The sequence below is a fragment of the Elaeis guineensis genome, chromosome 4 (assembly GCF_000442705.2).
Source record: "Elaeis guineensis isolate ETL-2024a chromosome 4, EG11, whole genome shotgun sequence".
Taxonomy (NCBI): domain Eukaryota; kingdom Viridiplantae; phylum Streptophyta; class Magnoliopsida; order Arecales; family Arecaceae; genus Elaeis; species Elaeis guineensis.
The window spans coordinates 20,940,629-21,012,717 of NC_025996.2; the positions used below are offsets into that span (position 1 = coordinate 20,940,629).

Below are 72,089 nucleotides of genomic sequence, written 5' to 3' on the forward strand. Positions count from 1 at the left end.
GAGGCAATTCTATCAACTACTGATGACTGAGGGATAGACCGTGCAGGAGCATCTCAGCCACTTTCAGAAGATCCTCACCGACCTTCTTAGCGTTAGTGAGAATGTTGAGAAGAAGACCAGGGGCGCTGGTCTTACTAGCGTCGCTCCCCCCTTCGAATGAGTCCTTGGTGACTGTTCTTCTAGTGGAGAAGAACACCATCAAGATGGATGAGGTCACCACGGTGATTCTCCAGAATGAGGTTCTCAGGAGGGAGAATCCAGCTTCGAGCTCAGGTGGTGGCAGCTCAGCTTTGATGATTTTTGAAGGAGCAAGAGGCGGTAGATGGAGCGACAAGCAATCGCGACGAGGGCGGTCCAAGTCCAGGATGAGAGATTTGAGCAAGACCAGGTGTTACGAATGTGACGAGTTGAGACATCTAGCCAGAGATTGCTCTCAACTCAGGGATCGGACGATGGCTACTATAGCGACGACCAGTGGCGATTCAGAAGAAGATGTCCTGGAGATATCTGATGAGATATCTATTTCTTCTCAGTAGTGGATTTTAGATTCTACATGCACCTATCATATATGTTGCAGTGAGGAGCAGTTTGACTTCTTGGAGAGTAGTGTGGGCACTATTTATCTGTTGGATGGATCGAGCTGTGCGATCGGAGGCATCGGGATGGTCAGCTGGAGGACACATGATGGTGCAGTGAGGAGATTGGGGAAGGTCCGATACATATCCGATTTCAGACGGAATCTTATCTCACTGAGCAGACTGGATTTGAGAGGCTATAGGATGGTAGTTGGTGGAGGAATCCTGAAAGTGCTATACAGCGATAGAGTTATTTTGGAGGGGAAGAAGAAGACGAGAAGACATTACTACATGGTGGGGAGCCCTATGCGAGGTGGAGCTTCAGGAGCCAAGAGGAGCCTAGAGTGAGGTGGAGCTCCAGGTGGAGGTGGATTGGGCACGAGATGCGAGACTCGAGAGGATAAAAGACGATATCACAATGTAAGATTCCTATTGCTGCAGGATGATACCCCGAGCAGGTCTTAGGTCAGGAGAAGCATAGCATATGATGGATATGGGATTGAGCGGCCTGGCTCGACTCCCATGTTTGTCCATCTATGATCAGCAGACGATTGCCCTAGGGTATAGGGGCGAAGAGATCCAAAAGCTCTCAAAGTTAGGAGGAGGCCGAATGTTGAGTCGAGATGGAGATTGTTAGGATTTGACATCTTGAGATTCGATCCATATTGAGTCCACAACGATGTCTGCAACGAAAAATAGTCCAACGAGCTCAAGATTACCTCAAACGGAGTTCGGATGGTCGAGTTACGTCCGATTGAAGTTAGCACAAAATTTGGAGCGGTGGAGGATCGACGACGGGCCGGCGGAGCGATGGTGGCACAGCCGCGTGTGGCCTGGGCGCGGCAAAGTGCGGCCCAGCATGCAGAGCATGGCCCAGGCCCATGCGTGCCCGCGCAGGAGCTCGAATAGCCCGATCCACCGTGGACCGGGTGGTGCACAGGGAGAGGTGTGGACCGAGGGGGTGTTTCCCCTCAATTTCTCGCGGTCCATCGTGGATCGGGTGTCGTTTCCTCGATGTTTCTCGCGGTCTACGCATCTTCTCATAGATCGGTGCGTAATGTGGTGGCTTAGGGAGGTTGTCATCATGGTCCGACGATTCTGAGAAAACTCCGGGTGTTGTAAGGAGTTTGATTCCTATTGTTCTTGGGTTTTTTAAGCCTTTAAAAAACCTGTTTTACTGCAACAGAAGTCATGGTGCGGTGCGGCTTTGGAAGGCAGAGAACCCAGAGAGAGAAAGCAGACGACACACGCTGAGAGGAGGAGTAGGACTTTTGGATAGCTGACAGCGATCGCTTCAGGAGTTCAGAGGGATCTTTCTAGAGAGAGAGTTTTTATAAAAAAAAACTTTCTGTGAGAAAAAGATTGAGTGTACAAGTATTGAGGGTGAGATCTTTTCTAATAATATTTTTTTTTCTCATAGTGAAATTTATATATTCTGTGAAGATAAATTTTTTTTGACTGATTCATGTATTTAATTATTTTTATTTTTATTTTTTTTTCTGTTGCAACATACGATATCAAAAAAATCTTGAAAAATAATGCCCTGACATCCACCAAAAACCTAACTATATAATTTTCTAATAGCGCTGGAATGCCATGTGACATTGAACAGATTTGCAGGATTGGCAAAATTCACGTGGAATCGGCGGCATGAACCACCAACCCTTGTGAACCCAAAAAAAAAAAAAACCCACCAACCCTCTGAGCCGCGTGAGATGCCGGAAATGCACAGAATCTTTTTTTGCACCTAGGTAAGCCCTTGCAGCTTTTTTTTTTTTCTTTTCTGATCGTAATTCTTTTCATGCTTCCGCATATAATTTTTGACCGTACTCTTTTTTGAGAGTAATGTTGGTGGATCTCTCATGTGGCTATTTTGGTGCACTACCAACAGATTCAGGAAAAAAGACACCAGTCCTCCGCCCTTGGGAAATGTCTCGAGTCCATTACCAATTGCGATTAGATTATAATTATTTCTTCTACGTGCCTTTTCTTGTATTTCCTTCTTATGTTTAAAACCTACTGCTATTTCTGCCGTAAAGGAAACCTAGTAGTTTCCACTGCCAACGGTAGTACACTTACTAACCACTAGTAAACCTCTGGCAAATTTGTTATCCCATAAAACATAAAAAAAAAAAAAAAATTTAAGTCGTACACACGCAGCCAAGCAAGTGAGGTCAGCGTCATCCTTTTTTCAAACTTCTAGAGGTTTCACTTGTATATACTGCTTGCATCATAACATTTCAGCATATAGTAGTATATATAAACTTGCGTCAAAAGAAAACTAATAATACAACCTTCATGCATCACCATCAATTACAATAGAGAATACTAAAAAGGTCAAATGGCCCTTGTACTTTGAGTACTCAAATTTGCTCCCCTTACTATACTAAAGACAAAGAAAACTAACAACACAACCTTCATGCATCACCATTGATTACAACAGAGAATAGTGCAATAGTCAAAAGATCCTTTGCTTTGAGTACTCCAATTTGCTTGCCTTATTATATTAAAATACGGAAACCGAAAACTATCACCATCCATGGTTTTTATTCGGGTGCGAAGAGGTTGTCCGGCTGGTGTCCTCTTCATTGAAGGCATCTTGTTTTGTTTTCCTGCTTTTCGATCAGGGGACTGAGGCCCTGATGGTCGTATGGAGTGGATGACAGGGTGCTCTGTTCGTGCTCGTAGCTTGTAGGGAAGACTCGGTCTAGGGAGCCTTTTTGTTTTATCGTTTTGTATACTCTAACGCATACTTGTAATTGGATTTAAGTGAACTCTAATTGCATAAGATGGCCCTTTTTCAGTGTTTTTTTCCCCTGAAATTTTGTATAAGAATTATGTACTTGAAAAAATATTGCAAAAAAATTCAGTTCTGCACATTTTCTTGGCTGCAGTCGCAACTTCCATTGGCAGGTAAGCAACACATTAGAAAGCCAGTTGCCGTTACTGCAATCCCCACAAAATAAGTAGTACTAGCTAGACTCCAAATCTAGCAGTCCATCTTCTTGTGGACCTAATTACAGGAAAGTTAAAGAGTTGCATGTATTCAAGCAGCACCTTAGTGGAATGACAGGAACTCTGATTACCGATTCCTTATTAATAAAAAAAAGAACTCGGCATCCATGAGGGGTGCCACCAACTTTAGCTGTTTTTTCCGGGAGTGCTCTGCACGTTGTAATCCAACAAATTGTAACAAAATGTGCAAAAAGTAAGCACCTATACTATTATTATATTAGGAAGCTGTGACAAATGCATTATGACCGACTTCTTCATTTTTTTTTCCCCTAAACTAGTGGGCACCGTCTATCCTGACATCCATTTCATAATTCGTACATTTGAGAGGACGGGTTTCCATGATTTCATTAATAATAATGGTAGCTTTGCCTCCTTTTACTTCCAAAAAAAAAAAAAAATACGTAAAAGGACTAGGGTGCCATCTTAAAACAGTTAGCTAACAGCTCAAAGGTTTCGAAGGAAAAGAGCACCACCGTCTTTCTTCCCATATTCCCCTTAAGCCAACCAGAGACTTTCATCTGGTTCACTTCTAGTTTAACAAGTACTTTAGACCTCCTGAAAGGCTTTCCTGTCTTCTTGTTCTTGATGTGTTGGAGACGGGGGCTTCTCGTTCTCGACTGACTCGAAGCCTGCAAGATCTGCCAAGTTGCGGACAGCATCGAGAACCCCATCAATCCTAGCCGATATCTCGATCAGCAGCGATGCTACCGTGATTAGTGGCAGCACTTCCATCACCGGCAAGGTCGTAGTCACCGAGATGGAGTGCTTTTTCTCTTCATTTGCTTCTACTGCTGGTTGGACTGCTGCTTGCGTTAATTGATTAGGAAATGATCTTAAAGCATTGTGGAGCTCCTCCACTGCAGTACTCATCTCTTCAACCAGTAAATCTATACTTTTAGACCTTTTCATTGACTTTATCGAGCTCGACAACTCCTTCAAGACCTTTGAGGACTCCGAGCTCAGCTTCATGCAAACTTCTTTGAGATGCTTCTTTGTGGACTCGGGCGCCTGTTATTAATCAGTTTTAAATCCTAATTAATTTTAGACTAGTATCGCACTCTTATTAAGCTCGGTGGCTCGGAATCTAAATATTACCTGAATCTCCGAATTGATGCAACCGTTGAGGGCTTCTATACAGTAAGCGCAGTACCTCATCGCAGCGCCAACCTTGAGGTATGGACTCCATGGATGGCGAAAGCCGAAACGGCCATGAGCAGGCTCCCATCTTGCAAGATTAGCCTGTGAATCTTCGGATGCCTTGGAATTTAGAACACATCTGTAACCCTGTGACTTTTGGGAGCATGAATTCTTTCCATCGCCGGCTCCATCCTTCATGAAGTATTCTTCAACGCATGCTGTATATATATCGAAGTATGATCGAGAGGCAAATTAATGAACAAAGATTTTTTTGCTTATATATGGGATTTACCGGTGCATTTATATGCATTAAAGTGTCAAGGAGGAAGAGCATACCCTCCAGGGATTCTGCAAGCTTTTCCATATTCTTGGTGATGAGGAGGTGAAGCTCTTCGCTGGCCCAAACAGGGCAGATCAGAATGCATACGAGCAGGCAAATGGAGATTCCGATGGCGATGGTGGACACACGCTGCTGTAACAAATCGAGCAGTTCATCCACACGGTAGCCAGAGACTGCGACCAAGCTGAAGGTGAGGATGAATATCGTGACACCATAATCAAACCGGGCTTTTACGGTGGGTATGAACCGGGAAAAGGTTGCAGCCGCACCTGATGTTGGCAAAGTCATACGTGAGTATCCCAACTAGTACCGGTGTCTCGATTAGAGACTAAAAAAAGGACAAAAATGTTGGTCCAGTGCACGGAGAGTTATCTCCGTACACAAAGAGAGTACTATATTTAGGGACCAGCTGTATCTTCTGCGAGTCCGGATTTTTTTTGCTGTACGTTGTATGATATGATACACAGCACATCATCCATCGTACAATAGATAATCATATATGAATGCATACACACTTATTATTTTTTTTTTTTTATGAGACCAACTATTAGATCATACGATAGTCATTATAAAATTTATATAAATAAATCTCTTTTGATATTGCGAAAGGAGGTTAATTATTCTTTAGCATAAAAAATATAATCCAAACCTTTATGATCTGGTATTTCAAATTCATAAGACCCATACTAAAATGAAACAATTTCACAGTTGTACCGGGACTCACACACAACCATTTCAATTAGGGCATAGAATATAATATAATTCTTACGTACCTAACAGGAAGACCGAAGCACTAAGGATTACGGGCTCCACTTTTTCTCCTGTCTTACTCGCAATCCAGTGGATGCCCATCGCAAGGCCACCAGCACTAAGAGTTGCGACAGCTCTGTTGAATCCTTTGTACAAGCACCCACCTGAATCAGTGGTAGTGGAAACTTTGTCACTCAAAACCTATAAGTGATGGTTTAGCTGTCTTATTAAGAGTCATTACGTACTACTTGCGTGGATGTAAAGCAATTCCAATAAATGATGATGGATGCAAAAATGTCACTTCCGTTAAAGAACAAATAAAAAACAAAATGCAGGATTCTTCCCTCCTATTGGTGCAACCAATCTAAATGGATACATCTAATCTAGAACCGATCTTATGCATAGCTTATATTATGCTTATTATGTACTTACCTACAGTGTATTCGAATACAACTGCAACTGTCATAACGGCCCACATGGCATTTCCTCCAACTCCATCGTACAAGGGTCTGGCATAGTAGAAGACCGACACTAGAGATAGTGCGATCCCCACCTTGATGCCATGGATGACCTTCCTCGGGTCATCGACTCCCATCTTCCAAGCATTCTTCCCGAACCCAAACACCTTGGACTTCACCATCAAAACAGCACCAGCGAACCATGTCCATGCCCTACCGATCACGCTAGACTCCCACTCCATTTTCACCGACGATCCACTAGGGACCGTCACCCGCCATTCCAAACCATCCAAGGCTTCTTTATCGTTCGCCATTGCCATCCTATTCTCAAGGACTCAAGGTGGTCGAGAAATCCAATTGCTGAGACGCCGGAACGGATATATATTGTATTTGGTTGTCACACACCAAAAATAACTCGGGACTATTTTTGTCTAATTTGCGACCCTGTTCGTACGTGTGTGGGGCTGTTCCTTGAGAAGATGGCGGAAGAGGCCAATTGACTTTGGTGATGCGGATTGGAGTGGGGATGGTGAGGGAGCTCAAGAGCGGGCGACTAGGGACCTTCTTGTCTTGTAATGGTGGGGGGCGGCTTGGTGGCTTATATAAGAGGGAGGAGAGGTTATAATATTGTGTGAATTGCTGAGGGGGCCAGGGGAATGTTGGGAGGGTGCTAAATGGTGTAGCTTTTTTGGAAAGCGATACGTTACATAAATTGGTGGAGATTGGGTGGGCAACGGGACATGGATTTCGCTGCGGCACGGGGATATAAATAAATTTTTTTTTTTTTTTTTAAAAAGCATCTAATTCGGTCATCATGACATGGTGATCACCGTCGGTTCCACAGGCAACCCCCACGTCTTTTGCGTTAGCCACGATCATCTGTGCCACATCCCACAGCAACGAGCCATCCTGCTGATATGTCTTGCGAACATTGGCGCTGATGCTAGGGCCCTGTGCTTAGTCGAACAATGGGACCAAAATTTTTGGACCAGCAGGAATGTGACACATCAGCTCATGAAGCTGTTTGCTGGATTGGATGAGACAGCTGCTCTTCGGGGCGCACGCCCAATCGAGGAGCGCAAGCGTGCGGAAAGACGCACGCAGGAACGGAGAGAGGCAAATGGGAGATTGGTCTCCTCGAACCGTTTGAAGGTCCAGTCTCCATGGTGGAGTCTAGCTTGGAATCTTGAGTCACTTCGAAGTTTGCTCGATCTAGCTAGCCGGTTGGTTTGAGTTATGAAGTTAGTTTCACGCAACCCTTATTGATTGCAGTATAAAAGTTGACTTCCAGGGGCCCATAGATTTTGTCCATGGTGCCTTCCAAGTACATTCCCTTGGAGACATGGAGGCACTGTGGATTTAGAAGTTACAAACGGCACCGAAATTTCAGTCTACAAATCCAAAAGCTAATATCGAGGGGGGGGGGGGGGGGGGGGGGCGGGGGGGAGAGAGAGAGAGCATTGAAGTGTAGTTCATCTATTAAAAGAGAGGGGGGGGGGGGGGGGGGAGAGAGAGAGAGAGAGAGAGCATTGAAGTGTAGTTCATCTATTAAAAGAATGTTGTTGCAGCTTCCCTATGCTTTCCCTGGGAAGAAGTTAGAAGGATGGCTAGGTCGAAGTCCCGCTGTTACTTGCAAGAAATTAATTAATGCTTGTTGCGGCCAATTCTCTCATCGTCAGATCGTCGGAAACGAGCATCTGCAAAAAAAAAATCCACACTGACCGGAGGTGACTCCGACGGAGACCCTCCGACGGTCAAGTCAGAGAGGTGACTGGGCAACAGTAAAATAAAAATAGAGAGCTCGATCGAGAGAGTATGAGAAAGGGAGCAAGCCTGCGAGTTTTGTTGCTGAAGGGCCTTCGCACTGTTGCCTTCCTCGATCTATATATAGTGGAGTGTGGTATGGCGCCGTCATTAATGGCGCGGACAATTGAAGAATTGTCAATTTACTGTAGAATGTCAGAGTCGTCGTAAAGATGTTAACTCGCCGTGGGACCGTTGCATCACTAGGATTGACTATGCCATAGGCGGGACAATGCCGCGCTGCAATGCCGTTGTCAGGACTGACAGCTTCTGGCGGTAGTACGGCGCCTGGAGAAGCCGTCCGACCCTGGATCAGTGGCCAGCCGAGGGGCGCTGGATAGAGCTTCGGATTCCTCCTACGATCAGTCGGGTACGTCGCGGGAGTCGGGCACCGGACTCCCTGACGCAGTCGGTCGGGAGGGTAGAAAGGGTCTGCCCGATCGACGTACCTTCGGCCGGTCGGTCGGTCGGCCGGTCGGTCGGTCGGTACAGTCGGTCGGTCGGCCGGTCAGTCGGTACAGTCGGTCGGTCGGTATAGTCGATCGGTCGGTACACCCCAACAATGCTGTTACGGCTTGGCATCATTTCTACCACTCCATATGCCGTTTGATTTCAGGAATGGAATCAAGAGTAAGTTTTCATGCTTAGTTGTTTGGAATATTGAAAGCTGTGGTAGCATGGAAGTCGCACACAAAGAACGTTGCACTCTGATGTGGCGTCGAAGTGGGAACTTAGCTGGCAGTTCCAGATGGAAGATATTAACGGCTCCCAATTGCTCCGGTCTTCCAAACAGGCAAACACTAACTTAAAAAGAAAAAAAAAAAAAGAGAGAGAGAGAGAGATACGTCGTCTTTCCTTCTTCCCTATGTTTTCCCTCCTCTATTACGACCATCTCCTCTTTCCCTGGTTTTTCCATCATCACCCCATCTTATCTCCCACTCCTGCCCACCGTCCTACCCAGCTAAAATATTTCCTCCTTCCTCTCCTTCCCGGCCACCATCCCAGCAAACTCAAGCCCATACAACCATCTTATTTCCCTTCTCCTTTCTCTTCCATGGTCCAATCAAACATTCCTCCCTTCTAACCATTTGGATTGTCCCAGCATAAATCTCATTCTCCAAGGTTCCTCGCCAACCTCTCGACTAGGGCTACAAATGAATCGGATCAGACAAAGGCATACTTGAGTCCGATCTGACTCAATTTCATATTTAAGTCATGATCCTAGCCGATAGTTGATTGGATTAGATTGGATTAGGTCAACAAGACAAATTTTAGATCTATCTAATCATTCGAATTAGATCAAGGTTAAGTGTGATCCAAACCCAACCCAACATATTCGAGTTGGGTCTGAACTAGATCGGATCAGTTTTGTAGTTCAAGTCAGACATCAAGCTATTCTTTTTTAGTTGAAATATAATATTTAATAATTAAATATAAAATTATTAAAAAATTTAAATAAAAATAAAACACTAGGATAAACTATATTATCAATATATTTGTTAATAATCATATTAATAATATTATCAAGATATTATATTACATTAATATTATATACTATTGATAGTAATTATTAAAATAAATAACATAATGTAATATATACTCTTTATAGTGTCATATAATTAATTTATAATTATATGAATTATATAATTTTAATGATATTACATAATGCCTTGTCCGATAATTTTTATTTTATGTATATAGTAATAATACTTTTAATATTATAAAAATATTTTAATCTTCTATCATAGTCATATAGTTAACCTTAATATGTTTTTGAATCAAAATGTTTCTAGATGCTTATATTAACAATATCATTACAAACAAAAATGCATTTATAACTAATATAATATAATTATAAATTTATTATAAAACATATCATAATAATCACAATAAAGTTATTTTTATAATAATATAATATAGTATACAATATTATTATAACTAACATTATTATATGTATCATATTATTAGAAAGTATATAATATACAAAATTAAGTAATATTAATATTATGACTCTAATAATGTGTTACATAAAATGTTAAAGTATATTAATATTTATTCTGATTAAGCGAATAAAAGTAATATATTAAATGAATTCATAATATAAATATAACTACAACAATATGTTTCTATTATAATTATAAAAATAATTGAATAATAATATGAAAATTATAATTAGCCATCAATTATCATAATTAGTACTTAGCCATTATCGTGACTAGCTATGTAGAAGTAGAATGTACATGAGAGAAAACATACATGGCTGTGATTCATTCTTTCATATTTTTTGTCAAATAAAAATCTTTGTTTGGTTAATTTTTATTTTTGGGTTAAAAAAGGATGCATAGAATTATGGTGATTGGTCAAGAGTTCACATAAAAAAAAAAAAAAAAAAACAAAACTATGTGGCTCAAGAAGAAAGCATGCATATGCATCGATTGCTTGAGACACGGTGGTTGATTTTTTTTTTTTTTTTTTCTAAAAAAGAAAAGTGGCCGTGGGTCTAATACAACCAATATAACATTTTTTATATTTTTTTTGAGTCCAATGAAAAAACTCTAGTAATAAATTTTACAATCTAATTAAAAAAACCTTCTACCAGTAAATATTAGAGACAAAATACAATTTATAGACAATTGCGTAAGTCATGATCTCAACCTTTTCTCCCACTTTAAATTCTAATCCTATTTAAAGTTATGTTAAGTTAACAAATTAATTTAAATTTAATAAATTATTCTGGTACTTGAGTTTTATGAGATTCTTGTTTATTGTCATATTTATGACCTTATAACATAGCTAGGCCAAAAATTTTGATGAGCATAAGAATGCTATCATTTGTAACTATGGCCTTGAATAAAATCATAAAATCAACCTCCTAAAGTAAAACGTGCATGATGTACATTCATTCTCAATTGCTCTTCTTCTTTTTTTTTTTTTTTTTTGAGAATAAGAAAAAGGGTTAGGCTAGTTAAATTTTGATTACTTAGCATCTATCCACTTCCATTTTGTAGTCTATCATGCATCCACAATCTCTCCTATTGGCAATTAATGCTTCTATCCACCATCTACTATTTCATTCTAAGTAGTACTCATAGCATCCACAACATTTTTTGGGATACTATCTATCCAAAAACCCCTTCTTTCTGCTAATCAAATTAAGATTTTCAGGCTGCAGCATCTGAGGACCCCAAGAATCCCTTTCTCATTATTTGGCTCCATGTTGTCACCATGTTCCCCTCCCACTGAAAATATCACGCAGATAAACTAGTCGGCCATCCAGTCCTTTAGGAGGGCTGGAGGTTGAAAGGTCACACTTTGCAGGTACATCAAGTACTAATCTGGACATCAAGAAGTTTTGGTTTTGATCAGTTTGATCAATCGAACCTTATCTATCTGATCAAGATATGGTTTGATAGATCTGGTCCAGGTCCATGTCTACGTGGCATCACCTCCAATCATCTCATGACAGCACATCATGCCACATTTGAAATTTTATGCCAGTCCCATCTTGTCATGACCTAAAAAGAAAATCCTCCTCCCACTGCGTCATCCCAACAGCCATAATATATGCTATCCACGCTCTCCATGCATGACCACCTGCCCCTTACTATTTCTTATCTCACTGGGATAAGCGAAGGATAGCAGAAGCACGAAGCCTTCCATACGAGTCATGAAAGGATCTAAAGAAATCCGTGGCATGCCATATGCTATCTAATCCTATCTTTTTACTGGATTGACAAATAAAAATTCACCACTTTTTTTTGAGCCATCACAATCTGATGCAGTTGTGCCCCAAATTGTACGACAAATATGCAGCACTTACAATACTACTAAACATTGAACAAAAGTTGGTGTGATGGAGAATAATGCTTTCCAGTGCCGTATAATGTACCAAGATTTAGTTGCCATCATCAGATGTGGCCTTCCTAGAAGTGATTTTGGCGACCTGTTTTGTATGCTGATGTATCAAGTGCCCATTGGCACCAAAAGTAGGGACCTTTTGCCATTTGGAATGCAAGAAAGGATTCCAAGTTTTGTGGGCACTAAAAAGTAGTATTTTTGGACTAGCGCTTAACCAAAAAAGGCTGTGCTAAACCTAAATTTATAGGACTAATCATCTGAAGATCTACCTAATTTTTTCACCAACTTTCAAAAAGACAATTTCAAACTTTCTAATGCGAATGAATCTCAAATCGCTTCAAGTGTATGAAACATTGTTCACATGCATCATCCCCCCCGAGACAATAAAGATCCAATCGCGCATGCATGGGTTAAACCTAATATTAGAGGTATCTACTTTCTATAGTGGCCTCTTCGGAGTGGAAACCCATTACTACCATTTGGTCTCACGAATATGACACCCACAGCAGGGAACACCAACCAACTTATCACGTACGTATCGTCCTCTTCGCTGTCCCCTCTTTTTATTGTCTCTCCCTTCTAGGTTAGACTGTTAGAATTAGGTCAGCACTAGACGAGTCCAGAAAAGAATTAGAAAAAACTGAACACCTCTCGCTCTCCTTCACCTACTCTTTATTAACAGCACTTATCTTTGTCTTGATGGAACCATCTTAACTTTTTGTTTGTGTGAAAGCTCGACTGACATATCAAAGCACTGCTTGGCATTTGCTCATCCACCATATAAAAATATTGAAGGTAGCGAACACACCAACCACAAGTTGAGGTACGGCTTCAGGCCTTGTGCCGTCCATGGCTCTTTCCTTCTCGAGGTGGCGTCAGCTTTGCCGTGTGTTGGAGCCATGGTCTAGGATGACCAACCTTATCGCTGATAGTGCTGTGCTCCTGTCACCTGGAACTGGACGCTTTTTTTTTTTTTTTTTTTTGGCGAGATAAAAGAGGGATTAATTGGATGAGGTGTGTCACGCACCAGATGGATAGGCGTCCGGGTTCATCCCATCATTCCTAGGCCGAGTTCTTTGGGTAAAATATCTTAATTAAAAAAAAGGTTGGTCAACCTTTTTGTCTACCAATTCACCCATACTCTGATAGAAAATAAAGGTTGCAAAGGTTGCTTATAGATATTATGTACCCATAAAATGAATGGAAATGCTTATCTATTTGGAAGAAGGATAAGTTGGTTTTCCATCAGTCTGAGTGAAGTGGTCCTTTTCTCTTTTTTTTTGTGTGTTCTTAAAATGTTCCTAATAAGAAACCTTACCTCTTATGTGATCTTTTCACTTCTGATGGATCCTAACCCAAACAGTATCGCTGCAATCCACAGCCAAGTTTTCGCCAAAAGATCAGTAGATTTCGATAAGTTTTTCATATTTCTCATTTGAAGTCACCTTCTCTTACTTCTAATAGGTGAGTTTTATGTTTTCCTCTCACCAGTGACTATGGATGTTCTCGATCTGTGCTTCTCAAGATATACTTCACATTGCTTTTGGTTTTGAAATTTTTATTTTTTTATTCTCTCCAAATTTGACTATGTCAATCTTTTTTTTCCTTACTCATGTTTAATAAAATATTTTTGACTATTTTATCATGCTCTCGTATAATCTATGTAGCCCCTTCAGTTTTATATATATAGGCTGAAAGCTTAGTTTGGTACGAGGACATTAGACTTCAATCGTTAAGCGGCAATACATGATAAGCATGCAAATTGGGCTTTGAATTATAAATGGTGTTACACAAAAGATGGATATCTCTGAAAAATTTACCAAAAAAGTTGCAACACAAAAGAATATTGGTAATAGATTCTGGAGCTATTTTTCAATACATAAAAGAAGATGGATAAATTATTTTTCATCTTTTATGCCCTTCAAAGGACAAGCCCTAGAGGAACTGATTTAGAAAATCCAGACAAATCATTTCATGTGTGCAATTACATCCGTCAGTGTTCCAACATAAATCCTCATATGTATTGAGTATGGGATTAAATCCGAGTCTTATTTTCCTATGGAAGAGAAAAGCCTTTCTCTTAATCTAAAAAAAGAAGAGTCATCTCCCACACAAACATACCAGGACAAATGAAAGTCCAACTATAAATTATAGCCAGTACAGGATTATTAAATTCAACTCAGCTAGTTAATTCTTTAACAGAAATGGAAAATTAGTTATGAATAAAAATATGTATGTTAAGAAGTAGTGAGAATCTTGATTGTAAAAATATTGTGTTCTCACTATGTCTTCAGGTGACAGTTCATATTAGCAGAGATGTCTCAGTCATTTTCAAAATCAAATTCCATGGCATTGATCATAATTTCTCCAAAATCACAGAACCTTATTGCGAAGGAAAAAAAAAAGGTTTATTAGATTTTCATTGTGCTAGAAAAGGAGAGGGGAACCAACTAATGTTATTGAGATAAAAGTAAAAGAAAAATGAAGGAACAAAGGCCCGCGGAGGCCAGACCATCAACTTCAAAAGGCCAAAGGGCATCATACATGATTTTAACAGCTTTTATAGGTTAATTGAAAAAATGAATCCAGTAATGAAGTTTATGCACTCCTTAGTTTTTAGATTTTCTGAATTTTCTTGAATTTGGGTCGGATTATGGATGATGCTTAGTATGCTAACCAAGCAGCACTGGACTATAGTTTGAAAGACGTAAAATTTTGGAGGGCTGTTTGGTCACTAGATTTAAAGAAAATAAGATTTTCTATAAATTAGGCAGCTATTAGGTTTGCCAACTTCCTACTTTCGAGTAGGTTAAAAACTGCAGCGATCATCTGACATAGTATAACAAAGCATGACCAAAACTAATTCAAGGGTTTTGGTGGTGCAGTCTTTAATTTAGCTTTCTGAAATTTTGCAAACCTTTTAGAACCGTCTCACTAAATTGTGAAGTAAACAAAGTAAACTTTCGCCACCTTGCTCGTTTGTCTCCAGTTGATCGAGACTAATTAAACTTTCATCAACGCCTGTTTAACCCTGGTGTGATTAAGATGATAAGACAGTGTCGGCGGCTATTTTACCCAAGTCAGCTAGTGCTTGTTTGTTTCTTCTTTTCTTTTGTCGGTAGGAAGCTAGTGTTTGGTTTGGTTCTGCGGAAACAAACGATGGTCTTGGAGTTTCCAATATGGCATGACCAATTCAAGGAACCAGCTCGCAACACCAGTGAAATATGTGGTAGTTTTACCACATGACTTCAAATGGGATGCTGCTATGTAGATTTGGAGGGTTGGGAGTTTTACACATTCTGAGATTAGATCAGGACCGCACAAACTCTCTACAGTATTTCCTGGGCCCAAGTTGGGATTGACCCAGCGTCATCGAGCATAGATTCGGTGATGACCGCCCATTTCCTGTTCGTAAACATGCTTCAGCGACAACTTGTTTTACAGATCTTAGACATCGCCGGTGAGCACAGGTCCGATATACAGTGAGCAAAGGACACAAGGAAGCTCACAAGTTACCATCAGCTGATATTTCCAAACACTAGATGACGTGATGCTTGCAGACAACCAAATACCTTACTTTCACGCAAAGCAATTTATCTGGACCGGACACAGGACATTCTAACAGAATTTTACTATTTGATGATCACCACCTAGTTGATACAAATCGCTTCGGAGTTCCGAGTGATATTTTTGGAGATGATTTACCAATGATACGTCAACTGTAAAACATGAGAACAGAGCCTGCTCCCCATTGATCCAGCAACAAAAGCCTACTTTCTATAACAAAACCTTCACGGGGGATCCAATAATTAAGGTTCATAAGAGCTGTAAACTAAAAGTAAAGTAGATGAGCAGGAATTAGGAAGATTACTGGTAACAGCCAGAGATAAGAAAATGGTAAATGGATGGGCATAAAAGATCTGGATAAATTAATAATCACGTTCGTTCGTCGTTACAACAGGACCGCAAAGCTGAATATAAGGAGTGATAGAAAGAAACATACGACCGCAGGCACTCTAACCAGCAGCAAGAGTCTTTGAGATGCTGATATTGGAATTGGGCATCTGCATCATTCCCTTCACGCTCGTTCTGGCACCATGCAGGCGATTGGTGCTTCTGGTTGCAAAGCTTCAGCAATTTCATGAAAGCATAACACGTCCACAGATAACAAGTCCAGCCATTCGGAGCCGCTTGGCAAGGCTTAATTTGATGACTTTAACAACACAGTATTAAGAACAAATCCTACGGTACAGATATCTACGCCTCAAGCTTATCAGGTGGGAATATATCCAGAAACTTGTTTTAATAACTTCATTAGTGTTGAGCATGACTACTTCTGGTGTTGCTTTCTGATGCAATTTGCTTGTCATATCTTTTCTTCTTCAGTGAGTGATTGTGGAAAACAGAATATCATGTAATGATGAAACTACCTGATTGATATTCTCTTCTTCTAATATATTGTCAAAATTTCTCAAAAATCCATAGATTGGAACTTTCAAGAAGCAAAATGCTCAATATCCATTGAAGGAAAACCAGACTCAGCTGTTTTCAGGCCTCGCAGAAGACTTCTTGCTGTCTCCCTTTCCTGCAAAATTAAGTCCAAACAAACAAACTATAACTAAGAGATGCAACTAGGAAAGGAAATTAAATGCCAAATTATTAAAATAAGGGAAGCAGACTATCTTCATTTTCTTATATGAACAAATTCCTTCAGAAGAACATAAAAAACAAAATATTGTAAGAGTTCTTAAAGATGAGACCACTTACAGGACCAGTATAATCCAAGAGCCTTGTGCAATAGATCTCTGCTTCCTCAAATCTTTTCTCGGCTTTGCAGTGTCTAACAAGGAAAAGTAGAGCTTCGATCATATTTGGCCCCTGCCTCTCTTCAGCTTCCATCCTCTCCAAATCTTTCTTGTAGTAAAATGCGGCCCGTTCAGAATGCCCAAGAACACTGTGCAGCTTTGCAAGCTGATGTAGTGCTATCCCTTCCCTGTCATTACTGTTTGCAGCCCTAGTGTAACACTTAATTGCCTCATCAAGCATTTGAAGTGGTGCACTTTCATAGCACTGAGCCATAGCAATCCAAAGCCGGGCATCATTAGGCTGCAAGTAAGATGATTTCCGGAAGTAATAAAGAGCATAGAAGGGCATGCCCATCATCTCATATGTCTGCCCCAAACCGTACCAGGCACGGTAGTCCCGAGGATTTATATCAACAGCCCTCCTATAGGCATCAATTGCAGCTGGGGTATTTTTCATCTCAACATACTCATGACCCATCAGGGTCCAAGCTGAGAGGTATTTTCTGTTAAGTTTCAGTGCCCTTCTAAAGTATAAAACAGATTTCTCATGCTGGCCCTTTAAACTGTAGTAATTTGCAATAATGCAACATGACTCGGGTCGATATTTGTCAGTCAAAAATACCCTGTGGGCAAGAAAACTGAGAGCAGAGAAACATTCTTTTGCATAAAGTAAATTTGAGTAAATGTCCATGGAATCCACACGATATGGGTCAGTCCTCAGAAGCTCTTCAAAGATCACTTCAGCCTCATCGAGCTCCCTCAAATTATAATGAGCTGTTGCAATTTGAGCCTGGATGTAATCACTGAACCGGAAAATACCCATTAAACATTCATATCTTTTCAAAGCCTCTTCATGCATCTTCAGTTCTTGATATGCACTAGCAAGAAAGAAATCTTTCATCCAGTGATTTTTGAGATTTAGGTTGTTTAGAATTTCAGTTGTAGTGCATAGAGACTGAAGTTCTGACCAAGCACTCCAGTTCCATGGGTAGCTGTTTACAGATTCAACAAGCACATTTATAGCAAGGTTCTCACAACCCTTATCTCTCAGTATGATGCCATACAAGTATAGACCAAAGGAATCAATGGCACCAGTTCTGCGGAGTTTGGATAACTCTCTCTCTAAAGAAGCCAATTCGCCGTTCACAGCATCGCTCTTGCCTAAGGACCCCTCAAGTTCTATCATCTCTTCTTCTTTTCGCTTTTCTCCTGCCTATAATTAGGAGAGAGAAATTCAAAATCAAAATTATGGGGGCAAGATTTGGATCATTCAGCATTCAAGGGAAGATGAAAAATGAATGCAGGAAAATAATGCAATTACTTTGTAAACCGAAAGCCCTGAAACTGAAAGAAACTGGTGAAAAGATTCTGCTGATAACTATAATCATGCATCTTCACATAATTTTTAAAAACCAAAAGGCCTTACCTGTTGGACATAATCAATCTATTTGAAAATATCAAATAATTATAACTCAGTGCTCACTGACTAAGTAAATGCAGAGTCAAGCTTCAAACTAAGTATTATGCTCACCATAACGTACCAAATCTACACATAACCTGCAGGTCCAGTTTAGTTGCTAGAAACTAAATTTATGTATTTGGAATAAAGGACTCTCTGCATGCAATATCCAAATATAGATTAAAGTGGCAGTATGCATGGTTGGTATGGCATGATGCACATGGTGTCAACGCCTTACAATCACAAGGCGCTAGCACAGTGCCATCTGCAAGCTGGTGCTTGGCATGCCCGTGATGCCAATGTGTGCCAACAATTGGCAGCATGAACTATATACATGTTGATCTACTGGAAATATGCTAAGATGAAGCCAAAGTGGTGGAGCAGTAAAGGATTCTCGAAAACACAAAAGTATGAACAAAAGAGATGTCCATATAGAAAAGCAAGAAATGTAGGGATGTCCCCTAAAGAAAGTGCATATTGCATGTACTAAAACTTAGATGAATCAATAAGATTGTCAAATACAATAATTCAACAAATCAACCATTAAGAAAGAAGAAAATTGATGCATCTATTATGCACACCAAATGGTTAGAAGGTGACTGGCTCAAAAGGTGAACTGTGAAAGTATTTTCAGCCAGAGACTGTTGAACCAAAAAGACACAGATGATAAAAAGTGCCTCAAAGAAAAAGGATATCATAAGTCTCAAACAATAGATGGCTGTAGGTTCCAGCGGCACTGAGCATTCTGATGGTTGCTAAATCATTTGGACCAAAATCCTCATAGTAATTTATAAAAAAACTAATCATCAATTCTTTGTGATTAAAACAATAAATTATGATTACAAAATTATTATCTAGCAAGTATATGGATTCATCTATCTCTTGCTTATGGAATTCCTAGGGAGTGATCAATCTAATATGTGCACCAGACCTTCAAGATGCAAACTTTTCAATCACCAGAATACATGAAAAGACTTTCTGCCCTAGTCTATGGTTAAATTACCAGCTCATTTGATGAGTATATGAAGAAATATGAAAAACAGAAGTTGAACCGAAACTAAACTCTATGCATGATAGAGTTATATACACATCTCAAGATCATAGATCTAATATGCATCAAATGACTGCCCAACCTTGCCGAAATGAACTAAATCAGTCTGATGTTTGTATTACCCAGAAGGCATTTGAAGGCACAGTTCCTATGCTCTTCGATAACTATCAACTACAGATCATCATAACAAGAACGAGTACCAATTATAATAATTTCTCATCAACTATTAGAAATAGTGTTATTAAAAAAAAAAAAAATTTACACACACTAATCCTTTTAACAGGCGCATTTCGTCGAACAGCTCTCAGAATAGACGGTAAAGCCATCAAAGAAGACTAGCAAATAGAAGGGAACTAAACGAAACTAGTAATCAGAAGGGCATCTACGAGCACGGTTACCATATAGAGAGCGTAGCAGCGGAGGAAGACATGCTTCCTCCCCGCCTGACCTCTGAGGGCGTGTGCAGCCCGCCGGTACTCGCGGCAGTCGAAGTAGGACTTGGCGAGGAGGTAGCAGTCCCCGGCGCCGCCTCCATCGATCCCATCGTCGTCCGGAATTGGGGTGCTGACGTAGGAGACGCCGGCAACGGGTGTGGCGGTGACGTCCGGGGCGCCGCCGGAACGGAGCCGCCGGCGGAAGCTGGATCCATCGCGGTGGTGGGGGAGGAGGCGGGAGGCGCTGGAAGTGGACGGGGTGGCGCGGGAGGAGGCGGAGGCGGCGGAGGAGGAGGAAGAGGGCGGGGCGTCAGGCTCGATGCCGACGACGAGTTCCGCTGCCCTGCGAAGGAGAATGAGGTGAGGAGAAGGGAGAGGAAAAGAAAGGGAGAGAGAGTAAAATACCATTTCGCGGCGGAGTAGAGGCAGCGATCGCCGAGCTGGCGGATCGCCGCGCGGAGCTCGCAGCGATAGGTCTCTTTGGAGGTCATCTCTTCCGTGAGGGGATTTGGGTTTGTGGGGAGAGAGCGGCAAAGCGAAAATTGAAATGATGGGTTGGCGACATATGATGGTAAGTATGGGATGAGCCGCCCGGCCACCAGCAGGCTGGTAAAACATATACATACACATATGAAATGAAAAATAAGGCTCAATTCACATCCTTTTCCCCCAGCTCTGATATGAAATATGATGACATAGATATTCTTATGAAATTGTTTAACACGTGGCTATATCCTACTTTTTGGGATTTTATATTGAATTTGAATTAACTATAGTTGGCTAAATTGAAGGATCGGCGGATAAATTTACCACTATATTTCATTTGGACGTTGGTAACTATGAAATTTAAAAATAGATAGTGTAGATTTGAAAAGGTGTTTTGATTTTTTGTGTTAATGTGGTTGTTTTCTTGGGTTTTTTTGTAAGTTAATGAATTTGGTGCTAGGACAATAATGCATCTGCGAATAGATGAGGCTGCAAGAGCTATTGGATATAGGATAAATTTTAAGAATATATAAGCATGGAACGGACATTGACTATCTTTTTTATAAGATTATATTAAAAAAAATTTGTTATAATGCATTCTTAGTTTAGATAAGCTTTTAAGTTGTGTATGGATTCCTCTTTCTAAGAATCAAAAATGTTGGATCTATTTTCTTTAAGGTTGAAAAAGATAGTTGATTATTTTTGGTTTTAAGATGGGATTAAGATTTACCAGGTCTAAACTCCTCAAAATATTATACTTTTTAAAAAAAAACAAAAGAATTAGAAAGCGTTCTAAAGATAGAATTATACTTAAAAAAACTAACAACTTGCTGAAAGGGTCTCAAAAAAGATCAGCCTTATAGCATTCCACGTTATCATGCTCGAGAAATTGTTTCATCATCCACACTGATAATATCCTCATGTAGAAAAATCATTGAGACCTTCAAAATTGAGAATCTTTGTTCTAGGTGGCTTGGTTCTCATCTATCTTCTTAGGTTGCATTTGGTATATCGTCAGACAATCTTGAAAGATAATATGGATTGCCTTCAGGATAGATTATCATCATTAAATTATTAGTAATATTGATTGCTGTGTTTGGTACGCACAGATAATATTACAATAAAATTAGTGAAACTCTTGATTGACATGTTTGGTATGACTATCAGATTATCGATAATATGAAATCAAATTTTCAAAATATCCTCAATAATTTTATCCTGGTGCTTTTCTTTTACCCTTCTGAGAAGTAACAAGAGTGATGTGGGTGTGGTGGTGGCACGAAGAAATGGCAGCCCGAGGGATATGGGGAACCGCGGACACCAGAGAGATGGAGAGGGGTGGGCATATATAGAGCCATAGGATTGGTGGGGATGGGCGTGGAGGAGCTACGGGAGGGTGGTGGGAGGCAAAGGCAGAAAAGCCGTAGGCAAGCAAAAGGGAGATGGAGGAGCTGTAGGCCGGGGGCGCACGCGGAGAGAGTGGGGGGAAGGTTGGGCAATGGATTTTGTATGATTTTTTTTAGAGATAATTTTATTTAAAATTTTTATTGTAATATTATCAAAGAAGTGGTATTCTGGATAGCTACCTCTTTCCAAAGCAATTCAGATTGCCTCCCATGAAATAAGCTGAATTACCATTCAAAAAGTATACCAAATATAGTAATTCAGATTATCACATTAAATTGCCAGCAATCTGGATAAGTTGCCAGCTACCAAACGCAACCTTAGAATGGTTGGAGTAGAAAAATTTCACTTGCCACTTTAGGTGCTTTCTAAAGATATTTTCGACAGTTTTTTTGTTTCATATTTTAAGGAGTACTTGCACAGGTAACACCTGAAATCCAAGACGAAGAATTAGGAGTCACCACTGCACCCAAAACAATCTGGGCGTGTTTAGAACAGAAGTCAAGATGACCAATGCCTTTCTTCCATACAACGACTATGCCATCCGATTACCCACGAGCAGGGAAGAAAAAGGCAAATTCCGCACAAGCGTAGCAAAGTCAGGCAGACTCTCAAAGGAAACTTGCTGCCATTCTTTGTTCCCTTTGGCTTAAACTTTAATCCCCAGAACAACCTTGTGAGATGTACATCGACGCAAACCTAAGCAAAGCTCGTTTTACTCCAGCTTTTCTTTCCAATCATCATGGTGAAGAGAGGAACCAGCAACAGAGAGGCAATCCTAATGATTTTCCTGCTATCCCTGAACTCTTCTTGGAAGGCTCCGGCAATCTTACCCACATGGATGCATGGCATAAGCTTGGTGGGAGATAAATGACAGGGACGGCCCCTCCTACACCCATCACCAACCATCGGCCTTTCGCCTCCTCTTCACCACCTTGAGGATGGGGAAGGAAACTATTTGGAGCAAAAGAGGAAGGAAGATGGAAAGTTTAAAGAAAGAATCATTTTAAGACATGTAGCACTGCCATTTTTTCTTACCAATCAGATATACAAAGAAAATTACGTTGATATGATAGAGTTAGGATTATTGTTGTACTACATGCATTATCTATAGCAAAAGTTCGGGTTCATAAAATGCATTAGAAATCTCGAACACAGCAGTTGGAGGTTCTTTTCATAGAGAAATATGTTAGAAATCTTCTAGTATTTTGAAATTTTCAAAGTCCTTTTGAGATAAGAAAACCCATTGAAATAAAAAAAATGCTGTTTTAAATTTGAAAAGCCACCAACAATCAACCACTACAACGTGGCTAATGAGAAAAAATAAAATTTTATCCCTTTATCATTCTGAAAATATCTAACAGAAACTCTGGTCAACGTGCTCGTCTCGCCAAAACATATCTTTGTTCATCCACAAAATACGGCCATCACAAAACATGCATCCAGAATTCTCGACTGAAAAAAAAATGTTTTTTTCCCCTCAAATTGGAATTGCAAAATTGGCTTCCATACATTTTTGCCATCAATAACATGAGAGCACGGAATATAATTTCCTGTTGCCTTGCCTAAGAAAATATTTGGATAGAAAGAGATCAATAAGTGAAAACAGGTTGAACCAGTGACCAGGTTGAAAGCATCTGATTCCATATAAACAGGTTAGAAAAAGAACCAAAAGGTCCAAATCTCAACAGCTCTACATGGTTAAAAGACAATTAGACACACATTCCCCTAGCCGATGCTCCAGAGACAATTCCTCTTGCCCTGAACTCATGTTTCCCGGCATGGATTCTTCTGATTATTATATTCTGTTGGGAAACATTACATCTGAAGCAAACTGGCTGTTCCTCTGATGATGCACTCCTCAAATATATGGCAAGCTCTATTCAATCTCCAATGGTCACTGCTGCAGACCGCGTTCTTATCCAGGAATGGCATGTTTCATCCGCAATACACGACCAGACGACACCATTTACTGTCTTGGTGGACATCAATCCTTGAGTCTAGAATGCCATCAATTGGAACACATGACCTACCAAGGCATTTTTTGAGCTGACGCCATGTTTAGATCAGTGCAATCTGCCTTCCAGACTAATGGGAATTGACACCGGAGGAGATTGCTGATAATTAGAGAATGTGGGAACCCCTTTGTCAATAACCTTAGCCGGTTGGTCGCTAGACCTGGCGCTGCTGGTTTGTTGCAAAAGTTGAACAAGGGAGAGGAATATATCCATCCTGGTCACACCTCTGTTGGCCTGCAATGAAATCAAAGGAATCTATCTAATTCGGAAGCAGAGACAAAATGATCCAAGAATTTTAGCAGAAAGTTTTCTTTTTTGCATCCCCACCTCAACTAAAAAACGTGCCCAGATCTTACTGTCACGAATTTCCATCACTCCTTTCAAGATAGTCAATCCAAATCCACGAATGATGTCTGCAATCTCAAGAAAGAACCCACGTTCTTCGCAAAGCATCTGTGAAGAGAATGGATGGGGCATCTTCAATCGGATAACAAAAAGAATGTTGTGTCTTAAATTTGCACAGTGGCAACAGCATCAAAATAAAAATGGGCTGTATGTCACCTCAACTAGCATCTGACCAGGGGGTGTAAGGTCCTCGACTATTATTGGGCAGACCATGGTTTGTCCTGCAACTTCATATGCCCAGGTCGCACCACCATTACTTCCACCACTTGAATTGTCCTTTAGAACGACGCCACTCTCCTCACCAATCATCTATATATATTCACATAAAAGGAAAGCAAATCAATATTGATCAAGTGCTTGTCAAGAAGCATGTCTGAAGGACAAAACGAAAAACTGACAACTAAAAAGGGATGTACCTTTGGCTCATCAGCTTGCTTGAGTTTGTCTGCATATTTTGTTACACTTTGCAAAAAGAGCATGTGTTTTATTGTGCGGTCCAACAAAGCATCAATGCTACACTGTTACATTCAATTAAAACAGGATAAACACAGCATGCAGTCAGAGCCAGAACAAGCATCTGAAGCAGAAGTTCAAATGCACACCTTTGCACCATTTGGCACGATCTCTCGTAGCTCCTTCACACGGTCTTGTATTTGCTGGCGATCTTTTGGCCTCGGCCGAGTGCTTTCCCCAGGTCTTGCCCTTTTCTTGACAACCTTGACGGCTTCTTCAGGCTTCTTTGGTTGATTGATCATAGCACTCCCAGCACTCATACTGCAACTGTCATCAATCCATGTACTAACACGGGATTTTGAAAGTGCCTCTTTTGGTGATCCATGCATGATCTTCTCTGAGTTACAATGAGGCAGCAGCACATCAGATGTAGTACTTGTGGAAGGAAGACCTGCCAGCGCAACCTGATTTCTGTACAATGAAGGCCCACCTACTCTAGTAATTGTTGAAAACTTATGCTTTGAATCGAGACTGCCAATAGGATTGACATTAATAGCCACAGAATTATGAGTAGAAGATTTATTAACACTCTCACCAACTATGGCATCCAATAATTGTTCAAGACCAGAGTCTGAGAACAGTCCTTTTTCAGCACCTACCATAGAGCCCATGTCCAACTCTGATATGCTTTCTGAGACATTGGCACTCAAATTTGAGCAACTGCCACTGCCTATTGGCATTATTATGTCATCCCAGCATTCCTGCACAAGAATGCTTGGGCTCAGGTCCAATTCCATGCCGTCAAACAGATCATTATCGGAAAGAGGTTGAGTAGGTGTAATTGAAGAGTTCTCTTTCCCGCCATTTCCTGTGCCCATAGAGTTCCATGGTGCTGCAGTGGAGTTCCCAACTGGCAAACTTTGTAATCCAGTCACCGGAGTGCAGCTACTTCCATCAAGTTCAGCGAAACAAGCTGATACAGAACTGGCACCCAGCGGAGTATCATTCATTTTCACAAACCGGTCAGAGGCCTGCTTTGGGGGTTGATCGTTCAGATGATTTAGATCATTTAAGGAAACATTCCTTGAATGAAGGAACAGAGAATTTTCAGTTCTCATGTCCTGTGAAGTGACAGAATTATCTGGGAGTTCATGGCTAAAGAATTTAGCAGCAGATAGACCACCCACTCTCAAAGATGACAAAGACGAATGTCGGATTTCTAGCAACTTCTCTGTACCATTAGTGCAAGTTTTGCTTATCTCAGAAGATCTTGAGCCAGGCATTGTACCACATGGTCTATATGTGTTACCAGATGAAGAGGAGTCCCCATAAACTTGATGAAGTGCGTTCACATGAGGAACAGAAAGATATGAATTAGTAGGGAACAAGCTAGAAAACCCCTGCATCCCCATTCCAGATAACAGTCTCTGCTCCACTGCAAGGTCAGCAATTCCCTTGGCCCAGGTATAGGCATTCAAGTTGGTAGCAACTGCATTGTTGGGAAAACTAGAATCAGACTGAAACTGTATGTTAGGGTACAGCAGTGCTTGAGCTTCAGCACTGGCTGCAGGGCATTGGGTTGCATGGTGAAATGAGGAATTCCTGCTGACAGAGGGTGTTTTCTGAAACCGGTCACAGGAACCTTCAGAAACTGCTCCTCCTGGCATGGATACTATAGGATTCATGTTCCCACTGTGAGATGTAAAGCCATGGCAAGATCCCAGGGAGAAAATACTGGGAAACTGAACAGGTCCTCTCAAAGATTCGGAGTTTCTCATATACTTTTCACTTATGTCTCGTTGCAAGGAATTGTTGTCGTCGTAACAATTGCCAGCAACTCCTGAAGAATTTGCAGAAGCAGATGCTGCATTCTCATCATGAATGGTCAAAGCTTTATGGGCTACTCCATATGGAAGAAGCCCCATTATACTTCCCACCTGCTCCAATGAATGCTTAACTTGATTGGCAAACTCCAAATTTTCTGGAATCTGGTAGCAAAAATGAGTTAATAGCAAGTTTTACATAGTACATAACCATAAAACTAAATATGGACACATTGTGATTAGATACCGTAGCATGTTTAGATGAATGCCGGATAATATACCATTCATTGATTAATACCAAATAATTTGATGCATCAACATTGTTTATTAGTTTAGTACGATTTCTTCATGGCTGTAACCATTTAGCCTGTAATCAGCTATTTGAGTTGAAGACAAGATCCATCTTAAGCCCATGCATGACAATCATCCAGCATGCTTTAATAAAGGAAAGGCAAGCGAGTATTTCCAATAAAGGAGGTTGCAATCCTGTAGTTATTCTATAGGAATGACACTGTAGAAACTCATAAAATCACATTTGCCTAAAAATGAGGAAAGGGTTATAGGATTTGATGCTAGGCATTTATCCATGAAAACTCTGACCTCAATACATGCAGATTTGCAACCGGCAAGAAAGAAGACCAAAAAATGAACCAAGATCCATGTACATTATCACCACTATGTTCACAATCTGCATTGTTTTCAAGACTTGAGCATGCTGCTATAGATGTCCTATAATTGAAGAAACAGAATATAGGTAAGTATATTAAAGATTCAAGTCACCAGTTCTTCCTGTGTAGGGTCATCAATCAAAGAAAGTGAAGAATAATGAGATTCTAGAAAACTTGCTTCAAACTATACAATAAACTCTCCTCTAACCCCTCGGATGCAACTTAGACTCTTGTCCCATCCAATACTAATCTACAACTTAATTCCTAGCTCTTCATTTAAGTTTATCATTGACATATTTTATCATTGACATATAAGGACAGGATACCCTTTATTTCATATAAATTTTCAATTCTCAAATTCAAGAAAAATTATCCAAAGCTAAAGCTTAAACTTTATATGAAAAGTTGTTCCCCATGTTAAAAAAGTATTCTGTACTTATATTATGTACGGTAAATGTCATGTCCTCTGAGTAAAATTGTTCAAGACTGAAATTTTGGAACTGACAATTGGATTCTCAGATGCGACACTATTTATTTTTATGCTGACTGTTCGGCACACTACTGTCTTTAGGGCACTCTAGCTTTGAAACAAGAAGTGATGCTGCCCCCATGTCACATCATATCCAGTTGTTCAGTGCAGTGCCATTTAGCATTTTTTTAAAGACCTTGTGCAATTCATTGTCTATGTAACTTAAGTAAACAAAGTAACAAGTTAACTAGAACCTCAACTTACAGTTGACCCAAAGAAATAAAAGGCTCAACAAGTTGATTCAGGTGCAAGAGAGCGAATAGTTCTTTCAGGAATTATATAAGATTGTCAAAATATTCCAATTTGCTTCAAGTTTATGGACTCATAGTCTATGGGACATAAAATGAATAAACAATTAATGCAGCAATTCTGCTAAAGCTATGTCATGCTAATAGAATAAATAACAATCGTTGTGGTTTAATTGAAGAGGGGAGTCTGATGGTTGGGACATGGATGGCTGTGCATGCAGGAGCAAGAGTCAAAGCAGTTGTGTCTCATTCTAAGCAGAATATCTACAGAGCTATAAATATGAATTGCATAATATGATAGGTGTTTATTTTCTTTTTTTGATAAAAGATGACCATTCATTACACCATGTATGGTAAGAATTGCAAATCAGTGAATCAAGCAGTAATGATTCTGTCTGCATTATTGACCCCGAGCCTGTTTAATTTTTTCAAGCAAGCGAACATGATTAAGATAAGTACTCTTTTAACCTTATTATGATAACGAACGTTAAGTTTTGAGACTAAGTAATTGGCAGTCTACATTGTACGAAGGCAGCATTGCCAGTATATAGGAATTCAATTACTAACCTTCTGAAGGGAACCAAACTGAGCCACACCTAGTGATGGCAGAGAAATAATGGCGATAGTCTGCAAGATGGAGAGTTATTTCAGTGGCAAAACTATGCAGCTCAGCATCAAAGATTGATTTGGCAAGTGTATCGATAAGGAATTTTGATCCCATAATCTTTAGAGCTCATAATCTTCGTTCAAATCTGACAGTTCAATATTAAGAAATAAGGCAGTATGCATGCACGTGCCTGGGCAAGGACAAAAGAGTAAATAAATAACACAAACCTTAATTCCAGCATGAAACTGATGCTGCCACTCTGCATTACTCTGAAAAAGACAACTTTAGTCAGATAACTAAATGCAGTATAATGTGCACAGACCATTATGAAACATTTAACAGGCTCCAATAATGTAGCAAAGCAAGAAGGAATGATAGAGTATTATGGAAAAGGTACTAGAAAAGTTCATTTAGACAACCAGTTGTAACTAATACAGTAGTACAAGGATATACATTACAAAATTAGCATTAAGTCTGAAAAAACTATATATTTATAGTCACACATATCATCTTTTTTTGTTTGTTTGAAATTCTTTTTCTTAATATACTGGAAACTTCAAAATAAATTAAGTCTACCAAGAAATTTATGTTTATTTAATATATTAGAAATTTATTTATGTAACTGTATGCATTCTCTCACTTGATTTTTTTTTTTTTCTCTTTTTTCAAATGCTTCAGACACTTTCACAAGATTTTTCTAACTTTTTACTCTCTGGATAAATTAAGTAGCCATTAACAGAGATATCTTAAAGGCTGGACAAAAGCAAGGTGTAACAATCATCTCAAAGGTCAATTGTATGCTGCTGGAGAAAAAGAAGACACATCTAACTGTACCTGAAATATGTCTGGATTGTCAGTAGAGTTGGTCGGGCTCAAATCTATACCATAAATATCAGAATAGATCCACTGATGCTTCCCACTTATAACTGCCCCCCCAATTATTCTGATCAAAAAAGATGACTTAGCCTTTCAAATAAAAAGCAGCCACTTCATTATTAATCAAAAAAAAAGGGATTAACTTGGACGCATTCCAAAAGCTAGATTCATAAACAAACAAAAAACCTCCACAAGTAGATAAAATATAAACAAGCATGATCAGAAAGAGGCACTGAAGCCAAAAATTCAATAAACTGCAACGAGAGAAAGTTTGCCTATATATCAGGCTGCAAAATAAACTACGTTTTGCCTCAGATAGTTCAGTGCACGCTGCAGCTAAACAATAAAATTATGTGCTCATCCTGCACATCAGTTCAATTTTTTACCAGTCAGAGTAAACGTGAATCCATGAATCCAATTTAAAAACAGTACGTAGAATTATTAAAAATACTCAAAACAATTTTAGGCCTGAGAAAAGCCTAACGTATACAATAAACCACCAAATTATGCTGATCTCACCCTTCTCCAATCATGTGGACCTGATTAAGTATCTTGTCAAGCAGTCCTTGAACCCGCTTTTCATAGTAGCAATCCTCCACCATCAGCAACCTTGAACCGAGAAGTTCCAATATTAGTCAAACTGATTATCTCAGTATTTCGATACTAATTAAATCCATCACGGCATTCTCTAGCCCACTGGATAATAAAATTTCAAAGAGATCAGGAAAAAAAGAATTCCATTCTCAGCCATGACATTGAGGAACTGATGTTCAAATTTAGGATATTAATATACAAGTCAGCACTCACAATAAGTCATTAGAGTAGCATCCTTCATCAATTCAGCAACCCATGTTTTAAAGCGGCAAAAACTGATGGAATTGATGGCATTAGAGCATTATCGTATATTTCACTTTGCATTAAAATAGAATTTTTTATGAGAAAAATGGCTTTTTTAAAAAAATGTACCAAAAAAAGGGAAGGAAGGAAACAAAGTTATCAGAATTAAAATTTTTCGATTGTAGTAAAAGAGAACAGTGATTCAATAAAAGTTCTATTCGGACCTCAACATATTGTCCAGAAAACGGCACCCGTTATGTGCTAGAACCCTTCATATATCCATGAAATAAAGAATATCCTCATATAACCATCAATCACAAAACCACCACACTTACTAATGTAAAAAAGAAATTACTATATAAATAAATAAAGAATACAAATTCTAGGACGTTAAAAAGGAGTAATTTTTACTTCCGAGCTACTTACTACCAAATTTATGCCATGCTTTAAAATTGAAAAAACAAAAAGAAAACACGAACAGAAAGGAGCATAAAGACATCAAAACTCAACTAAAAAACAAATCCATGAAAACGCACATCACAGAGGAAACACAACAGTCCAAAAGATTTCCAAAACAAAACACAAAAAAAAAAAAAAAAAATCTTTCCACGAAAACACCGTGCATAAAATCTACGAATAAAGACAAACAAACAAGCAGATCAAGGGCGACCGTTACCCGGGATCACGGCGATCCACGCGCCAGAGCACCCCGTACGACCACCCGCCCCCGCTACACAGCCCGCCGAGCAGCCCTCTCAGCTGCGGCGCCAGCGCCATCACTTCCTCCCCGCACGACTATCGAGGCAGCGTCAGAGAAGAGACCGGAGCCTACACTAGAGAGAGAGGAGGAGGAGCAGAGAAACCCTAGCCTCTTGTCGAGGACTCTCCCCCGCCGGCTTCCACGGTGGCGGTCTGTAGCTCCCGGCAGACCCGGGTTCGGACACAATGGCGGTTTCCCGTTACGAGAAAACCGGGCCGAGGGAGGGAGAGGTTGGTGGTTATGTATAGGGGGCGCGAAAAGGACGACGGCGAGGTGGAAAATAAGGAGATCTTTTCGCGCGGTCGGGGTCTCCAGCCGGAGAGTGGTTTCGCGGGGAGCGGCCAGGGGCGGCTTTTGGGCTGTCTATTTTTCGTTTAAATAGATTTCATAATAATTGAGAGAGAGAGAGAGAGAGGGAATGGGATCTTTGGTTGTTAAGGTGGAGAGTGAGTGAGTGAATACCATTTTTCAGACCCGAATCTCCCCTGGCGACGCCGGTTGATGACCTGACGCAGGCGGTTGTTCAGCATTTCCGTTTTATTATATACACATATTTTTTTTAATTATTATTAAAAAATTATAGATATTTAGCCGATACCTTAAGTAATCAAATATATATATATATATATATATATATATATATATATATATATATATATATATATATAAAATTTAATTTTATTTAATCTATTCAAATTTTTAACCACTCAATGTATAGAGCAGAAATTTTTGAATCAAATAATTTTGATACGTAAATAATAAAAAATTAATAGATTATATATAATGGTTTGAATTATCAATATAAAATATTTAATATCTTAATATGGATCCGATTGTATTTAAATAGAACTCCACCCTAATATAGCAAAATCTAGCTCTATATATACACATTATTTTCACATTAATTGTATATAGTGTAGAAAAATCTTCATTTTCTATCGTTCGATAATAACAAATAAAGATATAAAATAGAAAATAAGTTTTAATTTTATGTAGCTTGAAGTAATAATGAATAAGTATGAGAAACAGTCTGACATAATAAATATTTTTTTTGTTGATCTTTTATATATATATATTTTAATATAGTTGAACTGAACACTAAAAATTCCTTCTTTCCTTTTCATTTCATTTATTCTTTCTTTGATCTACTTTTTTTTTTCTTTCATTTTTGTCAGCAACAAATTAGCAAAACCAAGTGTGTTTAGTGAGGAAAATGATATAATTAAATTTGGTGAAGAGCAACTCACTTGTTATGATCATTACTAATTTCATAAGGATTTCATATGAAGCAAAGAAACGGTACTTTGAGAGCCAAGATCAAGCACAAATTATTGAAAAAAGACAAGCCTATAATTAAGCTACAAGTATTGTGCTGAGTTTGTGGCAGATATGTAACTCAAGTTTTCCTGAAAAAGCTCATTCTAATTAAACATATAGCAGTTGCATTAGTCTACATTTTTTAATTTTTTAATGATAAATAATTATTTGAGAATGGAGCTTTTTTGGATGTTGATGTTGCATTATCACTCATTATAGTAGTATTTTTTTATTCTTCTCTTTCAAATATTTAATCCAAAATCTCCAACAGCTATACCAACTTAGTGATTTGATGAGGTCAACTTGATATTAAAACAAAAATTCCTACGTAATTTTAGTCTAAGATTGAAATGGACACACACTTAAAAAGAAATAAACCACCTCAAGGTCCTCTTAGTGTTTGAAGCACAATGTTGCAATATACACCTCTGAGAAAGCCTGACATCCGTGGAGATCTAGAACAGAGAATGCGATCTGTCTCGAGGAACTTTTTATTCTTTTGTCTTCTCGATACAAATTAATACATTACAGTAAATGGGTCTTCATTTTGCTCCACAGCTGATACTTTAGATCTCCAAGCAGTAAGACACCTAGTAAACTCAGGGCGTTGAGTAGGTCTATATCTTTACAATAGTGGGGCATAATCTCGAAAGCATATAATAATAATAATAATAATAACTTGAGGTTGGACATTGGATGAGGTGAAGGCCAGCACACCTTGCGCAGTATCTTAGAGAAGATATGAAATTTTGTGAAAGATCCCATACAAAATCTCTAGTTTTATCTTTACCTAACGTGGAATTTGGGCATATACCATATATATCCCCTAACATATGGTATGTTTTCTATTAAAACAGAAATTATTTCGAAAGATTTGGAATCAAGGGTGGTAATAATGGCATTTGAATATGATGATCCACTAATAAATAGTGTTTTATATTACTGTGGTTATAGAAGATGACTGGTTGAAGCCTTTCACTGTTTCCAAAGAGACCAAAATCACATGATTAAAACCTGGTCTGCATGGCTATATATTGTTTCATAGCAGTCAAGGAATCCAGGACTACTATGTGCATTTTTCATGATTCTCACAAATTCGACAAAATTCAAATCAGTTTCACTGACATAAAGTATGCACACAACTATATAGTATCAAAGTTCTAAACTTCTAACCATAGCCATTTTTTACAATTTAACTACAAGAAGAAAAAATGACAATTATATGATTGTCTTAGCTAGGTGCATCATAAGCAATGCCTCTATCTCTTTTTCCGGTCAAATAAATAAACGTAAATGCTGCTGTATTAACTATGAATCCACTTTGAGTTATCACCTATGTTACTGAAGAATTCAATGATTATGAGATTACTAAATGTTCTTCTACATGCATATGGAGTTTGTCATTGGTGGCCAGCCACACAAAAAATTTATGTTTTTTATAGAATTTTATTTTAGAAATTAAATGATGTTTTTGGCCAAGTAAACATGGTCTTCTGGTTGAGGCTTTACAGTTTGATATATTCTCATAAGATGGCCACGCCAACACCTCAGTATCTTCCCTATATATATATATATTATAGAAGATAGGTACTTCTAGATAAATATGTAACTTGGAGGACTGAACTTGTCTAGTTTAAGTCTGATACATCACATTTTATTTCCAAATAGAACTAATTACCTCACACTGAAAAGGTACTGGTGTTAACGAGCTGAAAACCTGATTATCGATATGAACATCAAATGACTCTCAGTGCCAGCTTTGACAGTACTTTTAGCTTTTTATAAAATTTAACTCGCAGTAAACCTTCGATTTTTGTAGAATTTGGGAACAGACCGAGTGCCTACACAGAGAGGTGGATGGAGAGCCATACTTCGTCCCGTTGTCTCTGCATCCTAGTGAGATAATATCGATCAGCCCTGACCCATGCATGATAGCTAGGTAGTGCCTTGGTTTCGCATTGAAGTCTTCATATGATCTGGTCCCAAGAATGAAATCTTTTGGAATTCAGTTCTTCTGCAGTCCAAGCGGTTGTGATCGTTTGCAGCCAAAGCCTACTCAGAAGGACTCCTACCAGCCTACACTGAAGTACCCTGATGTGAACCCAGAGCCTTTCAATTTTAGGTGCGGCCCTTCAGACATCCCTGTTCAAATTCTCCCTTCGCATGAATGATCCTATAAAGTCTTTCTAGATCTAGAAACAACTAAAATAATATTTATCTAGGTGTAAATTGTAAGTAGTCAATATATGCATGAACTGCTTAGCAAAAATGTATGTGTGAATGGTCCCAGCTGTGGGGGATCCATTGGCCACCACCCTAAACTTAGGGATCACTAGTCACTCTCCCCGGCCACAAACCTAAATTTTAGGAGCTAGCAACGTCTCTCTCTCTCTACACATACACGCACAATTGTCCTAAGCATAGGGTATCCAAGGTCCACAACCATAAAGCTTGGGGATCATTCATCATATCTCATAATGGATGTCTAGGACAATTGTACACGCCACTTCCCTTGAAAAACACAAGGGATATGACCCCTCCAAATAAAAACAACCTCACATACAGTGTGGGAATCTTGACCAAAGCCATTTAAACTCGCTCTCACCTTCCCAGACTCTCTCTCTCTCTCTCTCTCTATATATATATATTGAAACTCACCCAAAAAAAATTAAAAAAAAAAAAAAAATCCTTCAAACCAACAGGGGTCCATGACCCAATGTTGGCAGCCCCGAGCTTACATGGCAGCCCTACAAGCCTACCCCCAAGCTCCACAAGGACAAAGGCAACCAGCCTTTCCTTTATTTAAGACCATCAGGGACCACTCAGAGTGATTATTATGTTCTTGCTAATCCAATCATATTTGCTCACATATGATTGAGAGCCTACCAAAGGATATCTCTAGGGCTTCCTCCTTTGTTCGTATGCCTGCCTCTTGTAATTATTTCATGGATGTGGCCTTGGGAAACCCTTAACCTCTACACCATCATCTTGTAGGTTGGTAAAGCTGTGAATGAGAGAGAGAGAGAGAGAGAGGGAGGGAGGGGAGCACCCGGGTCCACCACTAGATGCAACAAACACAAAGGTGTTCCCATTATTCTTGGCATCAAGGCCTATCATTTTGTCTCCTCAAGCTTTAGATGTGTTCCCCTCCATCATGGCCGTTCACAGCAAGGTCAGTGGCATCAGAAAGTGCTTCTTTTCCTCGAGTTTTCATTGCATTGCTTTGCGGAAAGAGGGCTGGCAAAAAGATGGGCAGAGAGTTACTAGCCGTGGATTGGTCTGGAACAAAAAGACAACCATGTAAGTCCAATAGAAGTCGAAATGATGTAGAGACCATCTCCTTTGTACATGGAAAAGTTTGCAGCTTATGAGTATTATATTACCCATTAAAAAAACAATGGTTTGTACTTGTAAAAGTATCTCCAGAAAAGGTTACAAATATTTAAAATTAGTTGCACCCTCTGAAGGATTGGGCTCCGAAACTTGTGATATGTTCTTAGAGGGTCTCCTTCTATTCTTTTATGCAAAAAAGCGTACATTTTATATGGACCAACCAAAATATTTTCATGCCCAGTTCCATGACTAAGCTGTTTGCTTCACTTGGACATGTTTGTTTAACTTCATTTTCAATTTTGTTATTAAGGTGGTACATATGAAAGTAAATATATAAAATGACTTCGAGCTCCTTTTCTTCCCCGAAACAATCATGTTTCAGTGCATCATAATTATGGTCTTTGTACGCGGAGGTTATTGGCCCACCAAGCTCATAATAGCTACCATAAAGCGAAAATTTTAGAAAACTTGTCTCCTTTACACTCCGGATAAAGATCTACTTATGCTCAATAGATTTGCATGCCCCACTAGTTAATTTCATGTTACAAGTAGCAGACTAGCTCCTTTCTTAACTTCAGATGATTAACTTAAAGAAACAATTTATAAGTAATATTCTAATAGATAATGGAAGCCTGGGATGTGCTAAACTGCATGCAGGTGCCTCCACCAAATTTATGCTACTTAGTCAATATTATCATGGATTCGCTTGATTGATACAAGCGTGGACCAATCCAGTGAGACGTTACTTTTGGCTAGCTTGCAGCTGTTTCTCCATTATACATCCATTGTATTCTTAATGACATCTCGGGGAGAGCTTGCAACAACAATGTTTCCACCTGTCTAATATGGAGTGCATGCACTATATCTCAGCTTAACCAATTAAGAAGATTATTATTTATTCAATCAGCAGTGATTTGCTTTTCATTATACCTTATAGAAGGATTTGAATTGTGTGTACGTAGTACTGAAGTGGTAATAACACTCAATCATCTATTTGCTGCATTCATGCAAATGTAACAGAGTTGTTTCTTTTCACCTCTATGGCTCATCCATATATGTATACCATGGACAATGTAAGCAGGGGAACACTAACAAATTAAAAATGTTTCTTTTTTAACTTAATTTGATATGATATAATACATGATTAGCCTTCATAAAAGACAGAAGTTCCTAGTTCATAAGAGACCAGCTAATCTCACACAAGATGTAGATGGTGGCCCTGCACTCAACCCCGACCACACATTCCTCCCAACCATTGCTAACTGAAGGTCAAACTCAATTGTATAATTCTGTTTGTATGCAAATAAAGGGACTTGTCATGTACCCATTTGTTCGCCAAGTGATCAACCACAGTGAGAACCAGGTTTCCCTAGTTATCCCGGAACAACAAGATTTACCAGCTAACGGATAATAATACATGGATTGGAATCTTTACCTACATCCATGCATGAAACTTGTTCCTAAACAGTTATATCCCTCCTTTTCACCTATAGATACTGGTTTTCACTTTTGTTAGTATGGTTTCAGTCTCACAGCTAGGGAAGGCTGGAGAGGTCGTTATCCTTGACGTGGGGTGGCAGTGCATGTCCCACTGCCGTAGAGATTACGAAATGCCCTTCTAAGAAAAGCACCACCAGTCCTTCAAAGATGTCAGATTCTCTAGGTTTAGATCTAAGATTGGCAATGGACGATTGCAACATGGACACAAGCGTTTGGATGGAAAGCATGGACATAAAGAGGTAAGTCTGGGGTCCATTGGGTGCGATCGAGTTGCCTGGCCGCCACGCTCGGTTGGTGCATGGGATATCCTTAAGCGGATGGTGATGATTTGAGTGGCGCAAGGGACCACCCAAAAGTGGGGGATACACCGTGTGGGAAATACCAAGATCTGCCGTTCCATTAGGGACTTGCTAGGACCACATGCACTTGTAGTTTTGTGGCTTGGATGGTAACGTTAGGAGTGCAAAGACCCCCCAGTTTGTCCCGCATGGGTTCAAGATTTGGACCTAGAGACAAGCCAATTATTCGGTGGATTTGAATCGAATTTGGATGCAAGGAGCTAGACATTTCATAGAAAATACTTTTATCTAGGTTATGTGATCAGATCTATCGATCGGATCGAGAAGGTCTGTCTTTGCTACATCAGCGACTATCTTCATTCGGCCATTCAGTTAGATTTAGACATGCCCATGATAAGTCTCGCGTCATTGTATTGCTTATGTTATAGATCACAACTAGTACAGTTGGTAAAGCTAGTGAATTGTGATATTTGATTGACTTGTTTCGGCCAATACCTTCTGTCAATAGTTAGTTATAAGCCGGGCCTAATTACTCTTGATATGACAAATGATCCTACTTGATATTACTCACATTCGCCGTCTCTAAAATTTTTTCTGACAGATCAATCTACCGAACAAACGACAACACATGTTCAACGAAATCAAAAGCCAATTAAATCTTGAAACATTCAGTGTAATTGATTATACCTCAATGCTATATGAATATTATCAAAAAAGAATATTGTAACCTATTAGATTAATAGATAAGAAAACATCTAATTAGAGTACATCTGAACAAGAATATCTTAATCACTTCGATCGATAGATAGGAAAAGAGCACGACTGCCCGTCCACGAATCGCATGATTTTAGCCACACAAATTCATCCTCTCATCTATAAAAACCAAGCACCCAAACCTCTCAAGTATAAAGAAAAATCTGAATACTAAATTCTCGAGCTTTCATTCCCTCTTTCATCTCTCCTGTTCTATACGTATTTGATTTAAGAATCCTCAATCGAACATATTCTTATGGTCTTCTAATCATTTTCTTTGGTTACAAATTAGCTCCAACACTGTACAATGTCTCTCCAGCTCAATCAAGCGAAGCAGTCTCCCTCGTCAACTCATCCAATCGTCAGGTCGGATTTTGAACAATAAAAAACACTACTTATTAGGATTGAGGCTGATAAAGAACAATGGTTCACGTTTATTTGGGTTCAACGAGATTTTTGCCCACTTTGGGTAATCACCCTAGATTTGAAACTAAAAGCCAACTCGATTTCCAAAGTCCTAAAATTTAACTGCGCTGGCGAAATGATCCCCGCCTTCATGATGGACTGAATCTAGTTGTTGACCGTTGACTGCTGATCGAGTGCTTGCTTTCGAATCCACTGCCAGGCGTATCATATTGGTACTCTTCGTCACTTTCAATGCAGGATTTTGTGTTCTTTAAAAATACCATCTGATAATATTTGGAGTGCTATCTCCCGAGTTGCAAAGTTGGCTGTACGAAGCAACATGGATGACATGGTGAATATATAGTATATATCACCAAAGCAATTCAAACTATACGACTAAGGAGAGTATAGGAAAATTTTTCAAGATACCCTGTCGTGTTTCTTTGCATAAATTGACCATAATACTCTTGTCAGATGGTAGTGGTTACTGTCAGACCTGCCTTAACGTTGAGGAAATTTCCAAGCCTAAACAGAAAGATCTCTAGCAAAGCCTGAAAATTTAGCTATTTATGCTTTTACACTTACAGTATTTTATAAATATTGAATTTGGCAAAGACTTTCTCTGATATCTTTTTAAAAGAGAAAGAAAAGAAAAGAAAACCATACCAATTGCCGATGCCACGTATCAAGCGATTAATTTTGGACATAATTACTGAGACAAACTCAAGTTAATCCCCCCAAGCTAGGCTGAATTGAAACCTGTCTTGATTCCACCGGCATCGTTACATATTTTTTCCTCATCATGGGAAAACTCAGATATATATTTTGAGTTGAAATCACTTTACCATAAGATAACTATGTTTTTGTGTAACTAATACATCAATCCATACTGTATCTAGCTGCAAGTCTATAATAAAATTTAGAGTAAATTATAAAATTTTTCTTGAGATTTATATTTATTCAATTTACATCCAATTATATTAACGGAACTAGTAAAATTATTTAAGATAATAAAAAAAATCAAAATTATCCTTGAGTAAGGAAGAAGATATAAATATTTTTTTATATTACATCATTTAAAATTATTTTGATCGATGTTAAAAATTTTTTTTATGTAGCACTTAGATCTCATTTAATATTAATGATTTGACGGGCATTATGAGCTGAAATATTGGATACAAATAAAGCTTAAGAGAATAAGCGTAGAATTTTTAAATTATTGGATGTGGGGTCGTTTATCTTTAATTTTAAGATTTTTTTTGAATTTATTTAAGATTTATAAAATCTAAACCGAATTGTGATGAGACAAATAAGAGATTATGGAAATCCCAACTGAATTATGTTTACTTAATCAGGCCTTTCTTCATTAAGGGGAGACAATGATTTCTTAAACGGCATTAATTACCCAATCACGTGTGACCCACTACCTGAAAAGCCACAAAAGCCAATCATGCCCCCACCAGAAGACCATTTAAAAAGCCGATACAAAAACTCCCTCCATCGGTAAATCCACTCCCGGCGACCAAATTTTATTATTTTAGACATTATCTTATCTTAGAGTCCGTTACCTAAAGGAGGGTATACTAACCAGTTTCCGTTCCGATCCGAGGTTAAATTCTGCTACGGAGGAGAGAGATGCGATATTAATTATTAAACTACGTCGAAGCGGCCAAAAAATGTCGGCCCGCGGGAACCGGCCCGGCAAGGAAAAGCGACCGCCGCATCGAACCGAGAGATTGGCCCGGCCGCGTGTCCTGTCGGGCGAGAAGCATCGCGATCCGCTGCCGGTCCCCCCGCCCCGCGGGGCAGAGGAAGACCGGCCGGCGACTGACTGGTGTCTGTGGGCTGCCGGGCCGGGCGGGGGCAGGGGACGCTTTAGGCCGGACCGGGCCGGTGGGGGTTTTTGGGGAGTGCGCCCACGTGGAGGGGGGATCATTGCGGTCCGGTGGATGATGTTATGGTAACGTAAGCAGGAAGCCGTTAAAGTGGAAAGGTCGGGTCTGTTCTGCCTTTCCGCCTGTCCCTCTGCCTCCATTGCTTGCTTTTCTTCATCCCTTTTCCTCTCTTTCTTTTATGCTTTTGATTAGCAGCTTTCTTTTTGCGGTTCAGACCATTCACGCATCACTGTAGGTACATTTCTGAGGCACCAGGTTTTGTTAGTTTTCTTGATGCATGTGACACAACGTGTTATGTGGCTCCACCACTTAAAATTTGGTGCAACTTGGTCTGGAGATCAACATTATAATTATCTTGAGCATATTATCTCAAAAGAAGTAATCAAGAGACTTGGATTGGATCTAGCATTTGTTTTCACTCTAACAACTGATTAATGAGGTATGAGATCTGCACTGGATGAATGCAAGATGCAGCATGGAAGGAAGGTTCTTAGATTTTTAAAAATATATACTTTGTATTCGTCTGATGCCTCATTAATTTTTTTTCTCTCTTCCCTTGATTTCTCACAAGGTAGAGCTGTTTTGTAGATATTACCTACAAAACTTGTTTGCTTGAGTAAATTATATGATGCTTATTTGCCAGTTGCGTGGGTAAAACTCTTTCGTATGCATCATGTTATCATTGAGCAATAACAAGTTATGACTCATTTATATATTTCTTGAAGAACAGATCGTTCCATCGATATGCAGCTCCCACAGTTTCATCATACGTACGGTCTGCCCGCATGTATGGTGGTGTCATAGGCCTGAGGGCTTCACAACAAAATATTGAAGCTTGCAGTTCATCAAGCTTCCAGAATAATGTAATTTTGGTGCACTGTTTTTGCAATCTTCCTAGGTCCCCACGGTTATATGCTTCATCATTGCTATAATGCATGCCTCGTTGTACGTCCCTGTGTTATATTATCGGCATGTCTTCACCTACAAGGCTTCATCAATCCAATCAGATTCTATCGTGTCAGCTCAGTTCCTTTCAAGATTTTCCACATGAAATACTTCATGCAACTATAATTGAAATAACATGTTATAACGTTATAATGGCCCTCACCAAAATAATTATTAACCATTATAGTGGTTATAAAAAAAAAAAGGTAATATTTAAATTTTTGATATTAAAATAATTATTGAAATAATGGATATTATAATGATGTTACCATAGGAAATAACAGATAATAATGAAAATAATGCTATTAACTTGTCGTTCCTTTCCTTAGATAAAACAATATATTGTTTGAACAATAAAATCAATTTTGGAAGAAATTTTGAGAGAATTTTAAAATTTAAAATAAATATTATTTTATTAAAAAATCTAAAACATAATGACTATTATTTATATTATAATTATCTAATATTTAATATTTTTTCATTCAACTAATATCCATACCTATATTTATATTCGTTAAACAAAACAGCAAAACGAATATGGATATGAACATCATCCAATCCGGTTTCAATCCTATGTTTACAAAATAATATATATAACGTATGGCTGATATCAATATAACTCTAAAATCTGATGATGCATCAAAAAAGAAGAAAGCAGGAAGCACGCATGCACCCAAAGATAAGAACTTAGATAATTTAGATGTTCGAACAATATGCTTTCCATATTATTCTTCCTTACACAAAAGTAGTCAACCGGCCAAATGAAATAAACTAGCCATAGATCTTTACAAACCTTTACCTCCACTCATCAATGTCGCATATCGAGCATGCTTGCTCAATAGGTTAGGCATACCATAGGGGTACACCATGTCGACAAGTATCCAATTGTACATGTTTGTTTGGTACCTTGCAGTCAGGTTTGGGCCATTAAACAACGAGCCATGCCCAGAATAAACTCATTTCCTGAATTTATTTCTTCTTTGAACGTGAAAATGTACAACGCTACCATCTCCATTCTCGGTCGGAACCTCGGAGGGCAGAATCGCTCTTGATCGAGGACAACCATGAAGCAATGTTTGGCTCGTGGATTCTCCACCCCTTCTGGGAAAAAAAGGAATTCAATTTGGAAAGTCAATGGACTCCTCTAACTCCCTTCAATAAGTACTCTTTAATATATTTGCAGCAAGGATATCAGAGAGAATGATAGAATGCTTCAAAGCTTAAGTTGTAACGAAAGCGATAACGCTGGTAATTGGTGCGAATAACGTGAAAAATTGCTCAAGAAAATGGCTTTGGAATAGCTTAGATAGGTGCCTATCCTATTAAGGAAATTCTCATTTATTAAAAAATTCTCAAGTTGGACACATGGAATTTGGACTCCTGGCCGGCAAGTGAAGTGAAGTGAAGTCTCCACAAAAATATGGACTGGGCTCCATAACATGCATGATAGAGATGGCAATCTTGTACCGTCCGATCTCTCTCCCTCTCTTAAAAAGTGAATACCACATTAAGAAAAGATAACTAGCAATGACAACAGTTTGCGGCAAATGATGTGAGAATTAGACCTTGGCTTGTTAATCAAGTATCTACATCAACCTGGTTAAGCCCTTTCCGGAGCTGAATGGTTCTTGGCAGACCCAAAGGTTACTTTGATCCCTATGGAGATCAGCTAGTTCAATGGTTGATTATGTTGCTTTGGAAGATAGTCTTTGTTGAGAATAATGAAGTTCGTTCTTTTATTTAATGCTAAGGATTAGGTATGGATAAAATAGAGAAAGTAGGTGTTTCATGAAAGAAAACAATGAACACATAGGACCTTTCTCTGTGTATCAATCTCATAAAGCTTGTTTCCAGGTTTTAAGAACTGGTTTAATTCACTTGGCTATCAAGAGATGAAGGGGCTTTCCGTAGCGATAAGATTGAAGGCAGATGCCTAGGTGTAACGCATTATAAAGTTACGAAAAATAATTAAGAATATATTATATCAAAATAACTAATAAAAAATAAAATAATAAATTAGAAGTAGAGGAAATAAAAAGAAATTAAGAAATTACTATATATTTATTTGAAGCTCTGATTTACTTGCTACAACGTATGATTTATTAGTGAAACTACAATATATCCTATAAATTATACAAAAATACAAATCAATCATGTAAGAAGGAAAACCTCCATAATTTGAAATTATGCATCAAGCAGTACTGCCAAATTTAATAATCATTACTGAGTTGGAAAAAAAACAACTAATCAAGATTCAAGAGTCGGTGGAAACTGTAACTTGTGGCCAAGAAGAGACCTTGCGCATACGTGAAAAAGACCTGAGGGCCATAATCCATGTGTTGCTTGCCATGCCTCATGCTGCAATTCCCCCGCATCGATGGCCAAAGCTAACCTAACCTGGTCCGTGGAGATTGCGTGGACATCCATTTGAGGCAGTTGACCCCTGACTTGGATGCAGAGGCCAGCCTTAGGAACTCGGGTGAACTAGAAAATGGTTGTTGTTGATTGGAGTATTGGCCTTGGTCGAGCCTAACTCTGTTGAAAAAGACCACTCCAGAAATATTGGCCCAGGAATTGAATAATGGGGATAGAAAAATCAAAAAGACATTGTGGAGATCAAATTGAGTTACTAGTGGTAGGTTATATACGCGCAGGACACTCTTTAAACAAGAACCTCATCTAGGAATTGAATGCTTTTAACGGAGGTTGCCGAGAAAAAAAGCTATCCGCATTAAGCCTAATAGTATTGGTGGAAGTCTCTGTCCTCTGCAAAGCATCTAAAGCATCCTTGACTTCGAACAAAGCACAATTTTTTCGGTAGCTCCATACGTTATCCTGTACTTGACCAACTAATTGCAATGTCACACATCATCGCCGACTTCTCAAGCTGGGAGCTTGATACTGATGCTTTTTATTCTCCAGTGAGGTTAAAATGGAGGGAACCATAGAAATGGAAGAAGGGAACTCACCCCATTGGCAACCATAGAAGAAGATACAAGCCAATGTTTAGGCTAGAAAATTTGCATCTTTTATATGGGCAGTAAGCCGGTTTGGTTCGACCCTAGACCCAGACAAAAGAACAAACTGCATGGCTTCTGGAGTTGGTGGAGCTGTCCCAAAGAAACAAGCTATTGATGTAAAGGAGCGGATATTTTGTAGCAGTCAAAAATTTTGTTTTTTTATATCTTCGATCCATAACTCGTGAAAACACGGTACTTGATCAGCATCAAGGATATCAACTGTATCGCAGGTTGGTCAGATTATTCTATTATTAATTAAAAAAGTGCTCAAATTGTCGCATAGTTTATTGATTGATCTATTGATTGCTCCCTCGACATGGCATTTAAACTGTTCATCTATGTCCATGGGAAAACCGGAAAGGTCTTTCAGTCCTGCCGAAGGAGGTTCGGATGAACACGAGATTTCCTGTTCACCTTGTTTTGACATTAATTTTCTAAAAACGAGAGATGAATTTGCTGCTAAATAGTATTCAGTTCTCATATGTTCATCATTCATGGTGTCAGGAATTTTACATTTTCCTTTTTCTTTTGTTTGGTGAGGTTTGTCACTGCAACTTTGTGCATCATAGGCTCTATCTATGCCTTGTTCCAGCTCTATTACCCCACACAGAAAGCAAAGAGCAGTCTCGCCTTTGTGATGATTAGCGAACCTACAGGTCAAATTCCTGTTCATCACTAAACCTTTTGGGGACCAACCATACTGGAGTCCAGCTCCACACTTTTAGCTCTAACTTGCTGCCGTATTGGAGTGCCAGCATGCCTTGTTCAACACCTTATTCAACACCTTACATGGATTGAAAGCTGATTTCCTGAGACCTATGATTCAACACCTATCGGAACATCTATGTTGCTTGAAATATTGGAAGATAAGCGAACACAGGGAAATGATGGTTCGCATAATGTTAAACATTATTCCAAAGATCTTGTCATCCATCATCCTTCACAAAGTTCACCAGGTAGAAAATAGCCCATCCAATTCAATATCTCAGATGCTCATGTTTTTCCTACCCTTTCCTTGATTAATCATCTGACATAAACCCTCTGCTGATTCTTCATCTCTTCAATTTCTGGTTGAAAGGTTCCGATCCTTGGAGGCAGTCAAGACTCAATCTTGTGAAGGACTAAATTAAGCACGGTCGCACATCAAAGGATCATTGACTCGTTTCAAAAGGCCTGAACAATATCAGTAAATTGTATGCAAAAGATTTTGGATGAAACATGGCTGTATTAAGAAATGTAGAACTTAAGAGGAACTAAGAAAAGTCAATAATGCAGATGCAATTACTGGGATGTGGCTTGAGGTACCTGGTTATGGTTATGGAATCTGAAAGAATTCACCTAAATTTTCAGTTTAGCTTGAGTTATTCTGAGCACAATCCCAACATTATCTTAAAAACAATGCGATAAATACCACACAAGCAACAGCCGGCGCAGGTTCGAGGCAGCTTGTACGTAGATGGGAAAGTATCGATCCACCCTCAAGGAAATGGGAAAAAAAGGAAAAGAAAAGTATACTGCAAATTTTCAGATCAATCAGCAACCATATAGTTGAATCACAGATGAATAGCATCTATGCAGCAAATTTCAATGAATCACCATGAGCTTGGTGAAGCCTAGGAAAATGTGTAATTCATTAAGCCGGATTTAATACATAAGAACCTCAACTTCCTAATTTGAAAGCATCAACAAAGAGACCCAAGCATATGCCAACTTTCCAACTAAAGACTGCAATCTTCCAACAGGCATAGTGAATGGTTTTCCACACAAAAGCATGCCTATACCCTCAATGGCAGCAACCACAATACCAGCAACCAAGACATCCCAGTCACCAGTCTGCACAAGAATAGTTGCCAGGGCATTGGCTGTATAAAAACCCAAGAGGACGAGAAATATTTTTGTGGCGAAGTTCTTCCCAGCAGCATCAAGCTTCTCCAGAAGCTCTCTTGCTGCAGCGCGGACTATAATGCCCAGTCTGGTCCAGCCAAGCCCTGCATTGTCCCCATCAACGTTCTGTTGACCATTAATATTCGGCGACTGCCAGTGTCCAAGGCAAAGGCTAGCCTCCATCTATTGCTTCTCATCTGATGACTACAGAAAACAAATAAGAGGAAGCCTGTTCACATGATTTTTCTGTTTCACAGGCTTGTGTCTATATAAGGGGCATCATCAATATAGTCCTTTAAAAAAGATTAAGATGATGATAAATTCTATATGAGGAGCAAGCAAATTTGACCATCATGCTTATATTGTTTCTTCACGTAGAGCCTGTTCGAAAAATTCCTGCCTGATCCAGCAGGACTGGCTGGAGAGGGGGAGTGCCAGGGAAGGAAGGACTGGAGCAGGAAAGCATGAAGGAATGAATACGGGGTTTGTGCGGCTTGTTCCCTGAGGGATAAAAAAAGACCTCTCGATGTCTTTTCTCTCCCTTCCTGCAGTGCTTGGGACTGGCAACCTCCCTGCACTCTCCCTCCCACTCTCATGCTTTCTATATCTCAGGTCCATCCTGCTGGATCGAGCAGGGTCCAACAGGAAGTTCCCAAACATGCCCATATTGGTGCACAATTTTCAGGACAAATTAGCTAAGAAACCAAGTTTACAAGAATTTGATGAAAGAGGTCCAAAAGAAAGCAGATATTGATGAAGCAACAGAATTTCTTTTAAGATGGTGGCATGAGCTTATGACAGAGCTTACTGTTGCTGTTTCTTTGAAAAATAAGCAGCAGTTAAGCCATTGATAAATAGCTAATAAGGATATAAAAAAACAATAATACTAATTCTCCTCTACAAAGTATTATTAACAAAAACTGCTCATTGTATATAGTTACATGTAGTTATAATAAAATTAATTCAGCTTGACCAAAGTATTTCTGGCTAAATTGATATCTGGAGCCTAGTGGCTCAGAATGAATTCTATCAATATAATCACCACAATCATTGACTAGTTCTGTTGGAAAGCAAGTCTGAAACATAAACTAATGGCTATCTCATCAATCTGGGTGATATCTGAATTTGGCTCTACAATTTGGTCTAATCAAAGGTTCATAATTTGAGTTATCCACTACCACCATCAAGTCATTCGGCACAAGATCTATCCATGTTTTCTTAGGTTTTCTAACCCTGTTTTCAAACACCTGACGCAGATCCAGCCTTCCCCTTTATAAACCCCTCCTGGGTATGATCATACTTTTTCTTTTCAGTTCTCAGTGACATGATGCATTATTTGGCATTTTTGCAACTATAAATGATAGAACTCACTTCTTTGTATCAAAAAAAAGAAGCAGAAGAAGAAGAAGAAGAGAAGATAGAATTCACCTCTTAAGTATCATTTTTTTATTTTTATATTCAGCCAGAATGGTACATAGCATACATCGAGATAATGAAGTAGGGAAATTAAATTACATAATATGACATTGTTTACGACATCCTCGTCAATTTCCCCTTTCTTTGGAACAATTGTCAATAACAAAATAATTAAAATAGGGTATTTTTGGGCTATAAGTTTTTATATTAAGTCTTAGAGCAATTATGTGTTTAACATGCTATTTTAGTTCAATTAATATGTGGGTCCATATTCTCTGACCATCTTCAGTGAAGTTTTAGCAATCAGCCCTACTCTGCTAAAAGAAATACACAAAAAAAATCAACTTTCAATTTATGTAAATTTTGTGGTCATTACAAGCATCCAGCACATAACTAGTGAAATGACAGATAATTCCATAATAATGCAATATATGGAAGTTCCCATACACAATATTCTGATCCCCCCAACTTCAAATGGCTTTTCGAAGAATCTCCCTCTAAAAGAAGGACAAGTAGAATGAAAAGAGGTGCTTTCTGCACAGATGTTGAGTTTGGATTTATGATGTACAAATGAATAATGAATAAGCCTAGACTTCCAGAATTTTATACAAAATTAAAATTTAAATATTCAGCTAGCAAGGAGCCCAAGAAGAAGATCCCCGAATAAAGTAGCGAAAGTGCACATGACCATGGAAAGTGATCGGCAAACAAACATCCTCTTAACAATGTTGTAAGCTTGTCAACAATCGTCACAAGTCACAACCATGGAAGTGATTGTGGTTCATCTTCCAGCCTAACTGATGTAGAAAAAGAAATGTCATTTCGTTCTCAACGATAGAAACCAATAACAAGCCTCATCCCTGCTGTTTCAAGTTATTTCTACAAGTCTCATTTCTCTGTAAGTCCTCTTAGACCAAATGTTCTGTGCAGCAAACATCATCAAATCTGCTTCCACTATTGTAATGCAACCCTTGAAGCTTTTCTCTTATGTACCACATATTCGGGTAATATTGTGTGCTATATAACCTCCGCAAGAGCATGTAATATTTTATTCATATAGGGTGAAGGTTATCATGTGAGTCAGCTATCTATAGTACTAAACAAATTTATAACTAGTGATAGGTGATTTTTAAGGATAGTTTTCTTTGCTACCTATTTTGTAGCCGTTAACTAGGCCAGTCTCGGTGGAACATCCCTCTGCTTAGCAAACAAAGGTTATGAGTTCGATTCTTGGGTTGGTCCACCGCCAAATATCTGCACCTAGGTAATTATAATGTGGGCAGTTCTCCCTCCCTTTGTCTCCAAAAAAAAAAAAAAGGAAAAAGGCGACAATAATTAAGCAAACATTTCCTCTAGACATTGTTGCTTCTTGGCAAGACACGGTTCAAGTAGATCACTTGCTATCCAGTTTCAGAGAACATGATTCAAGTAGATCACTTGCTATCCAGTTTCAGAGAACATGAGAAAGTGTGATTCCAGCTAGACCTTCCTAACGCTTAAAGAATAGGATAAGAGCAAGATATTAGGAAACATGTCCACAAAATTTTGAGGTTAAAGGTTAAGGCTCAGCGTGAGTTTGAAATAAGACTTCTAACTTTATATTCGGCTTCTTTGTACATGTTCTAAAAGCAGCATATGTTTTGAAACAGTGAACAAATTTTAATTAAGCCCAACAAGTGATACAGTATAGAGGGAAAGAATAAGATGCATGAGGTTTAACATTCAGATTAGGGATGTTAGCATTATTTTTTTTTTTTGATAACAGATCAGAAAAGCGAACTAATATTAAATCTGAATCAATTATTGTTTGAACATGGACATGTTACAGTGAATCTAACAGTTGAGTAGTTAATAATGAAAAGAAAAAAAATATAGAGAGTGAAGAATAAAAGGAAGCAGAAATAGCAGGGTCAAGAAAAACCAATTTTACCAGGCTTTAGCTGCTTCCTTTCGATCAAAATCAACTCAAAAATCAACATCTTTAATAGACATGACAACAATTTTAATTGAAAGGGGGAAAAAGAATGACACTCGAGCACAAGTGTCCCCACAACTTGGCTTAATTGTTCGGCCCTTGGGAACAGCAGACAGTTATGTTGCGAGTATGTGGAGTAAAGTGGCTTTTAGCAAACTCCAGTACCAAAACTTTAAACTGACCTAAAACATGAAGTTCCGATTTTTGATGCTCCAAGTGCCCAAAGGCCAGACTCTATAAACCTCAATATGGGGTGTCTAAGGCTCCAAGCAACACTGTTTCATGCTTCATTCCCTAGCCTTTTAGGCACCTCTATCACTTGCGTAACCCGCTATAAACTATTATAAGCCATCATCTATTCTAAAAAAAAAAAACGACCGATTACTAAAAAAAAAAAAATCATAATGAGGGTTATCTAGTATCCAAGTCAGTAAAAGAATCCAAAATTGGGAAAGCATCAGTAAGCTGGAACCAATCAGCCGTCTAACATTTCGTCAATCATTTAGTCTACGCCCCAGAGCATGGTAGCAAAGACTATAAGTCAAAACTACCAAAGAAACATACTCCTGCATGACATGAAGACAAAGAAGATGTGTTAATCAGTGAGTCTTATGAAAAAGATGGTTCTTTATCAAATCATCGCAAAGAGATGGCATGTGATTCCTACTTAATTAAAGAGGTAGCCCCCTGACAAATACCGTGCTATAATGTTATAGTAGGAATTCTACACGGTTCCCTTCTTATTCAAACAGACACCTTAATATGACCAAAAACAACCCGCAAACATTCCATGAATATTTAAACGATCCTATACATACATACATACCTTATTTCTTGAACGATTTCTTCTGCGGCTCCGGCAATCGATCGCTCCACAACTAATCGGAGAAGAATGATGCCTTTCCAGTCACCATCTATCCATTGCTGGCCAGCCCCACTGCACCACGACCGTGGCCATTCTCGATCACAGCAACAAAAGAATGTACCGAGAACTGATTGAGATTTGGGCCTGGGATTAGAGAGAGAGAGAGAGAGAGAGAGAGAATCTGACGGTAGACATGGAGGGGTCGGGGACGGGGAACCGAATGGGCTCGAGGCGAAGTCTTGGACCAAAAGGGCTCGAGGCCAAGCGTTCAAAGCGGTTCAGGTGTTCGACAATAACGATCGGAACTGGATGGGCTTGCAGCGCACTGCCGCAAATCAGAATCAGACTCGTGGCAGACAGGACCCACCGACATCGATCATACTGTGAGTCAAACTGTGCACTCTCCTGCCACACCTCAGTTGCGGGCTGTGAAGTGCATTTTTGGGTACTTACAGAAGATGGTTTAATAATTTCATTCTCCCAAGAACTTCATGGTTACCATCTTTTGCGGTGTAGATTTTGGCAATTGTCTGTCCACGATAAGATTTTGTATCTTCTTGGGCAGGAATCTTGTCCCTTGAAGTGCCGAGGAACATTGGACTGTGTCCCATTCAAGTAGAGCTGGAAATGCGCTCGGTCGGCTTGAGACCCATCGGTTCGGGCCACCTCCAGTCACGAATAGATTCAAAAAAAATTTGGATCAAATTTGGGCTTACATTAAGAATCTATTTATTTTCAGACCAAGCTCAGTATGTCATTGATGGGCCCAAGTTGACATCCATATAGGACTCGACATGAAGCCCGAATAAAGGCTCGACCCAGCTCGATTCAATTACAAAATGGTTCCAACATGATGTAGCTTGACCAACTTTATTTCACTAACAGAATTTGACGGAAAAAAATAATAATAATAATAAGAAAAAAAAGAAAAAATATATTTTTTTCTCTTGATTGAGAATTTAAAGAAAAAAAATAATTTCTTCTTTGATCGGAAGCAAAGAAGTAAGGGAAAGAAAAGAGATGTTACGATTTTTTTTTGCTATTATATCTTTGAAAAAAATTCAACAAACTTAAGAAAGGAATCAAAAAAAATATATTTTTTTATTTTTTTTATTTTTTTATTTTTATTGATTTTTTTCATCCATGAGGTCTCAATTGGACGGAAAGCTTAGACGGAATGTTTGAAATAGATCTTAAAATTGAAATATAATATTTATTTTATTATTTATTATTAAAAAAATAAAATAAAAATTATAAAAGATTCACTAATTCTTTTTTTCTTTTTCTCTCTGTTCAATTTGAAAAAAAAAATTATAGGTTTGAAAAAATTTATATTTTCTTTTTTCTCCTTTTTTTTCTTCTCATTTTTTTTTATAAGAAAACTTCCCAAGAGAAAAGTTAATACTTCCCCTCCCATTCTTTTTTTTTTTTTTCTCCTATTCCAATCAAGGCATCAATCCAACCACCGTCTTTGGTTCCATGTGAGAGCCATCACCGGTTTGCTGCTCACCATTCTCCAATGAAAGCTGGGTGGACGCTCCTCTCGTTGATTTGTCAATCAAAGCCGCTTGCTGCTCGTCGTCCTCCCTTCCCCAAGCTTGTGACAATCTTCTGACTTCTCTTTTGCCATGGTCTTGCAAGTCTTCCCATCCATCGATGTTTCTAGATTTCATTGCATCCAAGTCAAACTGTAATCTCTTGATTTTATTCTTTCATAGAATTAGATCATCGGAAATAGCTGAAAAACGTGGCAAATAAATGTTAAAGATCATGATCGTGTTAAAGATCATTGATTTTAATCTCTTGATGAGCCGATGAGCTACAGGAGGATCCTATTGAGCTCCTCGGCATTGCTTTATTCATGCACCTCAGCCTTGAGCAGCACAGCGTTCTTACAGATGAGCTCCAAGACAGCGTAGCTCTTTCTTGGCATCATATAATCTTCTTCACTTAACCTGCAGTAGTCTCCCTTCCCATCACCCAGGTAGATGAATCGCTTCTTTCCTTTGCAAAGACTGATGCTCGGTTCCGTTCAATGATCTTTCGCTGAATTTGGCAAAACACTGTATCAGACAAAGGCATAAAAAGTAGAATAAGATGAAATAGTCCCTTTCTTCCTTGAAACAATCCTTTCAAACGTACTGTACTCTGGAATTTTGGATTTTTTTATATTTTTTCAAGAAGCAACATAATTTTCTAAGGTTTCATTTCACGAGATAGAAAAATGAATGCAAAACGAGTGTAAGAAAGAAAAGAAATTCTTTTGGGCCAGTTCAGTTTTCGGCCCAAATGGATAATTCGTACTAATTCAATTGGAGTCTGGCTGGACTTGGATCGAGTTTGGATTTGGAGAAATTCTTTATGCACCACGCACAAAGGGGTGATTGACTCACGCACGGAGCCGGACGGACAGCGCACAGTAAAAAAAAGTTTTCATCAGACCTATGCGTGAACCAATCATCGTGTGCGTCCGCGCACGGCACACAGTGCACAGAAATTCTTTTAGATTTGTATATTTCAAGAACTTTCGAATCTAAGCCCATCTAAAGGCCCAAAACCATTTCAGATACGGCTCGGATAAGGGTGTGGCTTGGCCCGACTTGGCCCATTTACAGCCCTCCATCTAAGTGCCGAGTTCAAGAACAGGTCAATTACTTGTATTTTTGTTGAGGCATGTTGGCTGAAACATGTGTATCGTGATTTGCATGTCTTTCCCTCTCATCCTTTGGCTGTCAAGGGTGACAATATTAATGCCATATACATGATATTTAATCTTGCTTTCTAGGACCAAAAAGGCATCCAAAAAATAGATGTCCATTCTGGTCAACCTCGATCCAATCTTAAGATTGTCCAACCAACCGATGTATTATATATTGTATTGGTGTATTATATATTATAAAATATAATTTTATTCTCATGTATGGTCGTACTTGTAGTTTGCTTAGAATGCTTGACCAATCCTTGTTTGTGGTTGACAAGTTCAGCCACAACTCATCCATCTATGGTTTGCATCGCCTTCTATCTCTATGCCCTCTATTGCAATCCGAAATTGCTCCATGACGGAGATTATATTTTTGTAGTGCAATATCTTTTGCTTTATTTTTCTCCTGGACAGCTGGAGGAGACCTTGGATCAAATCTCAGACTGGGTTGAATTTTGTATCTCAGGAGCTAGATCCCTGTGAACCTCTGTATAGAGCACAAATCACAATGTAAGGCAGTTTTTATCATAGATTTTGATTCAGACAAATTTTTTTCGATCTTCTAATTTTTCTTCTATATATTTTTTAAAATAATATTATTTTTAAAATGTTGCATTCAACGGTTCATGATGAAGTACGTGAGGTATTATCTACTCTTGTCGGTCTCAAAATTTTAAGTTTCAAAAGATGCCTCGTATGAAAAGGATAATCGTTTTCTATATAACTCAGAGTCTTTCTTGACTCACAATCAACATAGGACTAATAATACCATTTGTTCTACACCACGATATAGTCCCACAGTCAAAAAAAGTGTATGGAAGGGTGTCCTCCTTATTTTTACCATAAATCGGTATATGAATAATAGGAGCTCCACAGTCGCAAGGATGTTCTCCTATCTAACGTATCCATTATTACGATCAAGAACTTATAGCTTGGTATGTGAGATATTATCTGTTCTAATCCATAGATCTCACAAAGTTGCTTTTCAAAATATATTTTATGTGGAAAGGTTGATCACCAAAATTTTCCTTGACTTACGATCGGAACCAATGATACCCTGTCTTTATATTATAATATATATATATATATATATTTGGCCAACATCGTCAATTAGGATTGGCAAAATATGATCCGATCGTGTTCGATCCGCCATAAATAGGTTTGAATTTAGGTTAAACGGATTTGGCTCATAAACGGATCAACCTATTTCACTCGTTTAATAAGTGGGTCGGATTTAGATTTTAGATATCTGGTCCGTTTAATCCGTTTAATATTCAGATCGGATTGAGTCAGATAACCTATTTAATCTGTTTAATCTATTTTTGATCCATTTAATCCAACCTGTTTAATTTATTTAAGATCTATTTAATCTGTTTAAATTTATTTAATCTGTTCCTGACCCATTTAACTTGATCTGTTTAATTTATTTAACTCGCTTAATTTATTTAATCCATTTAATCTAATTTGATCTATTAAATAAATAGATTAAATAAATCGAATCAAATTATTTATTTAATAAATTAATTAAATTTAAAATTTTAATTTATTTAATAAAATAAATTAAATATAAATTAATAATTTTTAAATTTAATCTATTTATGATATGATCTATTTACGACTCGTTTCGATTCTAGTGGCATCATTTCCGCCAACGTATTAAGACTTGGGATAAACCCAACAACCGCCACGCTCTCGGGAGATTCCAGTGCCTGAAAAGACCATCCAACTGGCAGCTCAGCCTGCAATCTCAGAGTTCCCCAGTCCTCACGCGCGCGTGCCGTTCCTGATACGTCCCAAAGCGACAGCCAATCCACCTGCGTTTCAGCGGAGGTTCATTGGTCATCACGTGAGTCATGAGTCATGACCCAAGTACGCCGCATGATAGTCACGTCCAACCGGGAAACTATTGCAAGTACCACGTCCAGTGGACCCGTCAAATCCTCGGTATTATTATTATTATTTTTTTTTTTTGAGAGACACCTTGTATTTTATCTTCAATTGTTTAAACACAGGAGGTAACATGGTGGGTGACCATTGGACGCATCCGTGACCTGATCCCACTGTAATTGGATTAGAAGTGGTAATTAGATTGGATCAAATCATGTATACATCATATCAATACGGTTTGAATCAAAAAAAATTATCAATTTAAATTTTATTTATTTATTAAATAAATAAAAAAATTTAAATTTAAATTTATTTTATTTATTAAATAAATAATCTAATTTGATATATTTATTAAATAGATCAAATTAGGTTAAACAGACTAAATAGGTTAAACGGATTAAATAGGTTAAATAGATAGAGTTAAATAGGTTAAAAATATATTAAGTAAGTTTTAAATAGGTTAAACAGATCTTAAATGGATTAAACAGATTAAACAAATCAAATTAAATAGATCAAAAATAGGTTAAATATATTTTAAACAGATTAAACATGTTAAATAGATTATCTGACTCAATTCGATCTGAATATTAAATGGATTAAACAGGTTAGATATCTAAAATTCAAATTCGATCCAACTGTTAAACGAATTGATCTGTTTATGATTTTAATTCATTTAGTCTAAATCTAAATCTATTTATGATGGATCGAATATGAATCAGATTGATAGATCAGATCATATTTTATCGATCTTAAATTAGACCATCCTACCTAAATTATGGCCCAACACATCATTTAGTTTTTAAATACCATATATTTTGTGGGCCCAAACTAAGCAATTATCCAAAGGCCGCGGCAATCGTCACCAGCCAACGATCACCTGTGAGGCCACCACCTAGTTGACCGTTTAATGCGGTAGTCTAAGTTTTCTTTCTTTTTTTTTTTTTTTTTTTTTTTTTTTTTTTTTTTTTTTTGCAGTCAAGGTTGACTTCGTATCTGTTGTGTTAGTCGGCTCCATCCTTCACTCGTTCAAAGAAGTTGTGTGCTTGGGTTTGATCTTAGAACTGGTTGAGTCAAAGTAAATGATTTTATTTATCATAAAAATAAATAAATATATAATTTTAGTAAGTACTAAAAAATATTTTTAAAAAAATATATAACATAAATAATATGCAATAAAAAAAATAGAAAATATAACATTAAAATATAATTTACAGTATAAGAATCATAAAAGAAGCTATAATAAAAAACATATCTTTAAATAATAGAATAAAGATGGAAAAAGTTAAGTAACAAGGAAAATAAAAAATCTGGCTATAAAGATACTAAAAACTTTGAGTATAAAATCACATTTATGAATCAAAGACCATTTACATCTAAATATATATTTTATAAGAATAAAAAGTACAAATAAATTAGCAACATAGAAGATATTGAAAAAACATCATATGGGGTGAGCACTAGAGGAAAAAAATATGGGGTTGACTTTCTATTTTTCCATATGTCTTTTAGTGTTCATCTTAAAGTGGAAGTTCAAAAACCAAATGCTACTAGCAAAATCATTAGTTTTGTGATTAAAAAAATGATATTTTTTCTATATTTTCAGTATTTATTTTTTATCGATAAATATTATATGACTATATGATATATATCAAATAAATTAATCATCAAATAAATCAATATATATCTTTAGATAAATTGATACATAGTTTCTATAATATAGAGTTTACCGATGTACTGTACATAGTTAGGTAATGCATACTTAGTAAATTAGTCATTTAGTGATTCAATATATATTTTCAAACAAATTGATATATAATTTTCAAAACAACATATTCACTAGTATGTACTATATGGCCAAAAAATATATATTTATCAATTTTTTGATACATACTGCAAGCTTTTTTATATACCTTCGATAAAAATATTTTATGAAAATTGTATATCAATTTACCTCAAGATATATTTAGATCACTACTGTATGTGTATAAAAAAAACTAAGATATATATCAAGAAGTCGAAAGTGTATATCACTTGTTCATATAGTGTATACTAGTAAACATAATATTTTGAAAATTATATATCAATTTACTTAAAAATATATTTTAGATTGCTAAATGACTAATTCTTAAATATATATTATCCGATCATATATTGCGTATTGATAAATATCATATTATAAAAATTATGCATTGATTTATTTAACTATATGCCTTGATTTGCTAGATGACTAATTCATTTGGTGTATATTATCTCGTCATATAATACATATCAGTAAAATAAATATTTTAGAAATAAGAAAGATAAAAGATGCCCACATGCCATTTTTTTTTTAAATTATGGAACTAATAACTCTACTACATAAGAAGTTCCTATCTTTTAGGCTCCTATTTTAAGGTGAGCATCAAAGGAAATATAGCAAACTAGAAGGTCTGCCCTCTATTTTCATTTTTGGTGCCCTCTCCATATGATACTTGTTTGAAGATATCGAAGAAGGTATGTGTTAATAATAAAGGAGAGGACTGCGCCTAAGTAGGAATAGTGGGGTGCAGTTGGAATCATTTGGAAAGAGAAAGATACCAGGCGTGGACATTATTAGAGGAGGGAGAGAGAGAGAGAGAGAGAGAGAGAGCAAGAGTTTATAAGTTGAACAATTTTTAAGATAAAGAAACATATAGAGAGTGGGTTGTTTAGATTGATGAGGGTAGAGATAAGTTATTTGGTTAGAATATATGGACTTAAATCAAGAAAGAAAAATTTTCTCATCCACTAATTATCCATGCAATTGAGATCTATTTAATCAAGTTTTATGTGAATATCAAATGAATATTCCATCTAGGTCATATCCGATGGATTTAAAAATTTCCGAAGGTTCGACATTTAGTACATGATGTCAAAATTTATGTTTAATTTATATCTATATGCATACAATTATATCTATTTTATACAAAATCATCATATCTATATATATGCATGAAAGTAGAAACTAAAAATTAAATATCTTTTGAAATTAAATGAGAAAAGCTAAGGCCCCATTCGGCAATCATGCTAGATTCCAATTTATAGTTTTCAAATCTAAAAATATAAAAATTAATTTTTAAAATTTATAAAAATCAAAATAAAATATAATTTTTATATTTTTAAAAAATTAAAATTATTTATCAATATCTGCTATTGCCAATAACCTCTAATATCTTTGTCAGGATTGCTATCTTAATCATTGTTGGCACTGCTAGTTGTCATCATCAATTATTAATCATTATTATTATTGTCATTATCCATAATTATCTTCGTTGTCACCATCATCATAAATTTTTTTTTTTTTTTTTGACTAAATCCATCTTAAGTGACTATAAAAAAAATTTAATGTTTGAATTTAAAAAAAAAAATAAAAAACAAATTTTCATAAGAACTACAAGCCGTGTTGACCGACCTGAAATATGATAGCATTATTATTAGTTTTGACAGGTTAAATTAAAATAATAGATTTGAAAGTATTTACTTTTCATTCCATTTCAACTACGGAACAACTTTTGTCCCCAAAAAGAAAAAAAAAAAAAAAGAAAACTACGGAACAAAATTATAATAAGTCTAATTCGCCGCATACGATTTTATGCAGCAGTCTCTAACGGTTGGGTTGACACTGCTGGGAGCCGAACGGCAATGCCATTTATTGCCGCGTACTCTAGTATTTTCCTTCTTTCAATGGTCGGCCAAATTAGTCACCATGCGGTCAGCACGGACGGAAGAAAGAGGTCAAACTTCTGTAAGGAGTTTGACTTGGGATCCACGTCGCCAGCCAATGCATCAAACAGCAGGGCAGCGCACTCTTTGGCCCCGGCCTGGTTACTCCAGGTTTATAGAGTAAGTTTTGCCGGGTGTTATATATAGAGTACTTTTCCCAAATAATATAAAAAAATTTTTTTTTTATCAAAATATATCAAAATGAAATTTATTTATCAAACTAATGTAAAAGAGAAAAATGCTATTTTGAATGGCGTTTTTTCCCCTTCCACGTCAGCTCCCATTTCCACGGTGACATCTTCCGAAAAAAAAAAAAAAAATCAAGAAACGCCATTTGGAATGGCGTCTTTAAAAACGCCATTTTGAATGGCGTTTTTAAAAACGCCATTCAAAATGACGTTTTTCAATTTTTTCAAATAAAAAAAAAAATCGTGGAAAAATAAAAAATTTTGTTTTTTAAAATTTAAAATTAGTAAATAAATTAAAATTTTAATTTGTAATTAATTAAAAAAATTATAGGAAAAAAAAATTATCATAGAAAATAAAAAAAAAGAGAAAGAAATATGAAAAAAATAAAAATTTAAAATTTAATTGAAAAACATCATTCGAAATATTTGTCTTAAAATTTTTTTTAAAAAAATTTTAAGTAATCAAAGAAAAAGAATTTTAATTGAAAATAAAAAAGAAATAAAATTTTAAAGATTAATTGAAATAAAAATATTCTTTCAAATTACTTTCCGAAATTTGAAATATAATTTTTTTAAAAAATTAAAAAAAATTGTAAAAATAGGGTTAAAAAATTTTATAAAAACATAAAGAATTGAAAAAAATAGAAATTATAATTGTAATTGAAGAACAAAGTTTATATTTTTAATTTTAAGAAATAAGAATTATAATTATAAATAAAATTAAAAATTATATTTTAAATAACTAAATTAATTTAAATATAAAACGCCATTTTGAATGGAAAAATAGAAAATTTTATTTTTTAAAATTTGAAATTAGTAAATAAATTAAAATTTTAATTTTGATTGAAATTTAAAATATAAAGATTTGAATTTGTAATTCATTAAAAAAATTAATTTAGATTTTTTATTTTAAATTTTTTTTAAAAGATCTGAAAAAAAATCTTAAGAAATTAAAAAAAATTATCATAGAAAATAAAAAAAAGGAGAGAAAGAAATATGAAAGAAATGAAAATATTATTTCAAATTACTTTCAGAAATTAAAATTAATTTATTTTAAAAAGATTCAAAAAATTTTTAAAAAGAGGGTTAAAAAATTTTATAAAAACATAAAGAATTGAAAAAAATAGAAATTATAATTGTAATTGAAGAACAAAGTTTATAATTTTTAATTTTAAGAAATAAGAATTATAATTGTAAATGAAAATAAAAATTTTATTTTAAATAACTAAATAAATTTAAATATAAATTTTTAAAGTATTTTTTAAATAAAAGAAAAAAAATACTAATAGAATATCAAAAAGATAAAAATGAAAAAAAATAAAATTAAAATTTAAAAATATAGAAATTATAAATTAGATTAGAAAAAATATATCATAAAAGAATAAAATAAAATTAAATTAAATACAATTTCTTTGTTAGGGTATTTTATCAATGTGACTTATAAAAATAAGAAATAAGAATTAAAATTGTAATTGAAATTAAAAATAATATTTTAATTAATAAATTAAATTAAACATTATTATTTAAAAAAATAATTTAAATGAAGGAAAAAAATGGGCAAAAAATTTAAATTTTAATTTGAATTAAATTTTGATAAAAAAAATACAGTGTAAAGTTAAAAAATGAGAAAAAATATGGAATAAAATATGAAAAAATATTTTTGTAATTAAAAGAAAAGAAAATGTAATAGAATGCTAAAAATATAAAAATAGAAGAAAACTGAAATTATAATTTCAAATGATAACTATTTTAAAATAAATTAAAAAAATATCTTAAAAAAAAGAAAAAAAAAATAAAAATAAAATAGAAATTATAATTATAAATTTTAAAAAAAATTAATTTTAATTTAAATTAAAAATTATCATTTAAATTATTATTTTTATTATTTAATTTAATTTATTTATTAAAAGATTAGAAATAATAATTAAAGAAATTAAAAAAAAAGGAGGAAAACACCATAGAGAATGGCGTTTTCCCCTCCCAGACCCCTTTTCCCCTCTCCTTCTTCCTTCTCCCTTCTCCATCTCCTCTTCTCCCTTCTCCCTTCTCCCTTCTCCCTTCTTGATCTTCTGCGACGTCTCTCCGGCGGCACGGCGGCACGGCGGTACGGCGGCGAGGTCTCGGCGGCGGTGAGTTCTTCCCGCCTCTCTCTCCATCTTCCTCTTTCTCTCTCCCTCTTCCCCTCTTTCTTTTTCTCATGCCGGCGGCGGGCCGCGCGTCCCGGCGGCGGGCCGCGCGTCCCGGCGGCGGGCCGCGCGTCCCGACGGTGGCTCCCGGCCCCCTCCTCTCTCTCTCTCTCTCTTCCTCTCTCTCTCCCTTCTCCGTGGCCGCCGACCACAGACGGCCGGCGGCGGGCCGCGCGTCTAGGCGACGGGCCTCGCGTCCAGGCGGTGGCTCCCGGCCCCATCCTCTCTCTCTCTTCCTCTCTCTCTCCCTTCTCCGTGGCCGCCGGCCACAGACTGCCGGCGGCGGGCCGCGCGTCCCGGCGGCGGGCCGCGCGCCCCGGCTGTGGGTCCCGCATCCCGACGGTGGCCCCGGCCCCCTCCTCTCTCTCTTCCTCTCTCTCTCCTCCTCTCTCTGTCTCCCTTCTCCTTGGCCGCCGGCCACAGACGGCCGGCGGCGGGTCCCGCGTCCCGGCGTTGGGTCCCGCATCCCGGCGGTGGCCCCCGGCCCCCTCCTCTCTCTCTTCTTCTCTCTCTCTTCCTCTCTCTCTCCCTTCTCCGTGGCCGCCGGCCACAGACTGCCGGCGGCGGGCCGCGCGCCCCGGCTGTGGGTCCCGCGTCCCGGCGGTGGCCCCGGCCCCCTCCTCTCTCTCTTCCTCTCTCTCTCTCCCTTCTCCTTGGCCGCCGGCCACAGACGGCCGGCGGTGGGCCGCGCGTCCCGGCGGCGGGTCCCGCGTCCCGACGGCCTGCGTCCCGGCGGTGGCCCCCGGCCCCCTCCTCTCTCTCTTCTTCTCTCTCTCTTCCTCTCTCTCCCTTCTCCTTGGCCGCCGGCCACAGACGGCCGGCCGGCGGCGGGCAGCGCGTCCCGGCGGCGGGCCGCGCGTCCCGACGGCGGGTCCCGCGTCCTGACGGTGGCCCCCGGCCCCCTCCTCTCTCTCTTCCTCTCTCTCTCTCCCTTCTCCTTGGCCGCCGGCCACAGACGGCCGGCGGCGGGCCGCGCGTCTCGGCGGCGGGTCCCGCGTCCCGATGGTGGCCCCCGACCCCCTCCTCTCTCTCTCCTTCTCTCTCTCTTCCTCTCTGTCTCCCTTCTCCTTGGCCGCCAGCCACAGACGGCCGGCGGCGGGCCGCCCGTCCCGACGGCGGGTCCCGCATCCCGACGGTGGCCCCCGGCCCCCTCCTCTCTCTCTTCCTCTCTCTCTCCCTTCTCCTTGGCCGCCGGCCACAGACGGCCCGCGGCGGGGCGCGCCTCCCGACGGCGGGGCCCACATCCTAGCGGCGGGCCCCGCATCCCGACGGTGGACCCCGGCCCCCTCCTCTCTCTCTTCCTCTCTCTCTCCCTTCTCCTTGGCCGGCCACAGACGGCCGATGACGGGCCCCCCGACGGCGGCCCCGCGCCCTCTTCTCTCTCTTCTTCTCTCTCTCCCTTCTCTTCGGTTGCTGGCCACAGACGGCCGACGGTGGGCCCCGCGCCCCGGTGGCCAAGGCGGGCCCGCACCCCGACGGTGGTCCTCGACCCCGCCTCTCCCGGTGGGGCCGCATGCCCTGACGGCAGGCCCCGCGTCTCGACGATGGGCCAGACGGTCGGTGGGGCCGCGTGCCTTGAAGGCGGGCCCCACGTGGTGATGGCTCCGATGCGATGGGTTGCGATGACGGTGGGGTCCATGGATTCCGACGCTCGTTTTTATTTTTATCTCATTAGTTTAATTTTATTTTTATCTTTATTTAATTAGATTCAATTGTATTTTAAATTTTTAAATATATTGCATTTCATGAAAACGTAGACCCGTCAATTGATCAATGTATAATATTCTACGTTATCCGTATAAAATATATATATAATATATATTTTTATATGGATACCGTAAAATACATACATTGGTCAATTGATTGTCCAGTTTGGACAGTTTGGAAATTGCATTTAATTTTATAGATAATTACATTATTCGAATGATATGTGGAGGGTTCAAGAGAAATTTCGGACAGTATTTTTATTTTATATTGTACACTATACTGATTGTTTTATACTAACTGTTCTATTTTTATTTTATAGAATTATTCTATGTCGGATCTCGTGTTGGACGCTCGTCGTGCTTTATCTACGACTGATGAGGACGAGCGGATTCAGATACTGCGGGAGATGGAGAGAACGGGTTCCGAAACATTGGTGGCGATTGGTGTTGATCCACATACCTGTGCGCTTTGGTATGGAGCGGTTCGGGCGCCAGATATGAGTTATACGCCGTCACCATATGCTTCACATATGCCATCACCGCATATGTCATCATTTGATGCTGCACAGATGCCATCGCCTTTTCATCTACAGATAGCAGCGTCTTCTTCTTCGTACATCCCCCAGATGCCATCACCGGGTACCAGTTGGCCACATGAGTATGATACTTTTTTGAGAGGCGTCCATCCGTGTATCCAGATGAGAGAGTTGAACGGGTCTCTCAGTCCGTAGATGATCCGACAGGCGATCACGGGCGCCACGACGTTCTTGTGGGACTTAGTCTTTGTTGTATTTGTATTTAGTATTTTTTCATATTTGTTGTATTTTTTTTTGTACATTTGACATTTTTATTCTATTGAATAATATTAAATATTTATTTTATTTTATATTATTTAATTTTAAATGATTGGATATTATGATTGGTGCATATGGATACACATACTCGAACGTGTCTCAGAATATTATGATTGGTGCATTCATCATGGCGAAACTCCTAATTTCACCATAAATTAAAAGAAATAATTAAACAAATTATGAAAAAAAATTTAAAAAATTTTAAAAAAATTAAAAGAATAAAAAAACACCGAAGGAAACGGCGTTTTCTCCTTTCCCCCCTTCTTCTCTCCTTCTCCCTCTTCTTCTTTTTCCCTCTTCTCCCTTCTCCGACGTCTCTCCGACAGCACGGCGGTGAGCTGCCTCCTCTCTCCCTCTTCCTCTCTCTTTCTCTTTTTAAAAAATTTAAAAAATAAAAATTACCAGAAAGAAAGTCAAGGGATCGACTCACAGAGTGTGGCAGTCAAAAATTTTGCGTGCCGTTTTCTTTTTAGCATTCTATTACGTATTCTTTTTCTTTAATTAAAAAAATATTATTTTTTCTAAAGTTCAATTTACAAAATTTTTTTTTCATATTTTTTCTTATTTTTTAACTTTACACTGGATTTATTTTTTCATCAAAATTTAATTCAAATTAAATTTTCCTCCCTTTTTTTCCTTTATTTAAAATATTTTTTAAATAATAATATTTAAATTAATTTAGTTATTTAAAATATTATTTTTAATTTCAATTACAATTTTAATTCTTATTTCTTAAAATTAAAAATTATAAACTTTGTTCTTCAATTACAATTACAATTTCTATTTTTTTCAATTCTTTATCTTTTTATAAAATTTTTTTAGGTCATTTTTAAATTTTATTTGAAAATTTTTTTAATTAAATTAATTTTAATTTTATAAAATATATTTAAAAAATATTTTATAAAAATTAAACATTAAATTTTTTTTTTAATTTTTAATTTTTAATTCTTATTTTTTGTGACTTTTTAAAAATTTTCACTTTTTAACTTTTTAACTTATCCTCATTTTTTTTAACTTTTTAATGTGTTTCTTTTTCTATCAAAATTTAATTCAAATTTAAATTTTTTAAGTCACATTTATAAAATACTCTAAAAAAGAAATTATAATTAATTAAATTTAATTTTATTCTTTTATGATATATTTTTTTTAATCTAATTTATAATTTTTATAATTTTAAATTTTAATTTTTGTTTTTTCCATTTTTATCTTTTTGATATTCTATTACGTTTTATTTTTATTTATAATATTTTTTAAAAATTTATTTTTAAATTAATTTAGTTATTTAAAATATAATTTTTAATTTCATTTACAATTTTAATTCTTATTTCTTAAAATTAAAAATTATAAAGTTTGTTATTCAATTACAATTATAATTTCTATTTTTTTTCAATTCTTTATATTTTTATAAAATTTTTTAGCCTATTTTTCAAATTTTTTCAAATTTTTTTGAATTATTATTTTTAATTTGAGAAAGTAATTTAAAATAATATTTTAATTTCAATTTATCTTTAAAATTTTATTCTTTTTATTTTACATTATAAATCTTTTTTTTTAAAATTTTTTTACAATTTTTAATTTTTTTAAAAATTTTTAAGACAAGTATTTCGAATGATGTTTTTCAATTTAATTTCAAATTTTTATTTCTTTCATATTTCTTTCTCTTTTTTTATTTTCTATGATAATTTTTTTTTAATTTCTTAAGATTTTTTGGACATCTTTTAAAAAAAAATTGAAATAAAATATCTAAATTAATTTTTTTAATGAATTATAAATTCAAATCTTTATATTTTAAATTTCAATCAAAATTAAAATTTTAATTTATTTATTAATTTCAAACTTTAAAAAAAAAATTGACCATTATTTCACGATTTTTTTCCTATTTTTGTGAGAAAATTTAAAAACGTCATTTGGAATGGCGTTTTTAAAAGCGCCATTCCAAATGGCGTTTTTTAATTTTTTTTTTTTTTTTTTGGGACGATGCCACCGTGGAGATGGGGGGTGACGTAGCAGGGGAAAAAATGCCATTCAAAATGACGTTTTTCTCTCTTACATCAGTTTGATAAATAAGTTTGATTTTAATATATTTTGATATTAAAGTTTTTTTTTTGTATTATTCGGGAAAAGGGCTCGTTATATATATATAAACAACGAGATGGAAGTCAAACCGAGTGATGCAGTGCAGCGTGCAGAGCTGGTTTAATAAAATAAATCTTATTCTATATTTGGAAAAGATGCTGTTACTTTCCGCGTTTGGATAGTAAACAAAACAGGTTTAAAAGTCAAAGCACGATGCTTTAGTTATTTATTGCGAGTAAAAAGTACGTTTAGAAGGCGGGTCTTGCGGTTCGTATTACTTCTGTTAGGACAGTTTTGTGCTCCCTGACACCACCGTTGTCCCATCTCCATTTATGTAATTGGGGGCAATATTATTTTACCCATTGATAAAGATATTAAAAGGTTTTTTTTAATAAATATATTATAATATTACATCATTATCATTCATGATTATGATATATAGAATGATTTTATAATATTATATAATTAACATAATATCATTGATCATCCGATATAATTTGTAACTATATTAACAAAATATTATTATAATATAATATCGTATGATATAATAGAATGGTGTAGAATATGAAAAAAGGGCAATAAATTGAGATTGACTGATCGGGTAAAGAAGAAAAGTAAAGAAATGAGAGGCAGAGGAAGGAAGAGGGCAAAGGAGATGGATGTTAGGATGGAGGACAATGGCCGCTTTTTCTCATCTTCAGTATAGATTGAAATTGAATTTAAAAATAAAAAACTCCTTGCACCAATTTACACTTGGGTTTAGGCTGAGATCTAGCTCAATTAAACATCAAGTTTTAACTCGGATGATCGATCAGTTTGAGTTGGTCTTAGTTAAATACCATGCATTAAAAAAAAAAATATTACCTGGCCATCTGTCTAAGATAAAGCAGGGATAAACTCCCTTCAAACGAGTCTTAAATAAGGTATAAAAAGGTTGTTTGGCCATTTATTAAGATAAAGTGGGGTTGATAAAAACCTGTCTCGAATAAGACCTTTAAATACCCAGGCTACGTTTGGGTTGCATATGAGTGTTTTTGGGGACAATGAAAAGTTATACCGCAAGTTTAATTTATATCAAGATAAATAGGTATAAATCTTAATTTTCAATCAGAAAAAATATGATGTTGTTCCAAGCAATGATTGCAATTATTCTTTTGTGTGTTTAGATACTGAAGGGAATAAGAAATGCTATTTAGATGTTGCTTGAGGACAAGCAGATCAAAAAGATATTTTCTTAAAGAAATGGACAAGTTTGTCTTTTAATCCCTATTACTTTGTAATATAAAAATATGTAATAATAATATATATAATATGTTATGTAGGTCTAAAGAATAATAATATTGATAAATTAATAATAATAATAATAATAATAATAATAATAATATAATAGTACTGGCTATTACATCATAACTTAATGGTATAATATTATAATATTATGATATTATATTATATCAATATTATACTACAATGTATAATTGTGTAATAAGATAATAATAATAATTTATTATATGATATATTGTATAATTTTCACATCTAAATTGGTCATTTTTGTTAATAATATAAGGGATAAGAAAGAGTGTTTCAATGAAGTTATATTGGATCTAAACTTATATGGTAAGACCCTAGATATAAATTACACATGGTAAAATTGTATATGTAATCATGAGAGTTTGAGTGCATAAATGGACTGAACTTATTTGTGTGCTTAACTCATTATGTTGCCACTTAATCCATGGATAAATAGGATAACCTTGATTACATATATGTTTAAAAAGAAATAAAGTACCAATATAGTTGTATCTTTTTTCAATGTAATAGACTTTCCTTTAAATTAACTATTATTTTAGAAAAAGGATGATTTCTACCTTCCAAATAATGATGATTGCCAAACAAAATCATTCGCTTCACCAGCAATTAAGAGGATATGATTGATCATAGTAGTGGTAAAGATAATAAGAGCCAAAATGCTAGATTATCAAGCTCATAAAGTTTTTGGCAATTATATTGGAAGTTTGGATCTAAATCCACTTTTACTAGCATTTACGGTTAGAGATGCTTGGAGAGTTATCCCTCTATGTGTAGCTTATTCTATCCTCTTTCTTTTTTTTTTCCTTTTTTTCACCTTCTCCTCTTTCTCTCTATTTTCTAGAGTCCAAAACATCCACAACTTGATACCAATCACTTTGTTCCAGCTCTTACACGGTTACACCTCCCACTGTTCTCTTCCACTGATTTCATACAAAACTATTTTGATTTTGGATCCCAGATAATTTTGGCCATAGTATTTAAATAAATTTATTCAAAAATTATAAATTTATTTCTTGTTAATGAGCTATTTAGATATGAACCAAAATTGAATAGGTATCAAAAAATCCTCATCATTGTTTTGAAGCACAAGCATCACGGGGACATTTTTTTAAAGGTCAAAAAGTTTTTAATGAACTTTAAAAACTCAAGGTAGACTTTGTTGAGATTTATTTATGTTTCTTTGGAACCAAAGAGGGGATAAGTAAGTGGGAGTGCTCTGTGGAAGTGGAATGGGTTTTTGAAAGGTCCCACATATAATTATGAAAGGGATCAATATGAGTATGTGAAATTTGACTTAATAGTACGACTAAGTTTTCTTAAAATAACTGGCATAACGAGTTAAATACTATACTCAAGATGATATCGACCATCACTTTCTTATCTATTTAATAGTCGGGATTCAATATTTCAAAAAAGGTTTGAAAAATATTTTGTAGTATTGAGACACAATCCTTATGTTACAAATGATATTGTTACAGCCCAAGTCCAAGCCCAAGCCCGATTTAAAAGACCCAAGCCCATTCAAAAAAAAAAAAAAAACAGAGGAAAAATCGGGAAGAAGACTCCCGATAGGAGTCTTCTTCTCCGGCGAGATCCGAGCAAATTGGAAATCCTAGGACCTCTCGAAGTCCTAGGGCCCTTTATAAGAAGACCTCCCATTTCCTTAGAAATCGACCATCGGCCTTTTTCCCCTCTCTTTCTCCCTGTTTTTCCCGATCAGAGCCGCGGACACCGTTTGGTTCTTACCGTGATTGCTCGCCGGTGGGGTCACCGGAGGCCGCGGTAAGTTTTCCTCCCCTTCCTCTCTTCCTTTCCCTTCCTCCCGTGCCTTTGTACGTGGCTGTCGGCGACGGGAGTCATCGATTCTAGGTCGGAAAAGAGACCCCTGTTTTGGCCTCTTTTTCTTGAATTTTCCGACGCTGGCGATCGCAATCGACCGCCGGCCATGCCTCTCCGTGACCGGGGGAGTGGCCCCCCTCTGTCGTCGGCCTCCGCCGTGGCGGCCACGGTCTGAACGGTCCGGCAAAGGAGGGGACTGCCGATCCCCTGTTCGGCCTGGAAGGAGCCCGAGAGAAGAAGAAGAAAAAGAAGAAAAAGAGAAAAGAAAAAGAAAAGAAAAGAAAAAGAAGAAAAAAGAAGAAAAAGAGAAAAGAAATATATATATATATATCTATATATAGATAAATAAATAAATAAATAGAAAAAAAAATGAATGAGAGTGAGAGTTTCTCTCTCTTCTCTCTCTTCTTTCAGTCCGAACCCTTATTTTTTCTTTCTGGAATTGAATTTTCTCTCTCTAGAATTTTCTCTCTCTAGGTTGTTTCTCTCTCTTGATGGATTTCTCTCTCTAAAGTTATTCCTCTAGGATTAACGTAGTGGAAGGCTTCATTTGATGATTTTTGATCAAGTTTAGGGAAGAATTTGATTTTAAGTGATGTTTTGATTTGGGACTTGTTTAGATTTAATTTTGAATTAAAATTAATATAAAAATATAATTTTGGATAATAGGCACGAAAGAATCTCCTAGAAGTTAGTCGATCTGTTCATTCAGTGTTCCGTGAAAGGTAAGTAATGAATCATCTTCTCGAGATATTTCATATTTATTCTAAAAATAAATAATTATTCTCTGAAATTATGCATGATTTATGAAATTATGTTTTGAAAGAAAAGTATTTTTGAAATATTATGGTACGTCGATTATGCACCTGTTCAGTGAAAAAAAAAATTATGATATATTATGATACAAAGTATTTGATACAGATCGGATTTATGCTCTCAGCCTAACTATGTTTCAGTGGGCCCCGTCAATGAGGATTATACGTTGGTACTCAGTGGACCCTGCCAGTGGGGGTTGTGCGCTAGTGTTTGTGGACCCTGCCAGTGGGGGTTGTGCGCTGGTATTCTGTAGACCCCACCAATGGGGTTTAAACGTTGGTCATAGTCGAGGCTGTTAAGTTACGAGTGTTTTGAATCGAATCGGATTTATGATTTATATTATATATGAATATTTAAAAATATTAGGTTTGCATTAAATCAGCATGAAATATATTTTTATGTTTAATTGCAATAATGTTCTTGGAAATTAGATAATATCTGAATTATCTAGTTGAGATTATTTGTTACTTACTGGGCTGTCTAGCTCATTACCTTTCTTTCTATTTTTCAGATTCAGATAATTAATTTTCGAGCGTGGGAAGAAAAATTGGGACAGAGGTTTTAGAGGCGAGATTTAGCATTGTCAACTTCATTGAACTTAGATCTATTATTTTATTTTTAGTAAAATTTTATCGGATGTAAGATATTTATTTTAATTACTTGAATTAAAGTTGAATAAAAATTATTTGAATTTATTTCGCTGTGATGCATTGATATCGTGATGAGATGCCTTGCATGCTTATGGAGAGAGTTCTTCATAAGTATACGGTGGTTGCTGCGACCTCCTGCTCGCGATCTCGGGCTGGAGGCGTGACAATTAATATGGTATCAGAGCATGAGTGGATGAATTATGACACAGAATTTGACATAGTATGAGTGTAGGTGGGTAAACATTAGGAATATTGGGACGTTAAAGTATGAGCATCATAATAAATCTATCCTAACAAATAGATAAATGAATCTAATAAGATTTTACTACTACAAGGTTACCATGCCTCCCCGTAGAATGACAAGAACTACTCAAGGAATTACAAGAAAGACATCACAACCACGGGATGGTAGCACTCCCCATTTGACCAGTGGCACCCCTCAGGAGGAGAGAGTCGTAGATCCTAATAGGAATACTTCGAGAGCACGTCAGGAACTAGATATGGCTCAGTTAATGCAGACCCTAATCAGAATGGTACAAGCTCAACAACAAATACAGCAGCAAATGCTTGAACAACAGCAGATACAACGAGATACACAACAACATCAGCATCCACCACCACAATATGGAGAGCAACCAGTACAACGGAACAACATTTCAGAATTTAAAAAGCTTGCTCCTCCAGCTTTCAAGGGGACTACTGAACCTTTGGAGGCTGATAACTGGATAATGGAGATGGAGAAGGCCTTCACTGTCCAAGAGTGTCTTGATGAAGAAAAGATTCGATATGCAGCTTATTTACTACAAGGAGAAGTATACAACTGGTGTCAGCGACTACAGCGCAAGTATGAACAAGACGGCGAAATATTTACCTGGGAAAGATTTCGGATTGCATTCTACGATCAATATTTTTCTTAGAGTATAAGAATCCAGAAAGAGCAAGAGTTTATTTATTTGAAGCAAAAGGGTATGAGTGTGACTGAATATGAAGCAAAATTTACAGAGTTAGCAAAATTTGCTCCGAGATTAGTGGATGGTGAGCAAGAACGTGTTCACAAGTTTGAGATGGGACTGAGAACTGAGATTCGAAAATAAGTAGTTCCATATGAATTGACAACTTATGCAGATGTGGTAAATAAACACTGATAATTGAAAGAGAAGTCAATGAAGAATGCATGGAAAGGGAAAGAAAGCAAAGAAAGAGAGCAAAATCAAATGATACACAAGGGCAGAATAATAAAAATATCAAAAGATCAGCTAAGGGAGCAATAGATAATAAGACGCAACAGATTGATGGTGAGCAGTGCTCTAGATGTGGCAAAAATCATGCAGACAAGGATTGCTATTGGAATATAGGTGCTTGTTTCAAGTGTGGTCAGATGGATCATAAAATTGCTAGCTGCCCGTTAATACAGAAAATCAAGTTGGCCAAAGAACTTATGAAGGACAACATAGGGGTGGTGGACAGACTTCTAAAACCCAAGGAAGAGTTTATGCGCTTACTCAACAGAATGCACAGGCCTCCAATACAATGGTGACAGGTATGAAAAATTTCGAGGAAGAAATTTCTTTTAGGGGTGAAGAATGTTATAGCCCAAGCCCGATTTAAAAGACCCAAGCCCATTCAAAAAAAAAAAATAGAGAAAAAATCGGGAAGAAGACTCCCGATAGGAGTCTTCTTCTCCGGCGAGACCCGGGCAAATTGGGAGTCCTAGGATCTCTCGAAGTCCTA

The 72,089-nt window shown here is 37.4% G+C and overlaps 3 protein-coding genes and 1 long non-coding RNA gene across 4 annotated transcripts; all 4 read right to left on the bottom strand.

Moving 5' to 3' along the window:
• Positions 1-3,954: 3,954 nt before the first annotated feature.
• Positions 3,955-6,720, bottom strand: LOC105043448 (aluminum-activated malate transporter 10-like). The gene is made up of 5 exons (XM_010920993.3): positions 6,250-6,720; positions 5,841-5,981; positions 5,064-5,336; positions 4,686-4,945; positions 3,955-4,598 (listed from the first exon to the last, which is right to left on the bottom strand). Exons 1-5 carry the CDS (start codon positions 6,593-6,595, stop codon positions 4,137-4,139), a joined length of 1,482 nt encoding a protein of 493 aa, XP_010919295.2. The 5' UTR covers positions 6,596-6,720; the 3' UTR covers positions 3,955-4,136.
• A 9,124-nt stretch (positions 6,721-15,844) lies between these two features.
• LOC105043447 (anaphase-promoting complex subunit 8) lies at positions 15,845-20,301 on the bottom strand. The gene is made up of 4 exons (XM_010920992.4): positions 20,091-20,301; positions 19,650-20,028; positions 16,704-17,954; positions 15,845-16,521 (listed from the first exon to the last, which is right to left on the bottom strand). The coding sequence occupies exons 1-4, from the start codon at positions 20,174-20,176 to the stop codon at positions 16,432-16,434; spliced, it is 1,806 nt and encodes a 601-aa protein (XP_010919294.1). The 5' UTR covers positions 20,177-20,301; the 3' UTR covers positions 15,845-16,431.
• Positions 20,302-23,032: 2,731 nt separating this feature from the next.
• LOC105043446 (transcription factor EMB1444) lies at positions 23,033-31,243 on the bottom strand. The gene is made up of 10 exons (XM_010920991.4): positions 30,716-31,243; positions 29,722-29,811; positions 29,161-29,269; positions 28,554-28,595; positions 28,287-28,346; positions 24,601-26,439; positions 24,415-24,516; positions 24,155-24,307; positions 23,921-24,046; positions 23,033-23,827 (listed from the first exon to the last, which is right to left on the bottom strand). The coding sequence occupies exons 1-10, from the start codon at positions 30,814-30,816 to the stop codon at positions 23,642-23,644; spliced, it is 2,808 nt and encodes a 935-aa protein (XP_010919293.2). The 5' UTR covers positions 30,817-31,243; the 3' UTR covers positions 23,033-23,641.
• Positions 31,244-45,848: 14,605 nt separating this feature from the next.
• Positions 45,849-50,874, bottom strand: LOC105043445 (uncharacterized). Its single transcript, XR_012140722.1, has 2 exons — positions 50,368-50,874; positions 45,849-50,107 (listed from the first exon to the last, which is right to left on the bottom strand). It is a non-coding gene; the product is annotated as an uncharacterized lncRNA (long non-coding RNA).
• Between the last annotated feature and the right edge of the window lie 21,215 nt (positions 50,875-72,089).

Coding starts and splice junctions, on each gene's coding strand:
- LOC105043448 (XM_010920993.3), bottom strand. CDS start 6,595: ATGGCAATGGCGAACGATAAAGAAGCCTTGGATGGTTTGGAATGGCGG. Junction 5,982..6,249: donor TGTATTCGAATACACTGTAG/GTAAGTACATAA, acceptor CCACTGATTCAG/GTGGGTGCTTGTACAAAGGA. Junction 5,337..5,840: donor TGCTTCGGTCTTCCTGTTAG/GTACGTAAGAAT, acceptor TGCCAACATCAG/GTGCGGCTGCAACCTTTTCC.
- LOC105043447 (XM_010920992.4), bottom strand. CDS start 20,176: ATGACCTCCAAAGAGACCTATCGCTGCGAGCTCCGCGCGGCGATCCGC. Junction 17,955..19,649: donor GCTGCTACGCTCTCTATATG/GTAACCGTGCTC, acceptor TCCTAATTATAG/GCAGGAGAAAAGCGAAAAGA. Junction 16,522..16,703: donor TCTTGGATTATACTGGTCCT/GTAAGTGGTCTC, acceptor TTAATTTTGCAG/GAAAGGGAGACAGCAAGAAG.
- LOC105043446 (XM_010920991.4), bottom strand. CDS start 30,816: ATGGCGCTGGCGCCGCAGCTGAGAGGGCTGCTCGGCGGGCTGTGTAGC. Junction 29,270..29,721: donor GTCCACATGATTGGAGAAGG/GTGAGATCAGCA, acceptor TTTTTTGATCAG/AATAATTGGGGGGGCAGTTA. Junction 28,596..29,160: donor ACAATCCAGACATATTTCAG/GTACAGTTAGAT, acceptor TGTCTTTTTCAG/AGTAATGCAGAGTGGCAGCA.